The sequence below is a fragment of the Anopheles marshallii genome, chromosome 2 (assembly GCF_943734725.1).
Source record: "Anopheles marshallii chromosome 2, idAnoMarsDA_429_01, whole genome shotgun sequence".
Lineage (NCBI taxonomy): Eukaryota > Metazoa > Arthropoda > Insecta > Diptera > Culicidae > Anopheles > Anopheles marshallii.
In genome coordinates this window covers 60645924-60718012 of record NC_071326.1, presented here as the reverse complement: position 1 = coordinate 60718012, position 72089 = coordinate 60645924, and the positions used below count along the sequence as shown (strand labels likewise).

Here is a 72089-nt window from a genome sequence, read left to right as displayed (position 1 = left end):
CAAAGTAGCTCTCGGTGTTTGCAAAGACACATTCTACATAAAATTCAATTTTGTAGGCAAGGATTGGGTAATCATGGAACAATCCATGGGGATTGGTGGAGATGGTGTAAAGGGCGGCAGAGCGAAGGTGCTGTACATTTTGCTGTAAGTAAAGTAGAGAGAAGAGTGACGGTTTCGTACCGGTTAAATTCTATTGTAGCTTCACCTGGCGTTTGCGGTATCCGTCGTACGATGTGCGCGGGAAAAGTGTGCAAATAGCTAGGTTTTGTTGTTTACCCAGCGCGTCGATCGAGACACCGGTCGGTGATAGCTTACCGTGTGTAGTGATGCGACGGTTACGGCGTGTATACTTATGCATACAAAATAGACATAATCAAATTATGGGGTAGATCACGCTCTAAGCCAGTTTTTTGTATGCGTTTTGACGTTTCCAGGCTTATCCGCTTACAGCTCGTCTTACAAATGGCAAGCCAAGTTAAGCTTACCAAAGAAGGATTAGATTGGTTTCTCAATGAAAGTACCCAAGTACCCAAAACCCAAACACGACAAATGTCAAAACAAAGAATTTTGCTAGCTGGTCTGAGCCAGGTTAGGCCATGTTTCCCGTGTGCGAAAAAGGTAATCAATTTTTTTTAACGAAAACAACTAAAAAAAGATTGTTTTAATAATAAGACTTGTATATTATTTCATTGCATTGAAATTAAAATTAAATTACTAAACTTAAATCGATTTTCCTCAAATTGTAGTTTACAAAAATGATCCCTTGTGTCATTCTTTATGTCAAAATGCTATGTCCTTTACGAATCTGTACAGAATGTGCATAAACGAGTAAACTAAGCTTATCGCTGTCGCTCGCTTCATAACAGAAAGGGAGAAGGATGAAAATTGAGCATCACTTGAAGTTGAGCGGATTAAGAACGGATTAGGCGATAAGAAATTTCGAATAGGAAAATTAAAAATTAAATCAAATTAAATCGGATAAATAGGTTAGGAAATATATTATAGATAAATATTTAAATAAGGAGATTTATGAGTAGGGTGCTACGAAAATGCCAAACAAGTTGATTTGAAGGACGGTGGAGCGGCGGGTGTCACGACGCGTGTTGGTGCGCACTCAGGTGCAGTGTCTGCGGATAGCGGCGTTCGCATTCAGGTCGGTTAGCTACGAGACTGCGGATGTCTTGGCCGGTTTCATACCGATATGTTTGCTCATTAAGAAAGACGCCCGCTGTTACCATCGGCAACATCATGATGACCGCAACAGGGGTGGTGATGCACAATCAGCACAGCAGATCCGCAAGGAGGAGCGTGAGTCTACCATCCGGATGTGACAAGAGCAGCGGGATGCTAATGCGGCAGCCCCTAATGCGTCGAGATTTGTCCGCTGGACGCACCGGGTGATTCCCAACATCCAACAATGGTACTCGCGGAAACATGGAGAGGTGAACTTTGCCTTGGCACAGGTATTGTCAGGACATGAGTTTTTCCGCGATTACCTGTGTATCAAGCGGATCACATCGTCCCCGGAGTGTCCCCGCTGCTCTTATGAAGCAGATACTGTAGAACACGCAGTTTTTCACTGCCCAGCGTTTGAAGCCATCCGCCAACAGCTCCTGACCGGAAGAGGGTTCGAGGACCTCAGCCCGGACAACCTAATGTCCCATCTGCTCCGGGACCAGGCAGTATGGAGCATCCTGACGGAACTTGCTGAACGCATCACATCCGTTCTACAGCGATAGTGGAACGATGAGCGTGCAGACCTGGCGGCCACTAACACAGCCAACAGTCAGCCCTGAAGATTATACCGTGCGCCAGGTCGTTTGGACTGCACGTAACAAGCGGCGTAATGAAGCGAGATGACGTTCCCGTACCCTCGCTTGGGAGGAGAGGGGTTGTGCTGACCCTCCTGAATCGCCCCCAACATCGGCGATTTTAGCTAGAAGGCCATAACGAGAGACCGTGTACGTCGTCATCGAACGCGAGTCCGAAAAATTGCAGCAACAAGACGAGGATCACCCTCCTTTTCGGGACTCCTTCTTCAGTGCTGAGAGCAGTAGTGACCTGTCGCCATGGTCCATGTCATCTGACTAGGAAACTGCCGTCACTGCTGCTAACACTTCAGGCCGCTAGCAGCTGAAACTCTACTTCCCGCAAAGCGTTGTGCCATAGCACCCATACAGCGCAGTTCAACTCAATCTGCGACATCGAGATGGCAACAAGCGGAACCAAGGGTCCGCGCGTAAATACCCGTTGTAAGGGCCAGACCCCGTCTTTCACCATGCCTCGCGGTGATATGTGAGGGCGACGTGGGCTGCGCACATCGTGGGGTTTAGTCGGTAAAAATCCGGCATGCGGTTTTGCCCGTACCTTTCGAAGATTCCCCCCGATGTAAACAAAAGCCAATACGGACGAAGGTACTATCTCGCAAGCTATTCAACCTTTGGCAGAAACAGCCGGCGCTAATAACTAATAAACTCAGTTAAAAATACCATCGAATCATTTTAAACGCCAAACCGCCCTATCTAATGAAAGTAAGGGAAATCTGGACAACTTTTTACTATTCGCGCTGTGCAAGGACAGCTGTCCTTTTTCGTTAGTTGATAGCAAAATTTTTTAAGAGCCTTAAACAAACAGTACACCCTGCTTAGCCGAAAAACTGTTACGCATGCATTGCTCCCTAGCGAAGAAGAATATAAAGAAGTTTTGTATACAGTGACAACAAAGCTGAGCGTCAAAATCTGTGTCGCTAACAGCATACGGCTGGAGTAACATTAACAACACTAGCTTTTACGCAATCTCTGCACACTTTATCAATGAAAGTTTTGAGTTATTTTCATATTTGCTTGAGTGTTCCGGGTTCTCCGCCAAGCATACAGGGTCTGAAGATGGTCAGTGGATAGAAAAAATTTTGAAGAAATTGAAATCAAACGAAAAAATTATTTCAATCACGACTGATAATGCAGCCAATATGAAGACAGCAGTTAACGGGCTCAAAATAAAACATAATACTTGTTTTGCACAATTTAAATGTACAACGTGCAATTAATGACAATATTAAGCAAACTATAGATGAAGTAAAAAGGATTGTGAAATATTTCAAAAAGACTCCAGCTGCAACCCGAAAACTAGCCGAGGTTCAGAGCAGTTTTAAAATGCCTGAACTAAAACTGAAGCAAGATGTGGCAACACGGCGGAACTCTGTTTACGTTATGATTGAACGATTTTTAAAGAACAAAGTAGCTCTCGGTGTTTGCAAAGACACATTCTACATAAAATTCAATTTTGTAGGCAAGGATTGGGTAATCATGGAACAATCCATGGGGATTGGTGGAGATGGTGTAAAGGGCGGCAGAGCGAAGGTGCTGTACATTTTGCTGTAAGTAAAGTAGAGAGAAGAGTGACGGTTTCGTACCGGTTAAATTCTATTGTAGCTTCACCTGGCGTTTGCGGTATCCGTCGTACGATGTGCGCGGGAAAAGTGTGCAAATAGCTAGGTTTTGTTGTTTACCCAGCGCGTCGATCGAGACACCGGTCGGTGATAGCTTACCGTGTGTAGTGATGCGACGGTTACGGCGTGTATACTTATGCATACAAAATAGACATAATCAAATTATGGGGTAGATCACGCTCTAAGCCAGTTTTTTGTATGCGTTTTGACGTTTCCAGGCTTATCCGCTTACAGCTCGTCTTACAAATGGCAAGCCAAGTTAAGCTTACCAAAGAAGGATTAGATTGGTTTCTCAATGAAAGTACCCAAGTACCCAAAACCCAAACACGACAAATGTCAAAACAAAGAATTTTGCTAGCTGGTCTGAGCCAGGTTAGGCCATGTTTCCCGTGTGCGAAAAAGGTAATCAATTTTTTTTAACGAAAACAACTAAAAAAAGATTGTTTTAATAATAAGACTTGTATATTATTTCATTGCATTGAAATTAAAATTAAATTACTAAACTTAAATCGATTTTCCTCAAATTGTAGTTTACAAAAATGATCCCTTGTGTCATTCTTTATGTCAAAATGCTATGTCCTTTACGAATCTGTACAGAATGTGCATAAACGAGTAAACTAAGCTTATCGCTGTCGCTCGCTTCATAACAGAAAGGGAGAAGGATGAAAATTGAGCATCACTTGAAGTTGAGCGGATTAAGAACGGATTAGGCGATAAGAAATTTCGAATAGGAAAATTAAAAATTAAATCAAATTAAATCGGATAAATAGGTTAGGAAATATATTATAGATAAATATTTAAATAAGGAGATTTATGAGTAGGGTGCTACGAAAATGCCAAACAAGTTGATTTGAAGGACGGTGGAGCGGCGGGTGTCACGACGCGTGTTGGTGCGCACTCAGGTGCAGTGTCTGCGGATAGCGGCGTTCGCATTCAGGTCGGTTAGCTACGAGACTGCGGATGTCTTGGCCGGTTTCATACCGATATGTTTGCTCATTAAGAAAGACGCCCGCTGTTACCATCGGCAACATCATGATGACCGCAACAGGGGTGGTGATGCACAATCAGCACAGCAGATCCGCAAGGAGGAGCGTGAGTCTACCATCCGGATGTGACAAGAGCAGCGGGATGCTAATGCGGCAGCCCCTAATGCGTCGAGATTTGTCCGCTGGACGCACCGGGTGATTCCCAACATCCAACAATGGTACTCGCGGAAACATGGAGAGGTGAACTTTGCCTTGGCACAGGTATTGTCAGGACATGAGTTTTTCCGCGATTACCTGTGTATCAAGCGGATCACATCGTCCCCGGAGTGTCCCCGCTGCTCTTATGAAGCAGATACTGTAGAACACGCAGTTTTTCACTGCCCAGCGTTTGAAGCCATCCGCCAACAGCTCCTGACCGGAAGAGGGTTCGAGGACCTCAGCCCGGACAACCTAATGTCCCATCTGCTCCGGGACCAGGCAGTATGGAGCATCCTGACGGAACTTGCTGAACGCATCACATCCGTTCTACAGCGATAGTGGAACGATGAGCGTGCAGACCTGGCGGCCACTAACACAGCCAACAGTCAGCCCTGAAGATTATACCGTGCGCCAGGTCGTTTGGACTGCACGTAACAAGCGGCGTAATGAAGCGAGATGACGTTCCCGTACCCTCGCTTGGGAGGAGAGGGGTTGTGCTGACCCTCCTGAATCGCCCCCAACATCGGCGATTTTAGCTAGAAGGCCATAACGAGAGACCGTGTACGTCGTCATCGAACGCGAGTCCGAAAAATTGCAGCAACAAGACGAGGATCACCCTCCTTTTCGGGACTCCTTCTTCAGTGCTGAGAGCAGTAGTGACCTGTCGCCATGGTCCATGTCATCTGACTAGGAAACTGCCGTCACTGCTGCTAACACTTCAGGCCGCTAGCAGCTGAAACTCTACTTCCCGCAAAGCGTTGTGCCATAGCACCCATACAGCGCAGTTCAACTCAATCTGCGACATCGAGATGGCAACAAGCGGAACCAAGGGTCCGCGCGTAAATACCCGTTGTAAGGGCCAGACCCCGTCTTTCACCATGCCTCGCGGTGATATGTGAGGGCGACGTGGGCTGCGCACATCGTGGGGTTTAGTCGGTAAAAATCCGGCATGCGGTTTTGCCCGTACCTTTCGAAGATTCCCCCCGATGTAAACAAAAGCCAATACGGACGAAGGTACTATCTCGCAAGCTATTCAACCTTTGGCAGAAACAGCCGGCGCTAATAACTAATAAACTCAGTTAAAAATACCATCGAATCATTTTAAACGCCAAACCGCCCTATCTAATGAAAGTAAGGGAAATCTGGACAACTTTTTACTATTCGCGCTGTGCAAGGACAGCTGTCCTTTTTCGTTAGTTGATAGCAAAATTTTTTAAGCGCCTTAAACAAACAGTACACCCTGCTTAGCCGAAAAACTGTTACGCATGCATTGCTCCCTAGCGAAGAAGAATATAAAGAAGTTTTGTATACAGTGACAACAAAGCTGAGCGTCAAAATCTGTGTCGCTAACAGCATACGGCTGGAGTAACATTAACAACACTAGCTTTTACGCAATCTCTGCACACTTTATCAATGAAAGTTTTGAGTTATTTTCATATTTGCTTGAGTGTTCCGGGTTCTCCGCCAAGCATACAGGGTCTGAAGATGGTCAGTGGATAGAAAAAATTTTGAAGAAATTGAAATCAAACGAAAAAATTATTTCAATCACGACTGATAATGCAGCCAATATGAAGACAGCAGTTAACGGGCTCAAAATAAAACATAATACTTGTTTTGCACATACGCTAAATTTAAATGTACAACGTGCAATTAATGACAATATTAAGCAAACTATAGATGAAGTAAAAAGGATTGTGAAATATTTCAAAAAGACTCCAGCTGCAACCCGAAAACTAGCCGAGGTTCAGAGCAGTTTTAAAATGCCTGAACTAAAACTGAAGCAAGATGTGGCAACACGGCGGAACTCTGTTTACGTTATGATTGAACGATTTTTAAAGAACAAAGTAGCTCTCGGTGTTTGCAAAGACACATTCTACATAAAATTCAATTTTGTAGGCAAGGATTGGGTAATCATGGAACAATCCATGGGGATTGGTGGAGATGGTGTAAAGGGCGGCAGAACGAGAGTGCTTTAAATTTTTCTGTAAGTAAAGTTGTGAGAAGAGTGACGGTTTCGTACCGGTTAAATTCTATTGTAGCTTATCCTGGCGTTTGCGGTATCCGTCGTACGATGTGCGCGGAAAAAGTGTGCAAATAGCTAGGTTTTGTTGTTTACCCAGCGCGTCGATCGAGACACCGGTCGGTGATAGCGTACCGTGTGTAGTGATGCGACGGTTACGGCGTGTATACTTATGCATACAAAATAGACATAATCAAATTATGGGGTAGATCACGCTCTAAGCCAGTTTTTTGTATGCGTTTTGACGTTTCCAGGCTTATCCGCTTACAGTTCACCATACAAATGGCAATCAGTCTTGTGTCGACCGTCGATCCGAACGGACGTGCTATACAATTCCTCTTATCAGTACCTTGCAGTATCTTCTTGTGTATTAATTCATTAGTATTAGTGTTACGCTCCGTAGCGCAAAAGTGACGTGAATTTGCTGTTCAACAAAAAAAAAATAAAGAAGAGCGCAAAGAGAGATTTCCCTGTGGTGGGTGTGCGTGTGAGTGGAAGCTCAGAAATGTCTGGGCCTCCTATACATGAGGGGATTCCCCCTCATAGGAACAAAAACGAAAGAACAATACCAGTATGGATGGACTCGAACAGTATAAACGGAGATATGAAATTCCTGGTACTACAAGCGGCCGAAAATAGCCCGGGGAAAGACCAATCCCATACCTCCTCGCGGTCCCGGGCGGAGTGTAGCTAGATCCATCTAGATTTATCTAGAGTTTGCATACTAAATTGGGTAGTGGCAGTCCGGAGTTAACGTGGTTGTCCACGCGATCACGTTGCTCCAAACCGATATCGACAAGGCTCGCACGTTCGTTGTTTGTTTTCGGGGCTGGCGGACAATCCAATCTGATCCCTTAGTAAATTGGGGTGGTACCCAATTGAAACGGCGTGAAGGCTAATGGTGCGTCCGTCTCCGTCCTATTAAAACTTAGCAAGTCTGCAGTAGCGCTCACTGTTCTGTCGCCGGGAATGACCGCTTGGCCAAGCTGAAGGTGTAGGTGTGCTCACGCCCTCTTTATCCCGACCTGGCTCTGATCGTGCTGCCTCATGAGGGCAGCACGACAACCCTCGCGTGGCCTCCCTGCTTGCAAAGATAACCACGAGGTCATTATGGGAACTTTAACTTACAGGCAGTGATAGCGGATTGCAGTTTGGACCCATTCATTAATGAGTGACCAAACTCCACCAATCCAAAAACCGATGACTCGGTCCGCCTCTCGGGCGATCGAGTCTAGTGAGCCGGCCTCCCCCGCTCCGGCGGAGGAGGGGTCCGGAGGTTCTGAGCTGCGAGGTTGAGGCCGAACCTCAGGGGCAGACACACGAGGTGTCTTACCTTGAGCTGTTTCGGACTTACGTGGAGTCCGCCAAGGATGATTCCCTCGCCATTGCCGACGCTATATTTCTGCGGGAAACCCTCACCGTGATGGAGGCGCTGTTTGAGGAGATAAATCACCTCAAACAGCAGCTTGCTAGACCTACTGTCGTGGTCTCAGAGGACACACAGACAGAAGCGGGAAGCGAGCTTTTATCTAAACGGTCTGAGGGGGTCGATAAAAGGATGGAGGCCGTGTGTGCTTGCACACAAATAGCACCACTCCCAGCGACCGCTCCCAAAAAGCAGAAGACCGCGAAAAAGGCAGTGGCACCACAGACGTCCCGAAAGCCACCTGTTGAGGTTAAAGCTGTAACCCAGCCAACAACAGGCAAGGCCAGTAAGACAGGCGCTCGACAGAGCAATGGTGCTACGCCGTCTGCTAGGGTGGCAGCTGACACCCGCAAAAAAGCAGGCCAAGCAAGCGCTGTGCCATCTGCGGAACAGGGGTTCGCAGTCCAGACGAAGAAGGGTCGGAAACCCAAGTCCAAGCCGGAAACGGCCGTCAAGGCTGTGAAAATGGCCGGGACCTCGAAGGGTACGGCGCCGCCGAGGCAGTCTACAGCTGCTGGGCCAAGGGGTCGACCGACTGCCTCTAACAGTCAACAGACCCAGCAACCCAAGCGCATCCCAAAGCCCCGCCCAGAAGCAATTCTTATCAGTGCGGGATCTGAGGGGCAGACATATGCCGACATTCTGAAGGGTCTCCGCGGGGCGGATTCCCCGAAAGAATTCGGCAAAAGTGTCAAGCGCATCCGGCGGACGCTAAAAGGGTCGCTGATCATCGAACTCGTTCCTGGCCGCAAGGCCAGCGAACACCTCGAGTCGGTGTGTGACACCCTCGGCACCAAAGGGACGGCGAAGGCGTTGGCACCGACAGCAATGTTTGAGTGCAAATACCTCGATGAGGGATCAACGCCGGATGAGGTCTGTGAAGCCCTTAAGGAGCAGTTCGACGTGTCGATCTGCCCTTCCACCGTCAAGGTGAGAAAGGGATTCTCTCCGGGTACACAGAACGCGAGGTTCCGTGTCCCGCTTTCCTCGGCCAACTCTCTGCTGCATTCCGGGAAAATCCGCATCGGTTGGTGTATTTGCCAACTTCACGCGGTGGAGCAATCGCCGTCATGTTTCAAGTGCTTGCGCGTGGGACATGTGGCGAAATACTGCACAGGCCCCGATCGGAGCAAACTGTGTAGTAACTGCGGCAGCGAAGGGCACAAGCGTGGACAGTGCCCTAACCCTGCGAAGTGTTTGGACTGTAAAGGTCCAAACGCGTCGAAACATGCCACCGGGTCAATCCGTTGTCCCAACCGGCGTGTGAAGACAACTCGTGGGGCTTTTTAATGCTTAAGGTTCTGCAACTAAACCAGAACCATTGTGCCACAGCAAGGCAATTGCTGTGGCAGCTGTCAGCAGAGCAACAAGCCGAGGCTGTACTTGTAGCGGACCCGTATTATGGATCTTGCGGGAACGGAAACTACTTGTATAGCTATGACAAGACAGCAGCTATAGTACCGACTGGACGGTTTCCGATTCAGGAGGTAGTTTCCACTAACATTGGGGTAGATCACGGGATAAGCCAGTTTTTTGTATGCGTTTTGACGTTTCCAGGCTTATAAGCTTACAGCTTCCCATACAAACTGCCAAGCCAGATAAGCCTGGGAATCGATGGTTAGATTGTTTTGCTTATGAAAGTGCTCGAAAGCTGCTCGACAAATATCAAAACAAAGCATTTTTCTAGCAGGTTTAAACTAGGTTAGGCCATATTTCCCATAGGCTTAGGATGTTAAAAAAGGAACAAAAAATACATAAATACGCATAATTAATAAGTTTTTTTTTTTAATTTCTGGTGTTCTGGTGTTTAACAATAATTATTTTTATAAAAAAATCAGTTAAAAAAAAATTATCAATAAAGGTAAATTATTATTTCAATTTACTTGCAGTTTTCCAGTTCACAGTTTACAAAGTCTAAACATCACTTAAATATTGCCTTGAAAATAACACGAAACATAAATTATGCTTTAAAACTGAACCGAAGTTTGCGTCCTCCGATTATTTCTCTCGATTATAATAGCATACAGATGAACATACCGTTTGTTGTTGCGTTGTGATGCGAAAGCTCATTTAATTTAGCTCACCCTCGTAGCTTCTATCCTTTTAAAAAATATGGTGATGTATTACTTTCTACTTCATGGAACTGTTTCGTGCATTTATACATTTTTAGCGTTTGATGTCAAACTTCAACAACACGGAACCCAAACTAAGCGATCTAGAGTAACTAACATTTTGTAGTCCTTTACTTTAATTAAACCCGTTGCGGTTTACCGTTGTACATGGAATTTTATATAAAAGACCCTGGCATTCTGTTAGATTCGAGATTCACCGACTGCTTTAAAATTAAGCATGTGCTGTTAAGAATAAACAGAGATCTTAATTACCTGCAACATTTGGAATGTCAGTTTTGAAAAATGGGATGCTTGAGAGTGCTATACAATTTCTTTGGCTGAAGTATGCTTCTTTGATTGGTGTCCTTCCTTAATACAGCTATAGCACGAGGGGAATGATTCGAAGAAGTTTTCACACGACAGCGCAAGGTGTATGGAAATACATGTTCAACGAAACCTCCGTACTCTAAGCGTTGCCAGTTAGTTCGTTATAGTTCTTCTCTTCAAAGCCATGAACGTCCGTTCCTTATACTTCTCGATCTCTGGCTTACTCATGGTACAGCAATCATCGCTCGTAATGAGAACGTCATAACCATACTGACGGGAAGCCAGCAAATAATTCGTTCAGCTCTTATCAATCTATCAGCATTATAGGCTGCTTCGATGGTCAATCACTGTTTAAAAAAGTTTTTTTAGTGCCGCACCATGACCGTCATGATCTGGATTATATTCTTCGAGTCCGGCCGTATCAGTGTCTTCCACTTGCCATGTTCTTCATCGTTGATACAGTAAAATGCTTCGGATATATTCGCAACGTCGTTCTAAGGATCATGCTTCAAACTCGAACGTTTGTCAGTTAACACACTAAACACTCGAAAATGCGACATGCATGTGATTTCTCCTTTTATTTATACACCAGATTTAGATACGGATCGCATACCAACTACACCGCCTACTTTGAACACAACTTTACTATAGAACGTTGCGTTCGCATGCTAGGTTTTACACGTTCAGCACCGCATCACTCGATTAAAGGTGATGCCAATGGTTAACGCCATCGCTATACAAATTGTAGTTAGTAGTATCGTAACGCCGTAACGTTTCCATGGTAACATCGTTTTTCGGTACACTCTTCGATCATTTTCTGTGTGGTGCATTCACCATTTCACATTTTTGCTGCAAAACTTACCCTTTCAATGCCTGCTACCTGATTCCAGCGCTAACAATGCAGTTTTCGATGAGCACTGTTGTTTTATCATTGGAAGTATCCAAACTTTTTACCGCGCACGATTCGAGAGTGTTTTTAACTGTTTTTCTTGGGTATCAGTTGCCACGCGGTCCTCAACAGTTTTCAACCGGTATTTTAAAAAGATTTTCAAAATTAATTTCCTTTCACTCGGTGATATAGTGAAAACGATACCAAATACAGAAACAATGACCTATGACGGCAAAAATTTCAAAGCCGAAAAGTGAATTAAAACGCTCTACTGCAAACGAATATTACAATTTTCTTTATTTTATTTATATTCGATGTTTAACGAGCGGCTAAGTTCATTGATTTTTTAATCTCAAACGACACAACTAAAACAACACGGATAAACCGACATCAGGTTGAACAGCACCCGGATAATCGGCGACCATGTATTCCGTTTTCGTCATCCATTTTCAAACTGTCAAACCATTCAAATTATTCTACCCCTGTGCTCGCCGTATGCTGATTGTTCATTTTAACCCGGCTTAGTTACAAAAGTGTGTCTTTATTTTCTGCAACGTTAATTACTGTGATTGTGACTCCATTGCAATATGATTCCATTGATTTTAATTGCTGAAGAGCAAAATCCAATCGAAGAGAAGGTGAATCAGCAACGTTATCGTAAGAATCTTCGGCTTAACAGGAGCGCACAACAGGTTCCTCACAACAGGTAATAAAACATAGCGTCTCAAAATGGTTTTGTAAGGCGACAAATATGATATTTTAAGTATTCTAATAATTTATTTCAGTTTCGTACAGAATTTTCGAGTCACGCATGATATATTCAATGAAGTTCTTCGTGAAATTGAGGATGACCTTGCTCCTATGACATCGTATGGTATAACAGCTGAACAAAAATTAGCAGCAGCTCTACGGTTTTTCGCAACCGGTCACTTTCAACAAGGTATAGGAAAAGATTTCCACATTCCTATGGCACAGTCGACGTTTTCCACTATGTTAACCAAGGTTTTGGATAGCATGGAACGAAAGCTATGCCCAAAATACATCACGATGAACATGTCCGATACAGACACCGAAGCAGCAAACAATTATTTTCACGCAAAATCCGGAATCAGTGGTGTTGTTATGTGTGTAGATGGAACACACATCAAAATAAAACGGCCGAAGACAAATGAACATTTCTATTACAATCGTAAAGGATTCTTCAGCATAAATGCTTTAATAGTGAGTGTATTAAACTCATGTTTGTTATATAATACATTTTGGATTTTTATTAACGACTTTCATTATGTCCCATCTTCTAGGTATGTGATCACAAGCAAAAAATAAGATTTGTAAATGCAAAATTTGGTGGAGCCAAGCACGATGCGCATGTATGGAATCGGAGTCCTGTTCGTAGTTTTTTTGCAACCAAGTATCGCAATGGAAACACTGCGTTCAAGTTGCTGGGTAATACATTTTTAAACGTTACTGTTATGTTAAGTAAATTTGTTAATTTCTTCTATTGTTTTATAGGTGATTCAGCATATCCCAGGGAAGACTGGTTACTTACACCAGTCAGAGATGCTAATCCAGGGTCTGCAGACGCACAGTTCAATGCACAGCATACTGCAGGGCGTATTATAATAGAAAGAACGATTGGAGTCTTGAAAAGCAGATTTCGATGTCTTGCCGGAACACGAGAGCTGCACTATACACCTACTAAATGCCTTACAGTGCGACACCTTACTAAGTGCCTAAGTGATGTTTAGATCATTGTGTTTTTGTGTTTTTATTTACTGATTGCCTCGTAGTATAAAATTGCATCGGAGTAAATACGGAGAAGGCGTGGGACTGCGAAGAGCTTTCATTGTCATCAGGTTGCGATTAAATCATATGCTGCTAACTTAACAATATCGAACGACTCACGAACAATCAGCTGACATTCCGTTAACTGATTGAAGTTGTTCTTATTCAGTTTAGTTCAGTTCTTATTATGAATGGTATGGTGAATTGAAAGGAAACCTGTAGATTCACAGCTCAGTTTGAATGCATTATTGTATCATTACTTTGTTTACCTTTCTTGCGAAAATTTTCTGAAATTCAAATACAGTTTTCAATTTTTTCAATTGGAGTTTTCAAATAGTTTTTAATAATGCAAGAAACAATTTTAATTACTCTGCAAATAATCCGTGCTCGTACTGATGATAATCTGCAGAGTTTAGCTTCCGAATAACATTTTTCATTCTCCTAGGACAATAACAGTTGAAATAATTCAATCACTGTGACTAGTTGCGGATCATCAATCGAAGATTGAAGGATATAGGATCGAAGAGGATACTTTCAACTGGTGCTGGCTGTGTCTGTTTTCGAGACAAGACCACAAGATAGGACGGTATAATACCCTTAAGCAACCTAGTTCCTCAAACTAGGATGACGAACGACACCGCAGCATATCTGCACTAACTGTATTGACCAGGTGAATAGCTACCCGAGGTGCTTACTTGCCATGGATCGCTTTGGAATGGTAACAGAATGCGTGACGTGAAGGAGAAAAGGCTAGCTACCGTTGGTCGTTTAAGTTTGAGTTTTTTTTTATTCGGGAGGGATGGCCAGGCAGAATTGTTAAAAAATACAGGTAACTTAATCTAATGTACAATTCACATTTGTTTTAAGGCATTTCCTTCTCTGAACAGTAAAGGCCACTTTATCCCGTATGTATTCGGGAGTGTTGCTGCGTAACCGTACATCTACACCTAGCGGTCTTCCCAGGTACGTTTGCCAACGTACCTGTTATTTACCACGGGGATGGGTACGCTACCAAGTACGTTGGAAGCTTCCCACAATTTGTGGGAGACCAAAATAACAGGTACGTTGGCCAGCGTACCTTGGAAGACCGCTAGGTACAGATACCGTCATTCAATAGTATGAACAAAATATGAATGAGTTGTATGAATGAAAATATGCGTGTAAGTTATAGATCCAGACCAGAAGGCTAAAATCTGACCAGAAAAAAAAACATGGAAGAAGAAAGAAGATACAATCTTTTCGTTCATACAAATACGTATTTATCGTCATACATACAAGCAGGATACCACATACAGCACAAGGTCTGATATAAGGAAGATGGGGTCACACAGACAAACCATTAGCAAAATTCAAAAATCTCCCTGAGCTAACTCGCGTATCTATTGATAAAATGTACTCGGTACGGTACAACCAGAATCGTTAGCAGCAGCTGTAGTAAAAAATTGTGCTTAATTCGATCACCTCAGTATTGTTTACAGAACTACTCTTGTCTGTCGACATTTACGAATCTACCCGTACCTATAGAACGTGGTCCTTGCTCGTGGTGGCGATCGGTGCACATATTTATCAAAAAGAATATTTTCATTACAAGTTGTGTAGTTTTTGTTTCTCTTTTTGAATTTCGTGCCCATTTATACTCGTCATTTTTTAAAGAAGGTTTTATATCACATTTAATTACAACGGATGTAAAAAAACTTTTTTGAATAGTTATAGCTTAACAATTTATTTTTGGAAAGGAATATATCATATTCCGTGTAAACTAGATTATAGGAACATAACTATTATATGAAATGCATCATTATTTGAATTGTTTACTTCTAGGATTGCTCAAAATCAATGACTAAGGTATTTATTTAAATTAAAAAATGTGATGAAAAATAAGGAAAATATTGGCTAATAATTAATGTATAGTCTTAAAGACTCTTGAGTCTGGAAGGATAATAAGGATAATAGAAATATATTAAATAACCTATATCACATGGCTTCAGTTCTGGCGTTTAAAATTATTGTTGAGTTCCCTAAGTTCATGAAGTATCTGTAATTGGTTTTCGGCTATTTTTTCTATGTTTTTGGAGATCGTTGTCATTATGTCAGCCTGTTTTTGTGCTAGTTGCCTGATGTCTATTGTTTTTCTGCGTTTTTGTGGTTGTTGGTTTTCTTCGTCACTGTCTTCAATTAAACAAATGTTGGTCGAACTGTTGGTGCTGGCACTGCTGTTCGAGCTGGTTGTGACGGAGTTGGAAATGATGTTGGAGGTCAGGTCAGGTGTAGAATCCTCAATATTATCTACGCCGTATGCGTTTCCTTCATGGCCTTCGTCATCGTCTTTGAAGCAGAGCAGCAAAGAAATTCTCTCCTCCAATGCTGTGAACCGTACCGCAGTCGATGGGCCTGCTCCCGTTGCAGTGAAATTTTGTGTGTTTTTGGCCCATTTTTTTTGGTGCTGTATTTCAAGTTCTTCCATACCTACGGATTAAAATTATAAACAAATAAATTTAAATTACAATAGTTTCAACGTACCGGACATAAAATATTGTTTTGGTTACCGTTATCCATTCCTCAGCACTTTTTAATGGAGGCCCATGCTGGTTCAATTCAATAGCAAGCTGTTGCCAGAATGCTTTTTGGTTACCCTTAACAAAGCCCTTGGCAATATCTGGCCGCTCTTCCATTAAATCAACCAGTTTACTGAACTGCGCTTTATTCGTTATTGGTCTAGGATTCCTAGAGTAAAGAATGTATCAATTATCGAAAATTTCAAATCTATGCTCAACACGTTAGTTGCCGGGTATTTTCTTGAAAGTCAGTTATTTGATTTACATATAACTTATATACTTTTGGCTATCAAACATAATAGCCATGGCTACCAACGTGTTTAACAATACATTAACAACCTAATTGCTTTTACTTACATGTTGTCGCTAGGATCACAAACAGGATGTTTCTTTAATCACAGTATTTAAACGAATGAGAACGAAAGAGCGAATGAGATATAATCCTTTGATTTTTTTTAACATGTGGCGTGACGGGTGACGGGTTAGTTGACAGCATCGGATTGAATTCTTGAGTTCTTCGCTCGACTCAACAATTGATAATTTTTTAAGTTGAATGTTTTTTTTTTTAATGTTGAAATAAAGGAATTTCATCCTTTATGAATCACATAAAATTGTTTTTGACTCACGATACTTGAGGAAATTTCTTAGCTTGTATTTACGTATTCCCATAAGTATGAGTATAAAAAACGGTTTGAACATGCTTGAACCAATCTTTTGAAAACATGTAAATACCGAGTAGGATTAATATGCTCATAAAGGTTTTTGAACCGGCTTTTCTTGTTGAGACGGCTCAATTGACTGAGATATAAATAAGGTTAATTATTATAAGTATCTATGTATATAAAAATGAAGATACAATTTTAAACTAAAATAAAATAAATAATATCCTGAAATTCTCGGTACAGAATACCTAATGTCATTCTTTATGTCAAAAATCTATGTCCATATGTGATTGATGCAACCCGTTACCGATTCGCCGCTCGAAATCTGCTCGATTATTTGACACATACCGGCTTAAGCTTAAGCTTTCTAACTTTTGGGATGATCTACCTCATTAGTGGATTCGTGGCCGCTGTCATCAATGGCATCACAATCGGTAGTTGCTATGCTCCGCCGTCATGGACTCCTTCGGAGTTCAGAAGTTATCTCGATCAATTGGTGGTAGCTATCTCCAACAGAAGTCGCATCATTATTGGTGGTGACTTCAACGCATGGTCGGCGTGTTGGGGTAGTGACATGAGCAAGAGAGGTGAGCCTCAGAAGCGCAGAGGGGACGAGCTCCTTACAGCGTTTTCTGGTCTTGGCTTAATAAACCCTCTGAACGTTGGTACCGAGAGTACCTTCGTTCTCCCAGGAAAGAGTTCTATAGTCGATGTCACGTTTGTAAGTCCGAATCTGGTCTGGGGATCGACCTGGACCGTGTTGAAAGACTTTACTTACAGCGACCATCGGGCGATTAAGTTCTCCGTTGGTAGCGACTCGCGAACTACCAGTTGTTGTAGAATACAACAGCTGGTCCGCGAAGATGGTTGACCAACCGCTTCGACAAAACGGTTTTTCTGGAGGCTCGACTGTTCGAAATCAATCGAACCGAGATAACCGATGTGGTATCCCTCACGCAAGCCATCACTTTCGGGTGCGATGCAACAATGCCACGGCAAAGAGGTAAGGCGGGACGACGTCACCGAGCATTTTGGTGGACGGCCGAGATCGCCGAACTTCGCCGCCAGTGTCTGCGATGTAGTCGTAGAGCTCAACGCTCATTCGGAAGTGAGTCACATGATGAGCGCTTGAGGGATTACAAGTCTGCGAAGCGTACACTGAAGAATGAGATCAAACGCACGAAAAAACGGCTCTTCAGCGAACTCATAGAGATCGCGGACGAGGAACCGTTCGGAACTGTCTATCAGATCCTAATGCGTCTCATTAAGGGAAACCGCACACCCACCGAACGAGATCCGGCGAAGCTGCGCACTATCGTGCAAGGCCTATTTCCTTCGCATTGTGAAACAATGTGGCCGGTGTACCGAGTGGAGGGATGCCCTGCATCCACTCAAACTCGGCTCTCTTCGGATGCAATCAAGTCGATAGGTGAGAGACTTGTTGCAAAGAAAGCACCGGGACCGGACTGCATACCCAATGTTGCCTTAGCGGCAGCAATGCAGCACCACCCGGAGGCCTTTCTTACGGTTTACCAAAAGTGTCTGGACGAGGGAGTTTTTCCCGACATCTGGAAACGCCAGCAGCTTGTACTCATCCAGAAACCTGGGAAACCCCCAGAAGATCCGGGTTCATATAGACCAATCTGCTTGATCGACGGCCTCGCCAAGGGCCTTGAGAGAGTCATCGCTGACGATCTCAACGATCACCTTGAAAGTCATAAGGTGCTATCAGATCGGCAATACGGCTTCCGAGCCGGCCGGTCAACGGTAGACGCCATGCAGAATGTGGTGGAGATTGTATCTCCTGCTCGACGAAGGATCCGAGGTAATCTCCGATTCTGTGCAATGGTCACGCTTGATGTCAGAAATGCCTTCAACAGCGCAAGCTGGTTGGCCATTGCCGAATCATTACAGAGAGCCAAGGTTCCCGAGTATCTATACAATATCGTTGGTGACTACTTCCGTAACCGGGTGTTAATGTATGATACTGCGGACGGTCCAGTTGAACAGAAGGTGACCGCAGGCGTTCCACAGGGTTCGGTATTGGGGCCGACATTGTGGAACCTTATGTATGACGACGTTTTGTCGCTACAACTGCCCACTCGATGCTCACTGGTAGGCTTCGCAGATGATATCGTACTGATGGTAGAAGGAAATACCATCACGGAAGTCGAGGAATCAGTGATACGATCGTTGTCGATTATCGAACTCTGGATGCAGAGTGTCGGTTTAGAGTTAGCGCTGCATAAGACAGAGTATATCGTTGTCAGCTCCCATCAAAAGGAGCAGCGGTCCAGCATCGTAGTAGGCAATCAGGTCATACACTCGAAGCGGTCCCTGAAGTACTTGGGCATCATCTTTGATGATCGCCTCGAGTACCACCAACACATCTCGTATGTTGTTGAGAAGGCCACTAGAGTTATGACGGCACTTCTGCGCATGATGCCAAACCGATATGGGCCGCGGAGCAGCCGGCGCCGCGTAGTGGCCTCAGTAGTGTCCTCTATAGTTCGCTATGGAGCCCCTATATGGGGCTCAGCCCTACGCTTCGAGTGTCGGAAGCAGTGGCTAAAACGCCTGCACAAGACTGTTGTGCATCGGGTTATAAGCGCTTTCCGTACAGCCTCTCACGATGCGGCTTGTGTGGTGTCAGGAATGATGCCGTTGCACATCCTCGTCGATGAAGAGGTGCGGGTATTCCTGAGAAGGAAAGAGTACCCAGCGCTCAGTAGTACTGCGCGAGCAGTCGAGCGCGAAGTCTCTATCCGGGCCTGGGAACAGGAATGGAATACTTCGCAGTACGGTCAGTGGGCTCGGAGGCTCATACCGGACATAGGTTCATGGATAGGCAGGAAACACGGGGAAACCGACTTCTTCCTAACACAGTTCCTTACTGGTCATAGGTTTTTCAACCAGTATTTTGGGCGGATGGGATTCGCTGACTCAAGCGACTGTGTCACTTGTGGTCGCGAGGAAAGTCCGGAACACTTACTGGTTGAGTGAACGCAGTTTGCTGATGTACGTACTGAACTGGAGTTAGCGTTAGGAACTCGGGTCTCACCATCAAATATAATCCCCATTATGAGTTCCAACCAGGCCCTCTGGAGTCTGGTACACAATGCTATCATCATCGAGTCATCATGACTCGACTCCAACAGCGTAGCATCAGAGTTGACCGACGGCGCGGACGGCGACAGTAATGTTGGAACCCGCGCCTAGGTCCAGTTGGGGGTCGCTGTATTGGGAGCCCTTGGGCAACCGTACAGTGTTAAACCATGGTGGCGGCTTATTGACCTAGGCTACCCCAGGCACAAAGTGCCTGGGACCCCGGGATCACGAGCTGTCGTTGCGGGTGAGTAGGCCATTCACCCGGACTTAACGGACCAACCGGCATAGGTTCTGAGGCCTGAGGAGTTTTTAGTCCGTAGGCGCTTCGGCGAATCGGGCAGTTCCCTGGGTGTGGTGCCTCCTGCATACGAGCAGGCGTCCTTGGCTAAGGACGTGGGTTCTCTATGAAGATTCTCTCCTCCGACAATCCAAAAGAAAGAAGCTTCCGAAAATAACGTACTACCTAAAAATCCGTTCATAATAGGTAAGAGTCTGACGAACTTTGCTGGTGAGCTACCTATACCTGGCAGCCGATTTGACGACGGATCAAAAATCCTGATCAAAACTCGCTCGATCCAACAGTTCAAAAAACTCCAAGAATTAAACTGCCTGATCGATGGAACAAAAATCAACATTTTACCACACAACACACTCAACTCAGTTGCGTGCGTTATTGTTGCCCCTGACCTCCGTGACATGTGTGATGAAGACATACTGGCCGAACTGAATTCGCAAAGCGTTCAAGAGGTGAGACGCTTCAACAGGAAAGTGGAAGGGGAGTACAAACCAACAAATGCTCTGTTGCTGAAAATAGAAGGAAGCAAAGTCCCAGAATTCATTCGTTTAGGACCAATACAGGTAAGAGCCCGGCCTTACTACCCAAGACCGATGATATGCATGAACTGCTGTCAATACGGCCACACCAAAATAAAGTGCAAATCAATATCAACCTGTGCAAATTGTGGGCTGGACATCCACGGTGAATGCACCAACGTTATCAGCTGCAAAAACTGCAAAAGTAAGCACAACGCGTTTGACAAAAATTGCCCTATGTATAAACAAGAGGAAGCAATAATCAAATACCGGGTCGACAACCAAATATCCCATAAAGAAGCTAGTGAACAAATAAAAAATATGCACTGTGTACAAAATCGCCTGACCTATGCTCAAATTACAACAAACTCGCCAAACAATGACAAAGACATCATTAACACCTTACGAAAACCATCGAAAACTTATACATACAGATCAACCTAATGAACGAAACAATACAAAACATGAGTCAAAAATTAGAAAATTAATCCAAAATAATAGATAACCTACAATTTGGGACAGATACACAAGACGACGACAAAACCGAAATGGAAAGCAATGCCAGCGATACGGAACAAACAAAAGCATCCACTGCCAGTAAGCGTAAACGTACCACAAACATCAGTTCAAACTCGTCAAGCGAAGAAACCCCTCTCCCTCTCACAAAGAAAACGCTCTCAAACTCTCCTGTAACAATTTCAACAGCAATACCGAATTCTTCACCGGACAGAGGAACAACAAGAAACACCAAACAAAAAAAAAGAAACACTGATCCTTTTTACTTTTTCGCCTCAATTTCTCAAAAACTCTCACGTATACCTATTGTATAAAAATGCAGCCAAAAAATTTATCTAATATGAAAAATCATACATTCTCACTATCATGGAACATAAGAAGTCTCAAGGCTAATATTGAAAACCTACGTATTCTACTAAAAAAACATAATCCTGACATAATTGCTTTGCAAGAAACTCACAATAATAAACCTCCAAATAGTTCCCCATTTAACCTCTACAACTGGTACTTCACCTTTTCTCCTACTACATCCTTTCATAGCACCTGCATAGGTGTTCGTAAAAACATACCCTCCAAACCACTTACAATAAACACACCTCTCCCGGCAACAGCCATACAAATAGAGCACCCAATAAACGCCTCTATCCTCTCCCTATATCTCCCACCAAATAAATACAATTCCGATGAATTGTTAGAATTTGTCCCTAACCTACTATCACAGGTTTCAACTTCTGTTATCATCTTGGGTGACCTAAACGCAAGCCATGCTAGCTGGGACAACCCACGAAATTACAGCTATGGTCAAACGCTACAGGCTATATTTTCCACTAGGAACTTACAACCTCTATTCAACTCCACTTCCACGAGATTCTGCTCATACAATGGGAAAGGTACAACTATTGATCATGGTGTTGTGCCATCTGCGCTACTCCAACACTTCACTTTAAAAATAGAAACAGATAGTTATGGCAGTGATCACTATCCGTTACTTATACAACAAAATTACCACATTCCCAACCCCACATCCGATCCTCGTTGGAAGTTCGAAGATGCTGACTGGGACCTTTTCCAATACCAAATATCCCGCCAAATCCCAGCCGATAATCGTCCCGATGCATCACAATTCTGCCACATCATACTAAAAGCGGCTGAAGCTAGTATTCCACGCACAAAGGGCCTTTCGAATCAGCGAAACGTACCCTGGTGGAACAAATCTGTGGCAAATGCTATAAAAAACCGCAGGAAAGCACTCCGACAGTTCCGAAAAGCGAGTAAAGACACAAACAACTTCTTTATTCCAGTGCTTGCCGAAAAATATCGTGAAGCAAACATACTTGCCAAAGAAATAATACGATCGGCCAAAGCTGATTGCTGGAAAAGATTTGAAGAAGAACTTAACCCGTCCATTTCCAGTAAGGAAATGTGGAAACGTGTAAATACTGTCAGCGGAAATAAAAGATGCTCTCCTCATAACACCATTCTACAAAAAAGCTCTTCCTTCCATTCCGATCCAAAAACAGTCGCAGAAATCTTTGCTGACCAATTCTATAACAATTCCGCCACCGCAAAATTCCCCTCCAACTTCATTAAACGCAAAATATCCACGGTAAGAAATCCTATCAATTTTCCCAACCTAAACCACCTACCATACAATAAATCTTTCTCTATTCAGGAACTAAACTGGGCTTTGCAGAAATGCAAAGGCAAATCTGCAGGACCTGATAATATCGCATACCCACTACTACAACACCTGCCCCTAGATGACAAATTAGCGCTGCTAAACATCTACAATAAAATTTGGAATGAAGGTATCATCCCTGATGATTGGAAGTTGGGACTCATCGTCCCAATATTAAAACCCGATAACGATCCCTTAAATCCTGAAAGCTACCGTCCCATATCCCTACTAAATTGCATCGGAAAAGTTCTCGAACGAATGATAAATCGCCGACTGATCCAGGAATTGGAAGATCGTAGTCTTCTAAGCTTGGAACAACATGCTTTCCGTTGCGGACGAGGTACGGAAAAGTACTTCGCTGCTTTGGAGGAGATACTTACAGCTGCAAAAAGGAATGATTCCGTCGCTGATTGTGCCGTCATAGACCTGGCGAAGACCTTTGACCGCACATGGAGACACGCCATCCAGAAACAACTGAAAAGTTGAGGTTTCGGAGGCCGCCTAACGGCTTACATTCAAAACTTCCTTACCAACAGGACCTTTAAAGTAAAAAAACTCTAATACACTATCAGACTCTAGATCCCTTGAAAATGGGGTTCCACAGGGAGCCATACTCTTTCCAACACTTTTCCTGATCAGTACCGAGTCACTTCTCCGGTCCATTCCCTCTCACACCAAAATCCTAATCTATGCAGACGATACAGTACTAATCACCTCCTCCCACTCACCCAAACTATCCAATCGAAATCTACAAAAGAGTATTGTTGCGGATGGTTTTAGCACCAAAGGGAAACAATAATGTAGATTTAAAGTGTTATATTATAAAAAAAAATCACAAAATTAGTGCATTTCCCGATGGTTTGCGGTCAAAGAGGTCGAAGGCGCGTCCTTCGGCCCTATTTATGCCTTTTTTCCTGCTTCGTCGCCATCGCAACCGTGGTTATAATGATGGTGGGCACTGTCCCACCATCCTCCTAATCTTAGAACCCTACAACAGCGCAACTGTTGTAGGGTAACACTGCTAACTCAATACGTAAACAACCCGTTGTGCTCGCATTCACAACATTCTCCCCACCAGTGTAACGCTCCCGTGCGTTACACTATCCTAACGTTTGTTTACTTCCGATTCGTACAATCTGTCAAAACCCACGCGGCCTACTATTCGCTTATCCTGCTGTTCCCACGTCCAAAACCGCAATTTTTGTCGCTGGTCTTTCCAAAATACCATTGGCCGTTTGTACTCTCGCCCGCCTAACCTGATCATCCTTGGCGCGGGTCACCTCGAGTACGCGTCCCATAGGCCAGGTATTCCGAGGCAAGTTCCCATCCACAATCAACACTACGTCTCCCACCTTGATCGGTGGCACCGGGTGGAACCATTTTGTCCTGCGTGTGAGTGTTGGCAAATATTCCGCTATCCACCGCTTCCAAAAGATATCCGCGTTCACTTGTACAGCACCCCAAGACGTCCGTATGGCTGTCGGCGAATCGTCGAAGCAGACGGCCGGCTTACTCCCGTCGGGGCTTCCCAGTAGTAGGTGGTTTGGCGTTATTGGGCAGTCGGATTCCTCGTCGAGTGGTACGTAGGTCAGCGGTCTAGAGTTGATCATCATCTCCACTTCAGCCAATGTTGATATCAAGATTTCATCCGTAGGGAGACGTGGTAGATCAAAACCGCTCAAGATTTTCTTCACTGACTGCACGAGACGTTCCCAGCTTCCGCCGAAATGGGGTGCCGCCGGCGGGTTGAACTTCCACTTCAGCTCCGGACCGCTGAATCTTAACTTCAGCGCGTTCTCGTCTACATCCTTCAAGGCGACCTTAAGCTCTTTCGCCGCACCAACAAAATTAGTGCCTCGGTCGCTGATTATTTCCCGAGGGGAACCTCTTCTTGCGATGAACCGCCGAATCGCTAAAATACACGAAGCAGTCGTTAGTGCGTGTGCTACCTCTAAATGCACTGCTCTCGTCGTGAGGCAGGTGAACAGTGCTCCCCAGCGCTTCTCCGAGTGCCGCCCCACTACCACAAAAATTGGTCCGAAGTAATCCAGCCCAGTGTATGTAAATGCTCGCTGGCTTACTGCTACTCTCTGTCGGGGAATATCGCCCATTAAGGGTGGATTTGGTGCAGCATTTCTTATCTTGCAGTGCTGGCAACCACGTCGAACCCGGTTGAACTCCACCAGCACCTTCGGAATGTAAAACCGTGTTCGGAGTTGGCCTACCACCGTACTATGGCTCTGATGGCAATATCGCTCGTGGAAGTCCCTGATGGTCAGATCCGTGACGGGATGTCGCCTAGGTAAGATGATAGGCTTCCCCAGTGAAGCACCCAGTGGTGTATAATTATTCAACCTCCCCCGCATTCTTAAAATACCTCTTTCGTCGATTTCAGGAGATAATTTATACAGCGAGCTATCTGGTCCGATCACTCTCTTCCAAGGATGTTTCTGCTTCGCGCCACTGCTCAGCCGTCTGATGTCAGCGGCAAATCCATCCAACTGTACCCATATGTACAATGACCGCTCCGCAGCAAACAGCTCCTCTTGCGTCAGCGGCCCTCCAACTTCCTCTTCTCGCCTAACTCGTCGTTGCAGGTTCCCAATGTACCGGTGAATGTAGCCCACCGTTCGCAGCAACTTCTTCCATCGCGAGAAGTGGGTGAAATCAACTATAATGTTGACTACAGCGTGGTGTGATACGCTCTTGCGTATTTCCTCCGATGTTTCACCAGGATCGTTGTTATTAATTGGCCACTTTTCCTCCGCCTCCCACAGGAACTCTGGCCCGCGAAACCATCTGAGGTCAGGTCGGGATCTCCTTGCCATTTCGTTCCGTCATCTGCTACGTTGACCTTAGTGGAAAGCCATCGCCATTCATTAGTGTTTGTTATTTCGAACAATTCACTCACCCGGAAAGCGACGAATGTGCTAAACCGCCTATGGTCCGACCTAATCCAGCTCACAACGTTCCGTGAATCCGTCCAGAACATCCTTCTGTCGATCTTCAATCGATGTGTCTTGGTGATATGGTCCGCAAAACGTGCTCCTATTACAGCTGCTTGAAGCTCCAGCCGTGGTATGGACAGAAGCTTCAGTGGAGCAACCCGCGTCTTAGATCCAATCAGGGCGCACTCCACAACACCATTCTCTTCGAAGCGTAGGTAAGCAACCGCGGCCATCCCACTCTGGCTCGCATCGGTGAAAACATGTAGTTGCACGTTTGATTTATTCGCTGACGTTAGGGTTCGATAACACCTCCCGATTGTCAGCTTCTCTAATTCCGGCAATAATCCAACCCATCTTAACCATTTCCTTGCAGCTTCACCTTCGATTATTTTGTCCCAGTGTATGCCGGATCTACATAAATCCTGCAGGAGAACCTTGAGGAACATGAGGAAATGGCCAATAAGCCCCAAGGGATCGTAGATCATCATAAGCGTACTTAGCACTTCGCGTCTTGATGGTAATCTACTACCTGCCAACAGCTTCTCGTCGATACGCGGATTTATACGAAAGGTAAATGTATCATCAGCCGTATTCCACCACATACCTAAGACTTTTTCGGTGTCTTGATTCGAGCTCATGTCGATGCATATATTGTTGTTGGCTCCCCACCATAGCTTGTCCACAACTTCCTTCGCGTTAGACAACCAATTCCGGATCTCGAAACCGCCATTCGAATGCACGAACCTCACGTTCTCCGCCAAAGCAACTGCCTCATCGACAGTTTCGACACTCGCCAACAAGTCGTCTACATAATGCTCGTACTTGATACATTCCGCTGCTCGGGGAAAGCGTTCAGCAAATCTATCCGCGTTGAGATTCTTTACGAAGTGAGCGCCCGCAGGCGAGCAAGCAGCGCCGAAAGTCATCACGGAAACGGCATATACGCTAGGTTCTCCATTCTGCTTGCTGCCATCGTCCCAGAAAATCATCTGGCTTCGTTGATCAACGGGATTCATGCGTACCTGGAAAAACATTTCTCGTATGTCTCCAGTTATGGCAATTCGATTCTCTCGAAATTTGTACAGCACCTGTACAAGCCCCACTAGTTGGTCCGGACCGGTAAGCAGGAATGTGTTTAAGCTCACCCCATGCACTTGCGCAGCGGCGTCAAACACCATACGCAACTTCCCGGGTTTATTAGGGTTGTAAACTGGGAAAATCGGCAAGTACCAGTCCCTATCCTTCCTCTCCATAATTTCTTCTTCCGGAACGCGCTGAATGTACCCTTTCTCTGCATACTCGTGCATCTTATTTTTGATCGCCCTCGCTAATTCCGGATTTTTGTCACATTTCCTTTTCAGGCACGCGTGACGTTTAAGAGCCATCTCGCGGCTGCATGGGAGGCGCACATCATCATACTTCCATAGTAAACATGTTTCGTAGCGGTCTTCTAACAGGCGCGTTCCGGTATTTAGCAACTTGGTCGCACGTTCTTCTTCCTTCGAAACAAGTTTACTTGAAACGCTTACTCCAATCGAATCCAAAGAGAAGTATTCCTTTAACGCCATGTTCAGCTTCTGATCGCTTTTCCCATTACAGGTACACAAATGGAAATTATGATACGCCGTAGTACTTACGGAGGCAGGTGTGTAGCACGGACCAGACACTGTCCACCCGAGTCTCGTCTTAGCGGCGATCGGCTCGTTGAAACTCCCTTCCACGCAACGCAGCGGCTTACCCAGATGAATATCATTGACGCCGATCAGGATACGTGGTGTTGCATTTGTGTAGGGAACAATCGGTAGTCCCTTCAGATGTGGATATAACTCCACCAGCTTCCCGATCGATAACGTCTGCGCCGGCAGCGAGAGATCACGCAAGGTGTGCGCCTTCCGAATGTCGAACACCACTGCTCCTTGGTGCACACCCGAAATCCGCAGCTGAACTTCCCTCGAATCGGATTCGTCGCGCTGTGTATCGTCCGTCCACTTCAAACACAAAGGGTTCAACATGCCCTCGATTCCCAATTCGTCAATCAGCCTGCGATCAACAAATGTTGCTGAAGACCCTTCATCTAAGAATGCAAATGTTGTTATGGCAGTCTTCTCTCCGTGCACTACAACGGGAACATAGCGGAAAAGTGTGTTATTGTCATTACCAACGTGAGAGTTCAGTGAATGAGTAGTTTGTGTGTTCTTGCGTGATAGTGGTTTTTGTTCCGTGTAATGTAACAGTTTGTGATGCGTTTCCGAACAACCGTCGGTACCACATCGAGTCCTTACGAAGCAAGTGCCCCTATGTGTTCCCAAGCACGTGACACATAGTTTGCGCCCTTGAATGTGCGATCGCCTCTCCCGCACCGTCATTTCCATAAACCGTGCACAATCGGCCAGTGTGCGGCAGGAATCGTGACACTGAAAACCACTTGTCGAACTCCCTGATGGTTTCCCGCGACAGTTTGAGCTTGTAACGAGCCCACTCTAACCTGCGCTCGGCGGGAAGCTTCGTTACCAGTTCTCTTAGTAACGTGACGTTGCAGTCGTAGTCCTGCAGCCCCGAAACCTCTATCGTAGCGCACATTTTCCGCACCATTTTTCCAAACGCGGCTAGCGTCTCCAATCGTTCGGTCCGAACGGGGGGTAGCCTCCTCACCTTTTCCACCAGATCGTCCACTATGAGATCTGGTCTACCGTACTCAGTGCACAAAATCTCCATCACTTTGGCCAGACCATCCGGTAGCAGCATGATGTGGTCGACCGACTCCAGTGCTGGCCCCCGTAGGGCCTTTTGTAGGCGGATCAGGTTCTCATCATCACTAAACCCACAGAGAACAGTGGATCGCTGATACGTCGCGTAGAACAGTCCCCACTGCCCTACGTCTCCGGAGAAAACTGGAAGATCCTTCGGGATTGACCTCCGCGCTTCCTCTTGACTTGGCGTCAGACGGGACACGCGAACCTGCATCCCGGGATTCGGCGCCATTGTCGAATTCGGCCCCGGATTTTTCTCCTGCTTGAACTGCCGTTCAAGCCTTCCTTCGCGGTGCATTTTAATGGAGTCTTCCACCGCACGCCTCCACTGCGCGTACTCTCGTTCTTGCGCCGCTGCTTGGTCCGCTGCCCATGTCGTGTCGTACTCCGGTGGACATCGGGTTGTTGCCGGGGTCAAAGGTTGATGACCTCGGGCGTCGTCCACCATCCCGCCATCGTACCGCAACGGTGCCGGAGCTCTGCGTGTTACCCACGCACCCGCGGTCGCAATTGGGGTCACCGGTGGATGACCCGAGCCGCCATTATTAATATCGTCGTCATGGTGACGACTCAACGGCGTCGTTCCGACGCGGCTCGTTTCCTGCAACCAGGCTGCCGTTTTAGCTACATACGTGCTTACCTGGCTGCTACGGTCCGAAATTTCCTCTTCGAGCTCGATTTCGCGCAGCTCGATCTCCAGCTCCTTTCGGGCGTTTTCTAGTTTGAGCTGCTTTTTCTGCAGCTCGATTCGCCTTCTCCTAACCTCCAGGTCCTGGGGTAGAATGGCGGGTGACACATCCCCGTCCTTCGGTGGTTCCTCCACGACGCTCACACGCCTTCCCGACGGGTTTGCCGATGTGGTCGCCTGCTGCTCCGGCAGCTCTACGACTTCCTGGCAGCTAGTGTCCAATGCTCTGTCCATCACAACTTAACTTTACTTCACTTCGCGAATTACACTACTCCCGATGGCGAGATTTACATGCGCGCGCGTACCGTTCGATCGCGATCTTTACACGTACTACGTTTTCGACGATTTAAATACGTTTTTGAATGTACCGAACAAGTGAAGTGATTTAATTTTGTGAAATGTTGCGGATGGTTTTAGCACCAAAGGGAAACAATAATGTAGATTTAAAGTGTTATATTATAAAAAAAATCACAAAATTAGTGCATTTCCCGATGGTTTGCGGTCAAAGAGGTCGAAGGCGCGTCCTTCGGCCCTATTTATGCCTTTTTTCCTGCTTCGTCGCCATCGCAACCGTGGTTATAATGATGGTGGGCACTGTCCCACCATCCTCCTAATCTTAGAACCCTACAACAGCGCAACTGTTGTAGGGTAACACTGCTAACTCAATACGTAAACTCAATACGTACGCAAAAGCAGATAGCGTCTGTTGGAGGCGAACAGCTTTGGTATCAAGGTATACAAAATTAGCTTAAGCATTATTTTCGGTATGTATGTTAAATGTGTAAAGTAATCATGTGCCTAATTTACAAAACTTTATCTTTCTAGTTCTGCGAAGCCACAAGACATAACTCTTGAGATAAATATTTCGATAGATGGTCTTCCGCTGCATAGAAGTGGACCAACACAACTCTGGCCCATTTTAATGCAGGTGAGGAACATACCGGAAATTCCAATAATGATTCTGGGAATATATTGTGGAATGGCAAAACCTAACAACGTTGAAGGATTCCTCCGCCCATTGGTAACGGAAATTAATCATATACTTGTACAAGGTAAGTGTATTCATGAAGATCGCCATGTCTTGTATGTTTATATAAAGTTATTTAAGTATCTAATTGATGTATCATTTTTAACATAACTTTTAAGGAATACTAATCAACGACACATTGTTGGACATCCGTTTAAGAACGTTTATAGCTGATACACCGGCTCGTGCGTTCATCAAAGGTAAGAAAATGATAATATAAAGTTTACCATATGCGTATTGATTGACACAAATCACATTTTTTTTACAAGCAAATTTGTTTTGTCTTTTAGGAGTCAAGTCTTTCAATAGCATTCATGGATGTATAAAGTGTAAAATTATTGGCACTTACATTCATGCAAAGAAAAAAACAGTCTTTGTTGGAACTGCGGAGGATAGGACCGACGAGGAGTTTCGTAGAGGAGAATATACACAACACCAGACGTGTTACACCCCTTTGTTAGATGTAGATGAGTTAGATATTATTAAGGACATAATAGTAGCAGATAGTTTACATATATTATATTTAGGTTTAACAAAAACTTTATTGAAGGCATATATTTTTGGAACTATGAGCCCTTTTCAAAAGTGGTTGCCCCGTGAGGAGAGAGCTATATCTAAACTATTAGTTGGCGTACAATATCCGTCAGAAATTCACCGTAAAGCAAGGGCATTATATTACATAAAGTTTTGGAAGGGGTCAGAACTCGCTTCATTTCTACATCATTGTGCCATTCCCTTATTAAAAAACAGAATTTCGGATAGGGCCTATAATCATTTAAAACTTTTTTTCTTAGCCGTCACTTTTCTTTCATCTGCCATTTTCGAACAATATTGGGAATATGCAGGACAATTATTACATCAATTTGTATCGGAATTTAGTGAAATTTATAGTAGCAATTATTTAACCAGTAATGTCCATAATTTACTTCACATACTTCCAGATGTACAGCGGTTCGGACCTCTTACTTCAATATCATCATATCCGTTTGAAAACAAACTCCAATTTATAAAAAATTTAGTTCGGACAGGTCATAGATCTTTAAACCAGGTAGTATGTAGAGTAACGGAACTAAGGGAATTAGAAGCAGCGGATAAGCGAATAAAAGACACGACAATTTATCCGTCTATAAAAAATAAAAATAACGAGGTTATCTTCTTTGTTAAAGCCAACTTCGTTTTAAGAAAAGGAAATAGAAATGGTTGGTTTTTTACGCATGATAATCAGATAGTTAGATATAGCAAGGCAAGCGAAATATCCGGCAAATTTTGTATAGAGGGACACCCTATGTTAACAAAACAACCTTCGTTTACGAACCCAACGAATTCGGAAATCATTTATTGTTATATGGCTAATGCGGAAGATATTTCAGATTCAATAATTATGGTAGATTTAGACAACATTAAAGGTAAACTAGCATGCATAACTTTAGATATGGGAAAAACATTGAATTTTAGTCCTTTATTACATACGTTTACCGCATAAATAGTCAGTTTTAGTTCCTACGACATAGTTTTGTATAAATAGTACGACATAGTTATATTAAGTCACCACGTTTAGTTTTACATAACATTACAAACGTATTACATTTTCTACAATCGTAACGACATATGAATGTGTATTTTTATCAAAGAACTTAATTCTGTTATTCTAAATATCACATTTTATTCCGCTTTTTTGCGTTTGTAGGTATTTCGCAACCCTTGAGCCGAACACCGGACCTTTCCGTGGTACAATTTCTTTAGCATGAAATCCTTTATGTTGTCGTCTGTGAGCATATCTTTTTTTATAAAATTCGGTCTTCCTACAAATTTGAACACAGATAACACATGAACAAACTTTTGTAACTCTATTTTTGGTTCAGGATAACCTTTTCCAGTTCAACTGCACTTAGCAAAAAACTCACGATCAAACAATAAATCTAACGTAATCGAAAGCCTTTCGTTTTGATCGTCAATGCCTTTTAAAATATTGAGTAAAATGCAAATTGTTTCTGACATAAAAATACTGTTGTTTTGCAGATTGTCCTCTAAAGATTGTAGCATGGCTGAATTGTCTATCCTTTTTATATGGTCCTGTAAGTCTAGGTTCTAGGTAAGTTTTTCTATTCTATCTAATTGTGTCACGCTACTTGTCGGGATCACGTGACCTGGATTTAGTCCATGCAAGGAAGTGGTTCGTGTTGGTGCAGTGGGAGGTGGTAGTGCAGAGGATGAATTGAGAGAGGAAGTCCTTTCCGGAACTAAAGGAAGAAATTTTATAGTTTGTAATGGTGCAATGCTTGGAAGGGATAAGGAAGTGGTTCGTGTTGGTGCGATTGATGGTTGCAGTGCAGAAGATGGGTTGGGAGTAGCAGTCGTCATTTTAGAAACTATGAGACGGTCAGGTTCAGATTGCAATGATGCTATCCTTGGAAGGGATAAGGAACAAGACCGTGGTGGTACGGGTGGAGATGGGAATGCCGGGGATACATAGGGAGAGGTCACCGTGTTGTCATGCAGTACAAAAACGTTCGATCCGACTTGCATATTTGCATCTGTTTCGGATGTTTTCTGATGAACATCATTTGGGTTGTTGTTGGCCTCCATTTGTTCTGCAACCAAAATAAAATCCAGCTACATTAAATTGCACTACTAACGATACCACCATGCATCGGGAAAATAGCTTTCTCAGATGGGCAGAGAACCAGCGACCGGGAGGACCTGATTAAACATCATGGTAAGTAAATAAATTTTCACATACAAACCTTCAATTTAAATTTCTCCTCTCTCTCTCTCTCAAATGTTAAATGTTCCAATCCAAAATCTCTCTCAAATCCCAAAAAAGGTCTACGAGCAAAACAAGCGCCGAAATTCACAAAAGGTGCCGTTAGAACGATTGTCAACAAACATATATGCCCCACACCATAACCTTTTTTTCGCCTACGTCACAAAAATGCCGGTTTGATTTAGGTTTGATTTGCCACCACGGCTACCTTTGCTTGCGTGCAATCCGACCCCCCGACAAGCTGCCGCGCGGTCGAGTCCCATTGAAAAAAGCCCAAAAACTGCTCGAAATTTCTACTTGGGAAGCCTAGGAAAGAAGGATTAGATTGGTTTCTCAATGAAAGTACCCAAGTACCCAAAACCCAAACTCGACAAATGTCAAAACAAAGAATTTTGCTAGCTGGTCTGGGCCAGGTTAGGCCATGTTTCCCGTGTGCGAAAAAGGTAAACAATTTTTTTTAACGAAAACAACTTAAAAAAGATTATTTTAATAATCAGACTTGTTTATTATTTCATTGCATTGAAATTAAAATTAAATTACAAAACTTAAATCAATTTTTCTCAAATTTTAGTTTCACAAAAATGATCCCTTGTGTCATTCTTTATGTCAAAATGTTATGTCCTTTACGAATCTGTACAGAATGATACAGCCCGGTACCTGGATTATTTGGCAGATACAGGCTTAAAGCTTAAGCTTTCTAACTTTTGGGATGATCTACCCCTATGTCGGAAAGTTTGTACAGTCTAGTGCGGCGATTAAGAACACATCCTGCTACATACTAACGGTTGTTTATCTTTATCTGTATTAACAGTATTCTGCCTTTAATGGCGCAACAATGTACCCTAATACAACACTAAAACTAATGACAACAAGTCAAATAAATTCAGACAAGGATTATCGAAAAGCTCAAAGCGGAAGCAATAGGAACTGGTAAAAAGAACAACAAAAAGGAACAGGTAGCTAAGGAAGAGTTAAAGTCAAAATGATTAAACATGAACATGATTAAACCATCTGAAAGTGGAAAGGAGATGATCATTAAAGCAATACAAAGTGTGACGGGTTTCCGCAGCCAACGGGTCACGACGACGGAGAGCACGGCGGGGAACATAGAAACAAATAGAAGAAAGAAGATCAGGAGCATCCATAGAGCCGAATAGCAATCCACCCACAACACAAGCATGCGCTAAATTACGTCTTTGACCTTATGATTCAATGCCTAAAAGCCGACAACGCATATCATATGCGCGTATGGATTGAGTTCTGTAAATGCGTCGAAATACCATCCTCGAAAAACAATGCTGTACGCTCTCGATTCTAGAACAACCTTCAATGTTACAAGGACTCCAAACCGCGCTAGCATATTCCAGAATAGAGCGAACCAGACTGCATTATAACGTCCGCAGGCAGAAAGGATCTCTAAAATCAGAAGTAGCACGCATTATGAAGCCTAATGTCCTATTTGCTCTACACAAGACATCAGTTAGAATGGGAATAGGAGATTATAGAACATTTATCGGTACAGAGACGGAGAAAATTGGACGAACACCAAACAGCAAACGAGTCGAGAAGGCATTGAAGAATGCCACAGTCAGCAGAAGTAGAAATAGGAAGAAAGATCTTAATGTCATCAGCATACAGGAGATGACCATTAGGAGGTAAGACACTACAGACGTCATTGATAAACAAGCAAAACAACAAAGGACTTAGCACACTACCTTGGGGCACACCCGACCACTTCTGGACATGCTGGGACCAAGCTTCACTCTACATGAGCGGCCTTTTTAAATATGAGGATAGCCAACCAACAATCGATCTGCTAAAACCTAGTTTGAGTAATTTTGCCAGTAGGAGATCGTGGGAAATACTATCAAAGGCTGCGCGAAAATTAGTGAAATTGCGAAACACTGTGGAGACAAAAGATAAAAGACAAGTTGTAGTTGAACGACCAGGCATAAATCCGTGTTGCTTTAAGCTGATAGCAGAGCTACAGCAAAAGTGAAGAACTGGATAAATAGAGAGCTCAAATAGTTTTCCCGAAGCGCATGTTTGAGTAATTCCGCGATAATTAGAAATTAAATTACGGGTGCCTTTTTTGAAGATCGGCAAAAAGCCAGCAGGTTTTCCAGATAGCAGGAAATACTCCAGTCGATAAATAAAGATTAAAGATTTCAGCAAGGTAAGGAGAGAGGGTTTTACGACAATTGATTAACACTGAAGCAGGTATGCCATCAGGACCCGGGGTAAAAGATGATTTAAGTTTGGACAACGCATCGTCAACCATCTCCATACTTACATCGCGCAAGGAAAGGCAAATTAAATTACTAGGTGTATAATCCAAAGCACGTGTAATACGAATTGAATCACTGATCGGATCCTCAAACATACTAGAAAAGTGGTCAGCAAACAGCTCACAGATGTCAGCTGGGCAAGAAGCAGTAAGTGAATTGAGACGCATTACTTTGGGCAAAGCATTACAGTTTCTACGAGATTTAATGAACTGCCAGAAGGAACGGGGAAGAGAGTGGAAACGCAACTGAATTCTACGTAAATATGAATCATAACGCGCTCTATTATATAAACGATAAGCCGAGGCTGCAAACTTAAATAGACGCAGGGTATAGAAGGAAGGGGATCATTTAATTTGTAATGTAACACAAACAAGTGACCACATACGGCTACACGAACTACAAAAACAAATGGTTTGTATTTTTATTACATCCTGTGTAACGTATCACAATTTTTGCGATGGTCTTTTATCACCACATATACATAACATTCTAAACAGAGATGGTTGAATCCGTACAGGTATGTGGCAAACGGCAGCACGTCGAACGGCAATAGTCGAATGCTAGCATTTTGCGGTCCAGTTACTGTCCTCTCACGATCAGTATCTCTACATCAACATCCGTGACCATCGTGGCAGACTACAGCTTGCCGATACTGCTGTCCGTGGTCAGAAACCTTGCTTTCCCACCGGTGGTCTGCCAAGTGAACCGTGGACTAACGTGTACATTGGTGACAAACTTGCATTTCATGGAGGGATAGGTGATGGTCTGCTCCGGCGGCTTTGGCATGCCGAAGTTTTCCATCTCTGAAATCCGATGTATGGTTTGACGTAGACTTTTCCAACCACTGCGAAGCAAAAATTTTAAACGTTGGAGACGCCGCTTCGTAATCCTTCACGAATTGGTTCCACATTTGAGCTGCAAGTGGCCACTTTGCTTTGTGCGCATTAGTAGACAGCAATGTCATGCCACAAGACAGCAACATAAAGTGTTGGTACTCTGGCACACTCGGGATGGCAGTGTCATGTCTGCCTTCTTAAAGAGCTGCAAAACCACATTGATGGATCGGATGGGCGTTATTAACATCCAGTAGCGGATACCATCGACGATCGTCATATTGGCAAAAGATCAGTCGGTGTCCCCTTCGATGCCGCTGCTGTCCGAAGAGCTATCGCAATTGTCAAGATATGACGATATTCGAACAGCATCTTCCAGACAGCGGTTGTGTCGGATCCACCGATCCAGGCGATCCTGGCGATCCAGGAGATCCAGACGATTCAAGCACCGCCTTGCCTTGATAGGAACTAAATACAGATCCGTATTTTTAACCAACATACACACACAATGTTTGAACTTAACAATTCGGTTAGGGTAGGCTCGCTGGCCATCTTCTCCGGTCACGTACATCTTCTGGAACTAAGCGGACCGGTGATAAAATCAACCGGTGTGGCGTTCGCGATTCAGATCGTCGGACATTGTAGCGGATAGCAGAGGAGTAAAAAACAGCGAATAAAACTTGGCATGCATCCTTAGAATATGTATAATCGCTAGCGTTTGGCTAATCACGGCGCGTCATCGTTTGCCTTCGATTAATTTACAGAATAATGAATATAATTTAGTTTAACATCGAATCCCGTACCTGAATTGGTTTAAATGCCGCGCGCTTTCATCAGACGCTCAGCTGATCGACACGGTTGTGTTACAGAGACAGAAAGTACGTGCGAGCAGGACACACAACTGTGCACAGGCTATCGAAAAATAAATGCAATCCGATCGCAATTTCGAGAGCTTGAGACATCCTCACACACATACCCGATGCACGGGAGCTCGTAATGTGTTGGAGAAGAGCGGTGGGGCGGTCTGCGGAATGAGGCTACTGCAGTGAGCGGTTTCCGTGCCGTGTGGGTGCAAGCAACTTTTGTATGGGGAATGCTCGAAATTGCTTCCTTGGGTACGTTTTGTTGTACACGCAGCGCGTCGATCGAGACACCGGCCGGTGATAGCGTAGCATGTGTGGGGGCGTTGTGTGATATGGTGAAGCATCATAAATAGAGCAAACGGCGTCTCGTGGTGTTTTGTTTTGAAATTTTGTAGGCCTGTGTACAAGCGTTGTGTTTTATATTGCAGATCGTCAAAACAAATTCGAAGCAATGAACAACAACAAGTACGATCCGCAGTTGCCGGAGTCTGCTGTGGCGCTGCTAGCGCAAGGTAAGTACAGTGAAGTGCGGTGATTAAGAACACATTGTGCTTTATACTTGCGGTTCTTCTACACAGTACCTGGACTCTCTATAGTTGCGGAGCCGCAGCAAAGAACCGTCGGAGCCCCTGTGCCCAGCGGCAATCGGGTCACGGTCCTGCAGGACATTCGGCTGTACCCGTTGCAAATGCCGGGACTGAACTTGGAACGTGGTAAGAGTAGTATAACAATATTTGCGAATGTATGATTAAACGCATTTATGTAATTCGCTTTTTTCTGCTTTCTCAGCATCTCCGGTGCTATTTATGGAGGTGACATTAGACGAGCGGTCCATCGAATTAGGTACGATATTTGATGCTTGCTAACGCAAAACACCTTTCCACGCGTTGATCCAGTTCTAATACGGTTTTCTTCAGTTCCCTCAGCTCCTACTTCACCACCAGCACCATCACCACCAGCACCAATACCATCACCACCAGCACCATTGCCATCACCACCAGCACCATCACCACCAGCACCAGCACCACCAGCACCAACAGCTCCGGCCTCCCCCGTTGCCGGTCCGAGCCACCGAAGAGGTAAGAAGTGTCATGTTACGTCCTGACGTCCTGTGATAGTGTAATATGTTTTGTAATAAATTTTAATGTGTTATTTTATTACGAATGACTGACTCGTCTTATGAGTATTTTAACATCCAACGCAAAACACAAAAAAGAGTACGGAAAGAGAAGCAAAACGAAATTAGCGAATTATTCAACGTTATACACTCTTAAGTTGTTAATGTTTGACGAGTTGATAAGTTTAACGCAGGATATGCGTAAACTTATCGCCCTGCTGGAAGACGCAGGGCTTTTGCGTTCCGCGCAGAACTGTGAATCGTGCGGCTCATCGATGAGCAAAGTGAATACGTTGCGGCGCGATTTACAGAAGTGGAAGTGTGTGAACGGTGATTGCGTTCGTTCGGAGAGCTCAATACGCAAGGGCAGTGTTTTCGCGAACTCTAAACTGACCCTTACGCAATTAGTGCGTTTCATTTTTGAGTGGGCTCGCGATTCAATGAACGTTAATAAAAGCAAGGACGCAAATGTATGCGAAACATCGGTTTGCAAGTGGAATAGTATAGTTAGGGAAAAGTGTAGGATATATGTAGAAGATAGGCTAGCAGCAATTGGTGGCGACGGACTCACGGTCGAAATAGGTGAGTCTGTTGTTACTAAGCGTAAATATAATAGGGGTAGAGTTTCCGAAAACAATAAGGTTTGGGTGGTAGGCGGAATTTGTAGGGAAACGAAAGAAATTTTTATCGAAATTGTAGAAAAGCGAGATAGAGAGACACTGCACGGACTAATTTTAAATAACGTTTATCCAGGATCTATCGTCGTTACGGACTGTTGGAGAGCGTACAACGGTATAGAAGATTATGGGTATATACATAAAACAGTAAACCACTCACAAAATTTTGTTAATTCGTTAGATAGGGATGCTAGGACACAGGAAATCGAGGGAGCATGGCGATGGTTGAAACAGCTTTTAAGAAATAAAGGCACGCATAAGGGTAGTCTGATTAGCTATATTAGGGAATACCAGTTTGGGCGCTAGCATCGTAGCAACAATTTTAACGCTGTAGTATAGGTAACTATAGCATTTAGGTAATTATAGTAAGTCTTTATTAGTGATAAGTTAAGTATACAACTAAAGTTGTAACATTAAGCGACGCTTCAGTACCGCTTGTGCTACAATAAAGATCGGATGACGGAAACACACAATAGTGGTGACGAGGATAAAAAGGCAAAAATATTTCCAGAAATAGTAAAGATGAGTCAAATCGGAAATATAGAGCCCTATGTATTGGGCGAAAGCTTTAAGGAGTATGTGCATCGGCTGGAAATGTATTTCACAGCAAATGATATTCCGGTGGGAAAAAGGTACCAATATTGGTAACGATGGCGGGAGCGTCATTGTATTCTGTGGCCATCAAGCTATGTGCACCGGATGATCCACGAGACAAACCGTATGCGGATTTAGAGCGTATATTGGAGAAGCACTATAACCCAATGGGAACGTCGTATCAGAGCGTTATCAACTGAGGAAGTGTAAGCAGACATCGGAACAATCGATGGCAGATTATATCATCGAGCTGAAGGCGGCTGCACAGACGTATAATTACGGAGATTTCCTATCGGACGAGATCAATTTTTAGCTGGTGTGCGTGATCAGGAGCTCCGAAGGCGGCTGCTAAAGAAGGAGAACCTGGAATTTGCGCGAGGTCAAAAAATTCCAGGTAAAAGGTCAAGCAAAGTTAATACCGACTACTATGTCATTTATATCGGCGTCAGGTCAATCTTTAAGTTCGATAGGCAGAATTGAAGTGAATGTAAAATTGGCAAAAGCGGTATACGCGGAAAAGTTAGAGTTAGTAGTTATTCCTACGGAAAAGGAAGTAAATCCCTTATTAGGAAGAGATTGGTTGGATCATCTATTTCCGAATTGGAGAAAAGCGTTTGAGATCAGCAGTACAGAACCGGATCTGGAGAAGGAAATATCTGAAAAATTTCCAAAGATAATGAAAGCGGAAGAACACGAAACGGTAGAAGGGTTCGAGGCGGACTTAGTATTGAAAGCAGATTGCGGCCCTGGGTTTCATAAGGCGTATCCAGTGCCATTTTCTATGCAGGTGTGTTGCAAGCCTACGCGATTTTCAAAATGGGCAAGTCCAATTGTAGCAGTGAAGAAACAAGATAGAAGCATACGTTTGTGATTAGACGGTAAAGTGGTATTGAATAGGCAATTATCGGTGGAACATTATCCGTTGCCAAAGGTGGACGACATCTTTGCAAGAATAGCAGAATGGAAGGTTTTTTTTGCAAAATAGATTTGTCGGGTGGTTACCTGCAAGTACCACTATCAGAAACGTCGAGAGAAATATGTACGATTAACACCCATAAAGGATTATTTCAATATACCCTATGCAGTTTGGAATACATTCAGCGCCCGCAATTTTTCAAGCGATTATAGATCAAATACTACAGGACACAGAAGGAATCGCGTATATTGATGATATTTTGGTAGGAGGAAGCAATTTGGAACAATGTAAAATGCGAAGGTACCAGATATTGAGCAACTTGAACAAGCACAATGTGAAAATCAATGTATTTAAGTCGGTCTTGTTTAAAAAAAGTATAGATTATTTAGGATATACCATATCCGACGAGGGTATTCATCCTAACGAAAGTAAAGTGAAGGCGATTGCTAACGTACCCGTTCCGAAGAATGTAACACAGCTTCAAGCTTATCTAGGGTTGGTAAATTATTACCATCGTTTCATCCCGAATTTAGCAAATTTATTGCACCCTTTGTATAATCTTTTGAGGAAGCAAACAAAATTCGAGTGGACAAAGCGGTGTCAAAACATATTCGATAAATCGAAAAATCAGCTAGTAGATCATCAAGTGTTAGTGCCATATAATGAAAGCAAACCGTTAGTTTTGCAAGTGGATGCTAGTCCATATGGAGTAGGAGCGATTTTATGCCATATAATTGATTTTGAGGAAAAGCCAATAGGATTTGCATCATCCACGTTATCTGTAGCACAGATGAATTACGCACAAGTGCATAGACGTTGAAAATATGTTAAAGAAATATTCAATCCGTCGATTCAGCAATTACATCTGCCAGGTTAAGACGTTGGTCGTTATTTTTGTCAAATTATAATTATTCAATTCGGCATAAAGCTGGTAGGTCAATGTCAAATGTAGATGCTATGTCGAGGTTACCGCTACCTGAAGAAAATGGACTAGAAAACGTGCATTTGGAGTAAATGTGCTTCAGGAAAACTCTCAAATAGATATAGAGGTTATAAAAAATATCAGTTACTAGATTAGGAAAACCTGAAGGTTTACGAGTTAGTAAAAAATGGATGGAGAATTAATTCGGATTCACAGTTGAACGTATACAACAAGGTCAAAAATCGTCTAGGAATAAAAGACGAAATTTTGTTTTTCGATGATAGAATAGTAATTCCACAAGTGTTGAAAAAATATATTCTCAACAAATTTCGCGCAAATCATGATGGAATCATAAAGATGAAAATTAACGCTAGGAAGTTTGTTTGGTAGATAGGAATGGATAAAGAAATAACAGATTATGTAACAGAATGTTATATTTGTCAAGCATGTCAACCAGTGAGCAAGGAGTTAGTAGAAACGAAATGGCCTCCATGTGGAAGTCCGTTAGAAAGGATTCATTTAGATTTGTTTTATTTTGAATCCAGAACGCTATTGATAATAGTAGATGCGTACACAAAGTTTATAGATGTGCGTTTGTTGAACATGTCAAAAGCTAATGACATAATAGAACAGATAGAATTAGAAAGCACAACAAACTGTTTCAAGTGTTTCCGTTTTAACTGTTGATGGTAAGTATTTTTTGTTTTTGTGTAGGAATTATTTTCATGTAAATCGATAATTGTTAATATATTTTACTTTCTCCTCTTCAAATTTTCTTCAAAATTTCTCAGGTGCTGATTTACGTACATCGTCGCTTGTTCCAGCAACTGGCTTAGATAACGAAGACAATCTATCATCGAATGAAGAACTAGATATATCACGCGATCAGGAGTCAACAAACGAGGAAACGATAGAAACAACATCCTTTCAAAGAAGAATTGCGAATTTGGGCTCTTAATTCAAATGTTACGCATGCTGCGATGAATAGTCTGCTAAAGATTTTAAAAACAAAAAAAGTTGTACAATCTCGTTTGCCAAAGGACTATCGAACTCTACTGAGAACACCACATCAAACGGGATCATCTCTGGTTACAATCGGAGGAGGTAGAATGTGATACCAAGGCATCCAACAGTGTCTTCAACTGTACTACTGGTAAGGTAAATTATGAAGCATATTTTGCAAGTCAAAGTCTAATATTTTTTTGTTATGTTTACTATGTCACAGCGATGTGAATCCAGGTTTACAGACGCTTTGGATCGATGTTTCCATGGATGGATTGCCACTACATAGAAGCGGACCTACTCAGTTTTGACCTATTTTAATAAGACTGGTTGAAATGCCCCAAGTTCCTGTATTCGTCGTAGCTATATTTTGTGGCTCTACAAAGTTTGCAAACGTCGAGGAATATTTAAGACAATTTGTTACAGAGATCAACGACCTTCAAAAAGCAACGGCGTTATTTTACATGGTGTAAAACATGAAGTCAAACTACGAGCTATTATAGCAGATTCACCTGCTCGAGCTTTAATTAAAGGTAAATAAATAAAAAAAAAGACACATTTATAATCAAAGGAAGATTTTCATTATTCTTACATATTGTACACATACAATATTATTTATGTACTTTCAGGGGTTGTTTCCTACAACGGATATCATGGATGCCTAAAATGCAGACATTGGTGTTAACGACAACGCTAAAAAACGGATGTATTTTACAGGAGTTGGGCTGGAAAAGCGAACCGATGCCAAATTTCGAGCACACGAATACCCACTCCACAGCTTAAAACCAACACCGTTAACAGATGTTTTGTATTTCGACATGATCTGATAGATCTTGGTATAATGAGAAAACTGTTGAAAGGATGGATAAAAGGCACGTTTATGAAAGGACCTTATTACACCAAGTGGACTCCAAACCAATGTTATATCATATCAAAGTTTTTGTTACAAATCCAGCTACCTTCAGAAATTTATCGAAATCTGCGAAGCCTACAATACATTAAATTCTGGAAAGGCACCGAGTTTAGAACATTCTTACATCACGCAAGCGTGGTCGTCCTAAAGGAAGCACTCCATGAAGCAGCATACAAGCACTTTATGCTGTTATTTTGTGCAGCGACATTCTTATCATCTTGCGTATATGAAAGCGAATGGGAGCTTGCAAAACAAATGCTGGATCAGTTCGTCAAGGATTTTCCCACTATTTATGGAGAAAGCAGTGTTTCAAGCAATGTTCACAATATTCAACATGTTTACGAGGACGTCACCAGAGTTGGACCATTAGAAGAAACCTCCACATATCCTTTCGAAAACGAACTACAACACCTGAAGCGTCTGATGAGAGGTGGGAGCAAATTTTTGGAACAAATTGTTAACAGAGTGTGTGAACTACATCATGCAAATATAGCCACAGTAAACAACGAAACCAGCAGCTACCCAACGATAACTACACCAGGGCATAACATTTCGTTACACATCACTCCCGAATTCAGCTTAAGGAAAGGACCCAGGAACGAGTGATTTTTATTGAAGGAAAACACCATAATGAAATATTGTAGGGCAGCTCAATCAGAAACTGAGGGTATAACCGTCTATGGTTATGACTAGTGTTGTGTACTGAGTTCGGGAGCTACATTGAGGCCTCGCCTCAATGTAGTGAGGCCTCTGAGGTAGCTCTTTTATTTTCTGCATGTAGCTCCGCATTCTCCGTTTTTTTTTTTCGCACGTTGTACGCACGGAATACTATGAAACACGTTGTGTTTGTAGTGTACGTTAGCTAAATGTGAGCTGACGGTGAAGTGAGGCCTCTGAAGTAGCTCTTTTATTATATGCATGTAGCTCCGTACTCTCCGTTTTTCTCGCGCTCCGTACGCTCGGAGTTTAGTGAAACACGTTGTCTTTGAAGCGTTAACTAAATCTAAACTGACGACGATATACGTGCGCATGTGGACTAAACTGTACCAATATTTTTTTACCTGTGTACCGTTACTCAATTCATATTTTGTCCAATACATTCTCATCATATCCATGTGGACTACCACCAAAAGTATGCTGAGTGGTTTGTCACAAATCAGTGCGTACAGTGCTACTCATCTAATTTGGAACAATTAAAATATAGAGACCTTCAGCAGTTTACTTTAATTTGAGAGACACATATTTCCATAAATGTTTGTCTGGACGATGGTATGTCCTTATTACTATATATATTTATTAACTACAATCTTTAAATGTTATGTTCAATACTGATTTGTATATATATTATTTGTCAATTAGAATTTCAAGTGTCCCATATTAAACAATACTCACTGTACTTTTGGTGTCCGTTAATTTAAGCTTCAACCATTCATGAAAATCATTCCTCTACGTGAATTCGTCTCGTAACGGTCTTTAATTTTGACGGTCTTTCAATAACGTGTGGTCAAACGCTAGTTGATTGTAGACTATTTTTAACACAGTTGTTTTGTGGTTTCTGCTTGACGCAAGTAATAGTGTAGTATAGTACTATGTGAAATAATACTAAAAAATGTATTTTTCACTTACAAATCAGATATCAAACCAAAGCGTGTACCAAAGTTATGGCTAATAGAAGAACAGCCGATATATGGTACTTCTTCGAAGAAGAAAACGACCCTAAAGAGCAAAGATGTCGTTTGTGTCGAAATGTGATTGCGATTAAAGGGAGAACAACTTACAACTTAAAGCGTCACATGAAAAAAAAACGTCCAAAGATGTTAATTTAACGGACAGCTGAAGTAGTTGAACATTCAGCAGGAACAACATCATCCGAGAAACAAAAAAATTGTTGATAAGAAGCTGCTTCACATATTTTGCAATCATTCGTTACCATTTAGATTAGTGGAAGAATCCGATATTCGGGATTTGTTTAAGACTCTTTGTCCAAATTACGCGCTCCCTTCACGGGCTACATTAAGTGGTACCATGTTAAATACGGAGTATGAAGAGGTGATGGCAAATGTAATGAAAAGTCTTGCTGATGCAAAAACTGTGTGTTTAACAACCGAGGGCTGGACTAATATCAATAATCAGAGCTATTTGGCTGCTACAGCCCATTTCATACAGGAATCGGATTGCAAATTAAAGTCGTTTTTATTAGAATGTGGACCATTCGAAGTTAACCACACATCGCGAAACATCGTTAATTGGCTGGAGTCTGTAATGGACAAGTACAACATATCAGGACAAGGTGTTTAATATCATAACGGATAATGCATCTAACATGAAGTTGGCAGTATCTTTATTAAAAAAAAGAAAATCTTCCTTGCTTTGCTCATTGTTTGAACTTAGTAGTACAAAATGCGATAAAAAAAATATAAGGAGCACTGTAGATGTTGTAAAACAAACTGTTGTATATTTAAAAAAAAGAGCAACAGCGTCTACCAAATTAAGAGAATCCCAAGCCAATTTGAAATATGATATTTTAAAATTGAAATTAGATGTTCCTACCAAATGAAACTCTACAGTCTATATGCTTGAAAGATTTCACTTCAACAAAGACCCTATCATTACTTCATTAGCATTATTAGGTGTTGATTACAATTTAACAGCTAGGGATTGGATCGTTACAAAAACAAAAGTTATTGTTATGTTGATTATTCAAAAATTGCTCTCATTTCATCAAACGTTTCATCTGTCAGAAAAAACTAAAAAGCTAATTTGCATGATGGTGTTCTAGATAGGTTCAATTATCTAAACAACAATACTATAGCACAGGCCACCATATTAGATCCGCGATTCAAAAAAGATGGCTTTGACAATGACGATGAATTTAAAAAATGTCATGATCGCATAGCTTCAGAAATGAAAAAAATTACAGAAATTAACGATACAAATAGCAGACCACAGCAAGAAATGCAAGTAGAACAGGAAAATTGTGACAGTTTTTGGTCAGAATTTGATAGCAATAGAAAAGAAACTAGATGTGTTTCGCTTAGTAAAAGATCTAGTAACAGTATTGAATTTGATAGTTACTTAGCAGAACCATTCTTAGATCGTCAAGAAGATCCATTACTATGGTGGCATCTTAAAAAAACAATGTATCCCACCCTCTTCCAAATAATGGAGTAGATCGCGCTTTAAGCCAGTTTTTTGTATGCGTTTTGACGTTTTCAGGCTTATCCGCTTACAGCTCACCATACAAATGGCAAGCCAAGTTAAGCCTAGGAAAGAAGGATTAGATTGGTTTCTCAATGAAAGTACCCAAGTACCCAAAACCCAAACTCGACAAATGTCAAAACAAAGAATTTTGCTAGCTGGTCTGAGCCAGGTTAGGCCATGTTTCCTGTGTGCGAAAAAGGTAAACAATTTTTTTAAACGAAAACAACTTAAAAAAGATTATTTTAATAATCAGACTTGTAAATTATTTCATTGCATTGATGCATTCATTTAAATAAATATGTATTCTTCACAACAACCGCAAATCCCTACCGTACAATACAGCGATAACGAACAGTTTTTTTTTTCAAAGGTACCTGTGCCTGTTACCTATTGTTTATCCAGTTTCGTAAAGTAATTCGGCACATGATGCAGTTGTGTAACAAATACTGTCCATAAAACTGTATACTTCTGGAGAGCAAAAACACGAATTATCCACCAAGAATGATATGAACAGCAAATAATCGAATCATTCATGCGATAATAATGAGGATAATCATTCATGCAATAATAAATGTCAATCAATACGCAGAACGCGTAAATACTATACAATACGCAGAAAGCATACAATAAATTATTTCGTCTACAAATGTACACTATTACGACACGAAATAACTTTGTAATCTTCGTAAATTTAAAATATTTCCCGTTCCGTCTCGTTCATATATGATACGCAACGTACGCAACTCAACAATAGTCAGACGGCAATAATGTAAGTACCACTTTCTTCTGTACCACCCAAGCGGCAAAGTTTGCGACAAAACCCGAAAGTTGCACGATTTTCACCCCGTTTCAAGCCTTCCTCCAGCCCTGAGACCGACACCGCCTCCACGAACTCGGTTGTCGCGGCGATAGTCATCGGTTGCAAGCTATGCGCATCACACTCTCACCCGCGGCTAATTTTATTCCCTCTCGATCATCGCGGGCTTGGTCATTTTTGGGCATGCAACAGAGAGTCTGTTTTCGATGGATCGTAATACATACATACACGCTGCGCTCTGATCGATTAGGTGTTAGAGAATTTTCGATCCAGTGATGGCGTATTATCGCAGAGAGTGGCACTATGGGGAATTGGCATGGATCATAATTTGTTAGAGATATGCAAATGCAACGGACATTTCGATGCTTTTTTTATAACTTAAATTACGAGGTATTAATAAATAAATTATGTTATCCTGTTTTAAGTCAGTTTCACTTTTTTCGCAAGTCATTTTAAAACGTTTATGAATCTTTGCTACTGCGGAAAATTTTGTACGATCAAGTATGATTACCATACTCCAGGTAACCCATAGTGTTCTTGTCTAAACCTCTGTCAAACTCTTTTCCTCTACTGCTTCGCACTTCCTCGCATACTACCATACGCGTTCTTTAATTTGGTCTTTGCCAAAACACTAAATAGTGAACAGTCCGTTTAAACGAGCAACCAGGTGATTATAATGGATCATTGATAATAATAATGCAGTAATTAATATATTATATTGATATGTTTTAGTTAAACATCATAAGTATGGATTCTTCTTTGAAGTCATCGAAAAGATCCGGCCAGTATTACAGACGGATCCAAAAACGTTCTGCTGCTCAAGCGGTGGTAGAGGAAGGTGAAAGTAGCCAAATTCCGATCGATTTGGGTAAGTGAAATCTTGTTTAAATTAGTGGTCAATTTAAGTGTGAAAAGAAATATCTTTATGGAAATGTTTTGAACATTATTGGTTCTGCATGTGTTTTTTTTCCACGAGTTGTTTTTGTGGAAATATATAATCGACAAAACGTAGTGCGTAATGGACGATAATTCTCTGAAATAGTTTGTTTACGTGAGTAATGTTTGCTATGCGTGTGCGTTTGTTGTAGTGCAAGCTAGGACCTTCGGATTACCTGATACCGTATAAGCTGATTTTAATGAAATATATGTTCATAAACGAATGCGTGTGTGCAAGAAAGTGCGTAAGTGCTAAGGGGATTGACTGCGAGATCGTGTCAATGAACGGAGTGCGGGAATAATTATTTTAGATGCTGCAAGAAATGTACGAGTAATTGCGTGAATATTTTTTTTCGGTTCGTTAGAACGACCATGCCGTATCGACTTATTTTACCTCGTAGCAATGAATTATATTTAATGTAGATCATAATTATCAAATTTTTTGTGTCCAATGTATTGCTCTTATTTTTTAATTCCGATCCTCGTACACGGAAGAAATAGTGTTTACTTAGATTTTTTACTAACGGAGAACAAAATAACAATGTTTTGTTCATAGGCAAAATTATGCTTCCTCGCAAGTGTGTTATAAACATACATGTTATAAAACATGCAGAACATAAAATGTTTACAAAAACAAAACGATAAAGTATAACATAAAGTTTGATTGCCATAATATTGTGAAGTATTTTTAAAGCAGGCCAAGCACCTGATACTATTTTTTATATTGGTTAAGAGATTATAAATGCTGATTTTATGCATCTCGGACCTATTTTACGGCGAGTATTTTAGTACTTGATGATAATTCAATGTAAAAAGAATGTAATTATTTGTTATGCAGGAAATTATAAATTGTTACTACATGAATTAGTGCCCATTGTTTGTAGGCCTCTAGCGGTTATAGTTTCATATTTTGTAATGAATGTAAAACGTTAATAATTGTTTTTGTTTTACAGAAAATGAACGTTGGTTTGTGACCGAAGACTCCGATATTGTGCCCGATGAAGAGGATGTCTTGGAGGATATAGATTATATGGACGTGCAATCTAAGGAATTCGACTTCAGGCAGAGCTCCATAGAAGAATGTCTTCGATTTTTGGCGCTGAAGACCAATGCGCCGCATTCGTCCATCAATATTATATTGAAAATTTTCCGCGCCAAAACAGAGCTCCAACCTCCTAAGGATGCTCGAACGTTGCTGCGTACCAACCAAGTCGACAGGGAAATTGTTAGCATCGCCGGAGGAAAGTTTTGGTACAACGGTGTTAAAAAGTGCCTTCAAGCAACATTCCGGTGAGTAAAAGTAATAATTGTCTTAAACTGTTGTATTTTTAGTATAGTTACTCTTTTAAATGCCCTATACTTTTTATCCCAGAAAGATAGGCTTTTCAACTTAACTTGCCCAAACAGACAAACACGTTTATTAGCTTTAATAATGTGTCAGTGTAATAGCAATTAAGAAACAATTAACGATTTTTTTTAACTGATGCATTCCATTATGTTTTATTGTAGTAAACTGCACCTGGAACCAGGCACAATCTTGCCGTTGACAATTTCAGTGGATGGGTTGCCGCTCCACAGAAGCTCGCGCCAAACGTTTTGGCCAATTTTGGTAAATGTACATACAATGCCACACCTCAAACCCATGACGGTAGCGGTATTTGCTTCCTCGCAAGTGTGTTATAAACATACATGTTATAAAACATGCAGAACATAAAATGTTTACAAAAACAAAACGATAAAGTATAACATAAAGTTTGATTGCCATAATATTGTGAAGTATTTTTAAAGCAGGCCAAGCACCTGATACTATTTTTTATATTGGTTAAGAGATTATAAATGCTGATTTTATGCATCTCGGACCTATTTTACGGCGAGTATTTTAGTACTTGATGATAATTCAATGTAAAAAGAATGTAATTATTTGTTATGCAGGAAATTATAAATTGTTACTACATGAATTAGTGCCCATTGTTTGTAGGCCTCTAGCGGTTATAGTTTCATATTTTGTAATGAATGTAAAACGTTAATAATTGTTTTTGTTTTACAGAAAATGAACGTTGGTTTGTGACCGAAGACTCCGATATTGTGCCCGATGAAGAGGATGTCTTGGAGGATATAGATTATATGGACGTGCAATCTAAGGAATTCGACTTCAGGCAGAGCTCCATAGAAGAATGTCTTCGATTTTGGGCGCTGAAGACCAATGCGCCGCATTCGTCCATCAATATTATATTGAAAATTTTCCGCGCCAAAACAGAGCTCCAACCTCCTAAGGATGCTCGAACGTTGCTGCGTACCAACCAAGTCGACAGGGAAATTGTTAGCATCGCCGGAGGAAAGTTTTGGTACAACGGTGTTAAAAAGTGCCTTCAAGCAACATTCCGGTGAGTAAAAGTAATAATTGTCTTAAACTGTTGTATTTTTAGTATAGTTACTCTTTTAAATGCCCTATACTTTTTATCCCAGAAAGATAGGCTTTTCAACTTAACTTGCCCAAACAGACAAACACGTTTATTAGCTTTAATAATGTGTCAGTGTAATAGCAATTAAGAAACAATTAACGATTTTTTTTAACTGATGCATTCCATTATGTTTTATTGTAGTAAACTGCACCTGGAACCAGGCACAATCTTGCCGTTGACAATTTCAGTGGATGGGTTGCCGCTCCACAGAAGCTCGCGCCAAACGTTTTGGCCAATTTTGGTAAATGTACATACAATGCCACACCTCAAACCCATGACGGTAGCGGTATTTTTTGGAATCACCAAGCCCGATTCTGCTCAAGGGTACTTGGATAAATTGGTGGAAGAGCTTAATGGACTTTTGGAGAATGGCATAACACTAGGCCGCAAATTTGCGGAAGTAAAAATTTGTGTACGTGCTTTTGTAGCCGATTCACCTGCACGCTCTTTAATCAAAGGTAAATATTAAACATTCACATTCATTCCGATCCCACATCACATGATCGATACAAAATTCCATTCGGGCCGTTCCTCTGTAGCAAAGACTGAATATCTGGCTACGTGGAGAAACAAGCCGATCAACCTGACCGCTCGTACAAAAAAGAATATTTAAGAAATTTCTAAACCAATAATTCTATCCTTTCTTTACAAGGTGTGCAAGGGCATGGTGGCAAACATGATTGTTTGAAGTGTACGGTAGTGGGTTACAGTCACCCAACGTCCCGAACGGTTTGTTTTCCCACCATCCGCGGCTCGTTGAGGACCGATGCTGGATTCCGAGAAAGAATTTATGGACGCCATCATTTAGAGCCTACACCTCTACTTAATTTAAACAACTTTGATATGGTGAAACAAGTCCTCATTGCAGACCGTGTACACGCCATTGATTTAGGAGGCATGCGAAGGATGCTGCACGGGTGGACGTTTGGTTTCTGGGGGGCTACAAAATGGGTAACTGAAGAGATTAATGATATCTCTAACCATTTGGAAAGCATCGCTTTGCCTTCGGAGATCCATCGCAAGCTTCGCAAGTTGGATGATTTAAAGTATTGGAAAGCATCTGAGTACAGTTCTTTCCTGCATTATGCTGGTTTTGTCGTTTTGAAAGACAAACTTAGTCCAGTGCAATATGACCACTTCATGCTTTATTTCTGCGCAGTTACATTATTTTCGTCCAATGAATATAAAAATCATTGGAATGTGGCTGGTCAAATGATGGAACAATTTGTTACCGACTATGCAAAAATATACGAGGAGGGTTATGTAAGTAGCAATATTCACAACTTGTTACACGTAGAGGCGGAGGTTCAGCAATTCGGCCCACTCTCTACAATAACGGCTTATCCATTTGAAAATGCACTTCAGCATATGAAGCACCTTGTTCGAAGTGATTGGAGAAACCTGGAGCAAGTTCGAAATCGGCTATCGGCGAATTGGAACTTTTTAACGCTCCGGATGAAAATGAAAATTTTGTTTGTTATATTACCAGCGGTAACAATGATAATATTACCCTGCATATGAAGGATTACATATTACAGAAAAATTTTCGTAATAGTCGGTTTCTGTCCACAGAGTACGAAGTTATTAAATATTGTTCGGCAGCGATGGTAACTTCTTCTGTAAAAATTTCTGGCCAAAAGATATTGGAAACACAAGAATGTTTCATATACCCGTATTCTTCTGCTAATATGTACATATGTCAGGGTAACATTAATAATATTGATGCTACCGTAACCGAGTTCGATCCCTGCAGTATTTTTTGCAAGCTTGTGGCCATACAAATGGACCCAAATGGTGAAACCAGATTCACTCCATTAGTGCACACCATCAGAAGTGTGGATTAACCACCGGACATACCATTCGTTCCAGAATAAAATAAGAATATATCCCGCAAATATTACTGTACTAATATTACTGTTACTGTTAAAATATTACTGTAGTCAACAAAGATTTCACAGATTCACAGATTTTAGTGTGAACCACAACTTGAAATACTTTTTAAACATTAGCATTTAAGTAAATCATCCATTACAAGATCCACAGTGAAGGGCCAGTTTAAGTGCTTTCTACTCCTATACTGCTTTACATCTTTCAAACAGGCGCTTTATGTATATGAACATGTGCTAAGCCAACATTATTGGTAAAAGTTTTACGTTTCTTTTCAGTGGTTTGTTATCTTTTCCAAAATTTTATAATTATTCTTTACCTGACTAAGAATTTGCAGTGCCAGTACTGCCACTGCAGGACCGACATCAAAATTAATCAAAATTACCTCGTGCGGAAGTCTGACTATTATGCTACGGGTGAATAAAAATCAAGGTAAGTCAGTCAAAGCAGGTCAAGACCCATCCAGGTTGTACTATAAAAATTAAGCAGATGTTATTTGATGTTAGATAGTTCTATAGCTTCTTTCTTTATTCCTTTTATGGCATTGTGTCCGTATTTATCGCAGCACGAGGGGCTGCAACTCGCATATTTTTTGTATATTGCCGACGTTTCGCATGGTTCATTTTTTTCATGAAAAATATTTTTACTTCGTTTTCATACGGCATCTGACCTAGCGATTGAAATAAATTTAGAATATTTTTAAATTTGCTAAGTCCTATTTTTTGACCCCCAGCGTATCTTCCTGTCCAATTGCATTTGGCAAATAATTCTTATGAAAAGATTACGTCTATAGCCCGATGCAGTATATAATGCATACGGGTATCTCCCACTTGATGTCGAACGAGAACCTCCATGTTGGTCTTAAATTCCTCGCTATGTAGCTGCGCATCAAACAACTCCAATTCCTCCAAACTTTCTATACGACTAAACTGGAACACTTGGCTTGCAGTTTGGGTTGGGGGGACGACGCAACCAGATTGAATAGCGTGCTCAAAAAGTTGACGCAACATTCTAATCTCCCTCAAAATCGCTTCACTATTATCAATTCTTCCCAATGGTTGCCCAATGAAAGATGATGGCTCTGGCGTCGGGCGTTCGATTTGGTCGGCCTTTGCACCAACCATGCGTGGTTCAGCCACTGCGCTGGAAGCTGATGGCTCTGGCGTCGGGGGTTCGATTAAGTTAGCCTTTACATCCAGCAATCGTGGTTCAGCCACTGCGCTGGAAGATGATGGCTCTGGCGTCGGGCGTTCGATTTGGCCGGCCTTCACACCCGGCAAGGGTGGTGCTGCCACTACGCCGGAAGACGATGGCTGCGGTGTCGGGCATTCAATGTGAAAGGCATTCGCACCAACTATGCGTGGTTCAGCCACTGCGCCGGAAGACGATGACCCTGAACTTATTGTCGATGGTTTTAGCTTCATTTTCGGAGGACCAATGATTGATTGAAAATTTGTTTTTGGTGCTTGTGGAACATCGCGCACCGATACAATAGTATGGGTCAATTCGCACCCGCGTACTATTGGAAGTGGATGTACCACTAGAATCTTGCCTTCGGTAACAATTTCCGTTGCATTATTTTTCAACACTTTCGGCAGTGTTATGCGTTTTCCTGCAATTAATTGTACCGGAAGACGTGCTGTCCTAGGGCAACTTTCCAAGCGTTCTTGAAAAGTCTACAAAAAGGAATCACAAGACATAGGAAATTAATCTCAACTCATGTTTATAAAATGTTAGGCCAGCAACTGTCTAGAATACTAACTTTTTTGGTCCGTGGTGCCATTTGTACAATAACTTTTTAATAGACTATACAAACCAAGTACAAACGTTTACGAATTTTCATCAACTACTGCTTATTATTTCCTCATCAACAGCCATCCTCTGCTTCTCAAATCGGACACACACATGCATATGAACGTAATGGACACTTGAAAGATTTTTATTGTTTGGTAACTGGTTAAGGTAAGTTTTTGCATCAATCATAAGTTAAAACGTGTGCACTAACTGTGTTCTGTTTCGCTTTCTCCAACAGCTTTTCAACGAGCGCTGCGAACACCGCACACCGCAAATTCAAGGAAAGCTTTCCTTGTGGGGAAGGAGGACGTATGCGCGGAAAAGAAGAAGCGCACGAGGCAAGCGCGCGCGGATAGGCTGGGCACACACGTACGTCCACTGGACGTCCAAAATCCACGAAGTCATACAAAAATTCAAAAAAATTGGGTCCTGCCGTGGACGCGTCCACAAGACGTCCACAAAGCACGAAGTGAAAGAGGATTCGGAAATAATTCTCTCGAGAGCAGATCAGTGGACTTGTTCTTACCCGCTTACGCAGCCTTGCTGTTGTAGAGTAAAAAGGATGGATTGCAAAAAGATGGGTTGTGATCGAACCGTTGTGAGAACTAGGAAGAAAAGCATTGGTTTTTTTTGTGATGAAATGTTTTAACACCACAACATATTGCGAAGCGGTTCCCGATATTTTGGAACAATATTATTTTTTTTATTAACTCTTTATTTGCAATGGTTTATCTTAAACCTACATGAAAAATATAATTACATGAACAAATTTTAGACTAGGCAAAATGAACATCAGATCTGGCTCTCAAAACTCAAAGAAAATGTTTATGAAAGGAACTAGGAGGTAAGATAATAGATCCTCTCTGAATTTTACATATGCTTCTATTAGAAAGACGCGTACGGAGCATACGAGCTGATCGTGCGACTATTGTGTCTCGCTCGTGCGTACGGTAAAGGATAGGCGTTTATGTTCGGATTTGCACGAAGTTCGATGTGGACGTGGGCAGGACGTGGACGTCCCGTGTGTGCCCAGCCAATGAGCACACGAAAATGCTCGGTAGTACTGTTTTTAAACAGGTACCGGCAGAAATAGAAGGTTTAAATTTTCGTATTATCATAAACCATTTCCAAAACAACCATTTATTTCACAGAAAAATGTTTCTCCATTTCTACAACTCTTTTTTGTCTAACGTCAGCATATAAACGTATTCGTTTAGTTCAAAACGTAAAGAAAATGTTTATGAAAGGAACTAGGGGGAAAGCTCCTCGATCCTTTCTGAACTTTACGTATGCTTCTATTAGAATGACGCGTAAATGACGGAGCATACGGGCTGATCGTACGACAAACGCTGTCTCGCTTGCGCGTACGGTGAAGGATAGACGTTTATGTTCGGCTTTGCACGAAGTTCGATGTGGACGTGGGCAGGACGTGGACGTCCCGTGTGTGTCCAGCCGTTCGATCTTATCCTACAGTGACGTACACTACACTAGCTACGCTTCAACTGTTTTTATTTTCTCAATGCTTCATATATAATTTTAGTACAATTTTTTTTAAACACTAAATTGCACTTTATTCACTCGTGTAACATAGTTTCACAAATTTCACGTCCACTGGAAAACGCACTTATATTACCACTTTTCTGCCAGTACGCGACAATTCGTCCCGCACTGTTCAATGCCGCTGGTGACGCTGTCTTAATCTTTTCGCCGGTCGTGTGATTGTTCCGTGTCTCGTCTCTGAAACACAGAAAATCGTAACACAAGACTTAAATTAGCTGATCATGCGCTATGGTATGCTATGGTTTATGCGCGTGATCATGTTACAGCAATCTTTCATTAGAGGCCTGACAGCCTTAATGGTAGGGACATGTGCAATTAACGCCTACCAAAAATTCATTAACCTTTTCTGGGTACCTTGCTAAAGACCAATCAAAACAGAATCGATAACACATGGTTCAATGATACGTGTTGCTGGCTTCAAAGCTATGTAAACAAGTTGCTTCGGTTAAGCGTCTGGCAGCGAAAAATGCTTTCGTGATTAGCTTGTCGATCTACTGTTTAATATGTTATAACAGTAATTTGAAATTTATGTTACGGTCAGATGGATGGCAATCAAAGCGAGAGGAACTTGGCAGTAAACTAATGACAATAGTAGTGGTGAAAATAACAAAATTCGTCGTGAATCTTTTGTCACAGCGCGCTTCCAATATAGGTGTTGATCTCTATGGAAAACCTAATTGAGGATGATTGATCAAAACGAATGGTAGATAACGGAAAAGTATTTGTCCGTGATTGTTGGAGTTACTCCCAGAGATAGGCAACCCGTAAACAATAACGATATTCTGTATTTTATACAGACTTTACTTCCACCATTCAAAAAGCAGAACTTTTCACCGAATAATCAGTAATCTGAAAATTTAAGTAATTTTTATTCTCCTTCTTGAAAGATAAGGTAAGCCATTCTTTTAATCATAGGATTCTACAGTCATTGAACATTGAACAAGGCGGTCTACAGTCATTGAACATTGAGCAAAAGCTGTCAAATTGTATGGAAAGTGTCTGTTCATTGAACATAATTCCCATACGATATGACAGTTCTTGCTCGATGTTAAATGTCTGTAGATCCCCGTGTTACTGAATTCACAGCACAAAAAAGTAGTAAAATTTAATTGAACTGCGGCATAAAAAAAAATTAGTGTGAAGACGATAAAGAAGTCCCTGAGGGATGCGCATTGGACGTGTTTTAAATCTGGGCTACATATATCTGGCCAATAATTTTATCGATCACTGAAAAGCGATTTTTCTACGACCAATGAAAGAAGTAACAGCAACATTAGAATTATATTGAAAAAAAAGTTACAAGACGCCTTACTCCTCACCACAAGCATATATTATATACTGAAATGAAATGAGAAAACTATTTCTGCAAATTGGATGTGTCTAACTGTTGCCCAGTTGCCAATTTCTGGTTAAGTTATTGCCATCCTAACCAGTAAAATTATAAAAACTTTACGTATGAGTTAGCTTAGGTTGACTCATTTTACAGTTCTCGATACTTTTTATAGCCTTTTGTACATTTGTATTTTAATTTTTTAACTTTTGTATAAAATAGAAACAATAAAAAAAGAGGAAAAACCAAAAACCCTTTTTGTGATCCCTGAAAAATCTTGATACTCAATTGACGCAGCGCTGACGTTTGACTTTACGTAACAGAAATAAGTGTCTACGTCACATCATGATACGAGTTAACGTTAAACTACATGTAATGCAAAAAAGTTCAAAAGAAACTGCATTTTTTTACTGCAACATGCCTGGAGGTAGGAGAGAATTTTCGTAATACTGTACTACATGTACATGTACAGATAAGCCTCACATGCTTTTCGACAATTGTTTCACTAAATCTACGGCAAGCGGAGTAGGCGGCCACGCAGGGCCTCATCGCCTGACGACAAAGGAACAAAATTGTATAGCACCCTCCCCTGAAGTATGCTAGAAGCGGCCTCGGAGTGTACTACAAGGAATGCCTCTAGAAAAATTGATACGGGACAGTCCTACTCTCCCCTTCCCTCTCCTGCTCGACCGGTTCTGAATGAGACAATAGCTCCAACTATTCCTCCCAGGGTCTTCAAGCGCCATATGATATGGCACATGGCCTCCAATGGGAATGATCCGCTACTGCACTAAATATCATACCAAGACGAATTACAGGGCAAAAAAATTTCATTTTTTTATTTTATTTCTTTTTTTACAAATATATTTTTTTTTATATTTTATATTTATAGGAATCCCGAATTACTAAAATGCCGAATATTTAAAACTTTCTGTGTATTTTTGTTTACAGTAGTTAAATAAATAGTTGTGTCTAATAATAATATTTTTACTGGTTCGCTCAGAGTGGAGACACACACTTTGATAAGACCTAGTGTTCCGATATGCGTAGAAAAACCAATCTACACCAATCCAAAATGTTAATGTCAGGCGAGAACACAGTACGCATTACTATAAATTTGTATAGCGGTATAGTCTGCGTAACCTGTTCTGACATTCATCACTATTATATTGCAGTACACGTACATGTGTAAGTAGAGGTTTCTTTTGATTAGTATCAAACTATTTATTTCAGTTGGCGATCAGAAACGTGTGCATTTAGACGTATTTCGACAGCAGTACCAAATTTATCAGACGAAATGGATAATTTTACATCCTCTATTTGCACAGCGGCTTTGGCTGAGGCGCTTGAAAGGGACGAGCCAGAAATAGAAAAACGTGTTTGGAGCAAGAAGTGGCTTCTGGATCGTAATCGCACATCAACAGAAGTAACGATGGTGCGTGAGTTGAATGCTGAAGACGAAGGTGATTTTCGTAACTACCTGCGAATGGATGACACTCTGTTCAATTCGCTGTTGGAAAGAGTTCATTCTTTTATAGTCAAATCAGACACGAGGATGAGAGCAGCAATTTCTACTCGTAGTCAGTTGGGTTGATTATAACGCTACGATATTTGGCGACAGGAAAAAGCTTCACAGATTCGGACTCGCCAAAGTGTGTCGAGTGTCTCCTAAAAGCATTGGGCAGATTATAATAGAGACATGCGAAGCAATATTACAATCTTTACGCGAATACATTAAGGTAATTGATTAGAGGAAGAATGTGGTCGTCCAAATTTAATTCGGTGTTAATATGTTTTGTTATAGTTGCCCCAATGTGCTGAAGAGTGGAAAGAGGTAAGCGAATGTTTTTGGAACAAATGACAATTTCCGAATTGTTGCGGTACAGCGGACGGGAAACACATTTTAATACAAAAGCCAGCTCATTCCGCATTTACGTACTATAACTATAAGGGTACATTTGGCATTGTTTTGCTAATTGTTGCCAATGAATGAAATGCCAATGAAATCCTATCGGCGGATATCGGAGCTAATGGGAGCATATCGGTTGGCGGAGTGATGCGCGATTTGAGTTTCGGTGAGTTGTTGGAATACAACGAGCTGAACTTGCCACCACCATCACGATTACCGGGAACAGACACAGTCGTTCCCCATGTCTTCATCGAAGACGAAGCGTTCCGTCTCACAACGCATTTTATGAAACCATACAGTGATGGAATTTCGAAAGCGCGAAATGTTGTAGAGTGTATTTTTGGGCACAATGTGTCTCGATTTCAGGTGTTCCGTCAACCTATTCGAGTAGCTCCTGAAAAGCAACACAAATTGTACTTGCTGCTTGTTATTTGCATATTAAAAAAAAATCATCGCCTTCATATTCCGCTTCATTGTTAACTCCCTCTGCTTTCCTCCCTCCAGTTCCTACCTTCCAAATGCTAGAAAAACTTCAAATAATTCTGGCCAAAATGTAAGGGATGTTTTTTGTGATTTTTTCAATAATGAAGAGTCTCAATTCTAAACACAAAATAAAAAAAACTATTCTCAAAATTAAACACAATGAGTAATTGAAAATTTATTTTAAAAAATTTAACTGTGGTGGTTTATGTGGTACATTTCTGGAACTTATCTTGATCGACATCCAATCATCTTCCCGCAAAACAGTTTGGGTTGCTGTACCCGAATTCGGAGTCGTTTCTAGGTGCGCCTGAATCTCCCTTATAAACATTGTTTGCATTGCCGAAAATACAGTAATCCTTTAGGTTACTGTTAGGTAACTGTCGCAAAAGAACCGCAAATGATAAGCGCATTTGGGATGATTCATCCTGCGCATTGTCCAGTATCGATGTCATATGATATGATGTCGATGTCGATGATTTTGTAAAATAGCAGACACATAGCTGCGGACCGCCCGTTAAGAAGGTGAAACAAAGATTGTTATAATATTTTAAATTACAATAATCGATCATGTTTACTCACAATAGAACGTTGACCCGTCGATAGCACATATAGTGAGGGATTGTTAGTTTCTGGTGCATGTGGTGCAAGTTGTGCAAGGGGTGCAATAGGTGCATCAAAATTCGTATTTCGTGATGGTGTTGTTTCAGAACTGTCCTTGAGAAAACTCAACTGATCGAAATACCACAATTTTGGTTTCCTCACTTGGGAACAGCCAGCACCCGAACGAACAGATTGTTTACAGAGACAATTTTCTCGATTGTATGAATTTTGAAAATTAAATATTTTCTGATTCGCATCCTTCGTAGTCGTATCAACGTTTTCTCTCTTTAGCACTTGAGTCTATGCCTCAAAAGCTCTGATTTTCGCGTATTTGTTTCCGTACTGCGCGTGTTTGATATTCCATAGCCCGGGATAAGAATACCACACTTCGATAAAATCGCTGATAATATCGTTGCTATGACTCATTCTGAGCTGCTCTTTTTAATTTTCACTAGCAACTGATTTGCTACTCTAGGTGGTCACACAAAAACTCCTTCCTTTCCCGTTCGCTTGGATTCAAAGACTGCGTTTTATGCGACTGACATTTTAGACAATATTGATAACGCGAGCAATTTTCAAACTTCTATACCAAACAAAAAATACACTCTCAAACTACAGAATTGCCACAGTAGATCAAGGTGGCAAGACCCAGGATCAAGTGCCTAGACTCGTATCGCTGTACACGCATACGCATGCATTAGACGGCTGGCCCGATCGCTCAGATACACGTTGTGTGTTGCTAAGTGAATGTGAAGACAAAATAATACAGCTTCAGGACAGCGCCCCGAAAAAAAGGTCCTTTGGTTTATTTCGTACATAAGCACAGTACACCAGCAGGTGTAGTGCACTACAGAACGAAAGAAGCCAATAACGGATGGGCAAAGTCATGATACAAATACAAACAAACATTGCAAATTATCACACCTTTTATTTCGAGAAAGATAAATTGTCTAGTTTTGTAACATAGCTGACATGATCTTTTTACCAAGGCTGTGATGAAAATTTTACTTTATGAAAATCTAGGACAAACAAATGCGGTGTATACCTAATGCGTAGTATTAATATTTATGCAATTGGTACAGGTAAATTTAAGGCGTATCTCATTGTGCAGAAAATGGAGCTATTATTCCAAATTACCGTTGTGATGTAAGCAATGTATAGTTTACGAAAACGGTGCAAGCAATTGCAATCTCATCGCTAAATGTATGAAACGTGTAGCCGGACGACATATCTTCACTCAATATTCCCCGAACTGCTGTACTATGAGCACCAGCTGGTACCACAAACTGTGCATGTTGCTCGACATTACTGTAACAACATAATCCTTTAATGCAGGAATGCATAATAAATGACAGCAAGAATATTATAATTTTACATTAGAAAGTGTATCATCCGTTTCAAACCGTTAGTTCCATACTTTTTGTCCTGCCCAAAATGATTCATTGGATCAATCTTTACGCGGTTCAAAGTTATTTAAAACTGCTCAAATGTGTTTTGAAATACTCATAATAAAAAAAGGTATGCATTGCATATGGAGCCCAGGTCCGGGTAAAAGTTAAAAACAATAATGTATTTTCCTGTGTAGCTTCAATGACTTAAAGATGACTTAGAACTTAGGACTTAGCATTTTCGATATATTTGTTAAGAACCAATAATGTGAATATAACCAAGAACCAGCAGAGATTTGACATATTGTTAAGTTGTGTGATATCGATTCCAATATTGGTCCCCATAATAGGGTAAACATTCTAACAAGTTCCTATTTTGGTTGAAAAAAACCCTATTAAACGCTTTTGTTCATTGTATCGGAAAATCATGAGTTTTCATGTAAACAGATTTTCTTCAAGCATTTCAAACGTGTAAATCCTTTATAAAGGAATAACTGAACTAAAATATGCATTAGTTATTGGACAGAAAATCTATCTGTATACGAATAGGAGGATGCGTACACTCCGCGTAGTCCTGTACACACCGCAGTTGCGTAGTCCTGTAACCGGCCCAATTAGCTAGTACTGTAAAAAAATTGTCTTATGGCTCCAACAATCCCAATTCAGGGATTTTTGGAGGTCTGCCCTGCAACTTTTTTGAGGAACACGATAGGTTGAGGAGGGGAACTTTTCACTCACATAATGATGTGTTCGATACGCTGCCAAGGCAATTCTTTTTTGCACCTGTTCCGCGGCACAAGTAAAAGTGTTCCACGGAAGAAATCACCATAGTAATCGTAGTAAACATTTGATGGGCGGGGAAACACCCGGAAAGACGAGGTCAGGTAGTAGGTTATGGACCGGAGGGAAGAAGTGGTTGAAGGGGAGGAGGAGGGGAAAGGTAGCAGAGAGTGAGGTTGTTCCTTATCTTTTCAACATCAGTTTCTGTATTTTATATCCCGTTTCGCCTCCACAACCAAATTTCTGTGGAACCCCCATGGGTTACTCACTCCCCCCATAGGTACATCCGCCACTGATTAGATCCAACACTGCTGAATCGCGAATAGATGAACAAAGAAAACGTTGCGCGTTTAAGAAGGCGATGTAAAAATGGTACATGGAACAGAATTTTTGGCTTTTTATATGACTTCGGGCGGCTTCAGTTCTGTTCCGTTCCAGTGTGTCAGTTGCCTATGAAAGGATGCGTGAGTGGTAGGGAGCAAGCGTACATACTAAGAGGCGTGATTACTCACGCATCTACTATGCGCTTCTGAGCGAGCCGAGTACATTGGAAGTGAGTAGGCACAACAACAGCGAGCGAGCTTAGTATGCGGAATTAAGGAAGTTCAAATCCTGAATTTCCAGGAGTTTTAGGGTGAATTAGTTTTGCGCCTTGAGGAAGTGGAAGGGAGAAATGATTTTCCTTATTGAAAAGTTAAACATCTCTAAAACACCATGTATGAAAATGACGACTATGGATTGGAAAATAAATCATTAAGTAGTAGCAAGGAGAAATTCAGTGCAGATAATCATTTTAACCGAAGTCTTTCGCATTCCTCGCAAGCCTTATAATCCAATCGAAACCCTACCCGAGGTAATTTTGGTGGTCACTCTCCTCTCCTTCGCAACCAAGGGGCTCGATCCGAGCGTTTCGACCTGCTGTGTTCAACATTTGGCAGGGATTCCCTTCCGTCCGCTTAGGCCCCCGCAAGTTTGGGGCAACTAGCAGGAAGGCAGTCGCTGCGAAGCGCGAATCCTGTCGGTGAGGACACCGTAAAGCGGCGACAATCGGCGAGCATTCTTGTTGCTCGGAGACTGGCGGCACCGGGAGACCAGCTAGCTTCGCGGGTGGTTGGTGCTCTGCGGAGCCCGGACAACATTCACTAATTCTATTTGTTGTCTCAGACGCTCCAAAATGTTGTTAGTTGTGCTAATTTATTGGAAACTCGTTCTTGGTAAACCTCCTCCCTCTTCCCTCTCGCAAAAGTCGGTGATATTCCGATTCCAACTACTGCTAGAAATGGAATCGGATTTATCAGACTCTGACAAAATCACTTCTATAAATTCCTCCGTTTTACCTATAATCAATTTTTCTACTGTGTGCTTGAGCTTCTTGAATACTTTACTTGCACTTGGGATCTTTAAGCGCAAGGTTCACCCCAAGAAATATTCGCAGCAAAAATGCCAAAGTTAATCGATGCACAGAGCAGCAATGAGGAAGGAATCAGAATGACAAAAAAGAATTATATAAACAGAATAGTATCATCTGATTCTGAGTCTGTTAATTACGATGTTAGTGATAGTGACTGTGACGGATTTGCACTTCCAGTTGTTTTTAGAGAATTGGAGTTAGAAGAAGAGAGAAATCCCGAGCGCTTACCTCAACAAAAAAGCACAATCCAATCAACTGCATGGAGTGAATTTACCGCTCGACAAAAATCATTTGCGTTTATGGAAGAAAATCAGCCTTTGAATATGACACCTTATAACGTGTTTCGATTGTTCGTCGACGAGGAAATCATTGAATTGTTGGTAACCGAAACAAACAAATATGTCTTACAAAAGTTGTATGATGTAACATTATCACAAGGAGCACGAATGAAAAAATGGAAACCAACTAATTCGGAAGAAATGAAACAGTTCCTTGGATTATTGTTATGGATGGGATTGGTAAAAGTAAACCCAGTGGCAAATTATTGGTTAAAACATAAATTATACATTTTTAAGCTTCCATTTAACGCTATTTCGTGGAACTGATTCGAGATATTACTCAGTAATATCCATAATAATAGTAATATCCAGTAAAAACGCGATTGTTAATCGTTTAATATGTTTCCGAAAAAAATTATGCGAAGCGGCATGCTTTACTAGAGAAGTGCGCAACTTGCAAAAGAGTGGACTGAATAGGAAAATTCAGCCGGACCCAGTGGCCAAACGACAGTTGTGCAATCTGCGGAAGCTAATGATTTAAAACGTTGTACATTATTTGAAACCATTTACCAGCAAGTGCATCTTATCTTGCATGTGTAGATGTTGCTGTAAATAGCGATGTGGAAGTTGGATATATCGAAGAGGAGTATTTAGAGGACATTAAAGATGACGAATATATCAGCGATGAAGCATCAATCCTCAACGACGGCTGTGATGAAGGTGAGTGGTTTGAGGAAGAATATTTGGACGAAGAAGTTGCAGAAATCGATTCTGAAGGCTTGAAGTTGCGAGACTCTTTGCGAACTTGTTTCTTTCGCAATAAAGTTTCTCGCAATGCAAGTAATAATTAATTTTCGATACTGCGTAATGTGTCTTCTCTTTCTGCTTTTTCATCTCTTCCGCAGGGTGTAAGGACATTGCTAAAAGCTCCGGTAAACGTTAGCGAACAGATCGTTGCAGTTCCAGGAGAAGGACAAATTTGGTACCAAGGAGTAGAATGTTGTTTGCAGTATTATTTCCGGTAATTTAATTATTTTTTTATTATTATGTGCAATTTCTAATTTTATCAACACCTTTTTTGTGTATTCCTCAGCAATGTGGTTGTAACAGAGAACAAATTTGAGCTGAATCTGTCAACAGATGGAGTTCCTGTGTACAATCGTAGCCCTATACAGATGTGGCCTATATTGATGCAGCTACATAATATTCCGGATGTTCCCGTTATGGTTGTAGGAATATTTTGTGGCACTAGCAAACCATCAGATGTCGAGACTTTCCTAAGGCCATTGGTGACGGAGCTCAATAACCTGCAGGACAACAAAATTAATATTAACGGCGAAGAAATATCTATTTCTGTGCGAGTGTTCATCGCAGACTCTCCAGCATGCGCCTTCATCAAACGCAAGTATTTAAAATTTTCAAACAACTAAATGGAGTACACAATTTTTGTTCTTGCGTTTTTAGAGGTTTGCTATTACAACGGCGTTCACGGATGCATGAAATGTAAAGGACTCGGTACAAGCTAAAAAAACCCAAAAAAGTTATATTTGAGGACACTACAACAGATTTAAGAACCGACGTAGAATTCCGGAATGTACGATGTAGCGCAAAAAGGGCATTGCAGAGGTGAAACACCATTAACCGACCTAAATCATTTTGACATGGTAAAAGATGTAACTACGAGCGATATTTTGCATCTGGTTCATGCTGGTATCGTACATAAGCGTCTGCTAGAGTGAACCGAAAGTGATCTTAAGCCCTTCAAAAAATGGTCCAAAAATGAGGTAGCCGAAATTTAAGTAGAGATTGTAAGTATACAATTGCCCTAAGAAATTCACAGAAGATTTAGGTCCTTTGAATCATTGAACTATTGGAAAACTTCTGAATTGACTAATTTTTTTACATTGCGGAGGAATAATAGTTCTACAGGATAGATTAGGTAGACTAGCGTACAATCATTTTAAATTATTGTATTGCGCTATAACTATATTATCATCGACGGCCTTTCAATGCAATGGCACTATGCAGGCATATTATTGCGAAAGTTTGTTGAAAATTACAAGATAGTGTACAACCGTATATATCTAGTCAGTAACGCTCATCTTCTAATTCATGTATACAATGACGTGTGTGGATTTGGCCCTTTGAGCACTATTTCTACATACCCTTTTGAAGATAAGTTCCAAAATATTAAGCATAGTTATGTACGATCAGGCTACCGAAGTTTACAACAAGCGATATGAAAAATTACATTGTTAAGAGATATTGAAACTTATATAGAAACAGATACGCGTGAAAACCGTATTAAAAATAAAGATGGGTAAGTTGATCTTGCAGGTTAGAAAAGGGTTTATGCTTATAATGCTTATGCTTATAAGAGTGGAAGAATTTCCAGAAGATTTGTTAATGCTTGTTGGTACTTTTTGCGCACAAACAAAGCCGGGACGGGTAGAACAATTTTAAGACCACTAGTGTTGGAGGTAAATGATCTCCACCAAAGGGGCTTAGAATTCGGGGAAAAAGGTACGTATACTATTACGTGTCATTATCGCTGATTTCCCTTCACAGATTTTTTCGCTAAAGGTAAGTTGAATTGAACATTATTAACAAGTTACATGAAATAACTATTAATAATTTGGATTTTTTTTCAGCCACTGTAATAATGCAAAGCATGGATGCCAAAAGCGTACCTGTGTTGGAGAACACATCAAACTGGAATGGAAATTGTTTTTTTGATTGTGGGAATGCCGAATTCGAAAGGTGTTTTTGATCTAAAGCAATTCGTATGACGTAAGACATTTCAATTTAATAACAGGCGTTTCTACAGGCAAGAGTCTTCACTTACTTGAGTTTGTGGGGACCAAGAACCTTCTTCAAGGTTTTTGGAGCACAAATTTGGTGCGTTAAATCGTTAGTCGCCCCGGCAGAAGCGAAACGTGCCCATTTTTTTAATAAAATCACGGTTTCCTTCTGAAGTGAACCACCTTATGTGGTTTTTGAATAGTCTTCGTTTGTGGAATGCAACAGAATATAGGTCATTCCTTCATTATTTCAGTCCTGTGCTTTCGAAGGATATAATGGTCAATGATGCTTACAATCACTGCTTCCTACTAATGCGGTGTAACGAATGTACGAATAATGTAGCTAATTTGGCCCCTTGCGAAACAGTTCCTTGTTATGTTTGTCAAGGACTTTACTAAATATTACGGTCGTTCTAATTTGTTTAGCAACATCCAGAATCTGCAACATGTTTATGAAGATGCGATGGAGCTTGAAGCGCTAGACAAATTTTCTGCATACACATTTGAAAATTATTTGCAGATAATGAAACGATATGTAAGATCGCGCAATCGGGTAACGGAACAGGTCGCAGCCCGCATGCAAGATATCCAGTCAATTCAAGTATGTTGCAATCGCTCTCTTCTAAACTATCTACGGTTAAAAACAATCAGTGCGGTATACACGAGACTACTGATTTTGCTTTGCTTCTAAACTTTAGAGATCAATGGTTTTTACTAACGATCAAAGGATGGCAACATTTTTGGAAGGCAAAAATATTGGTCTTTATCTGTACACCATTACAAAAAAGCGGCATGAATCTTGCATTGAAATATTCAATCTCTCGGTAGGCGATAATTCAGATAGAAATTCAACAATTCATTTATCTTCAGTTGAATTTTATATTTTTGAAACAGAAGAATCTGCGCCGTGTAGGATGGTAGAAGTACCACGCTGTATGACTAAATGTAAAATTGAAGCTCCTTATTTACCTTCTCCATTCCTTTCCCGTCCACCAAGTAGTCTTTCGAATAATATCGTTTTTTCCACTCCTACATACTTTCCAACCTGATGCTAGTCCATACACCTGTTAAGTTTAGACCGGTCCTGTCGTGTGAAGATCGGCGCCGCTACCAATACACCATCGAGCAGTCGATTCACCTTCTTCTTCCTTATTGGCAACAACAACCTGAAGAGGTCTAGGCCTGCCATTTACAGGGTCTGGCAATAGATAATAAGTGGCGTGCCCAAGTAATTGAATCGCGCAAGCGAATAAGAAAAAACGGTGAGATAGATAGTGACCCAACCGCTATAGCGGATCTAACGGTGGGCGGAGTAGGCGGCCACCTAGGGCCCCGCCGTGCAAGGAGGCCCGGAAAAAAACTGTTTAGTAGGGAAAGTGCATAAAGTATCCAAGAAATGGGACCGATAAGCGCTGCTTAAACCTTCATCGTAGGCTAGGGGGCCCCCGAATTGAAACACAAGGAATTGAAGCCACTGGAGAAATTGGAATGCAATCTCTCCCGGTGAATAGCTATAAAATATGCACATGACAACCCCTCCCCCCTCCCCTGTTACTGAATTCTCAGACAGTTAGGGGCCCTATTCAACCCTCCTGTTAGCTTCGTCTCATATCAGGGGCGTTGAAGCTGCCAGCGTATACCCTTTTTTAGTACGCCATTTAAAGAAAACACAAAACAATAATTGATATTTCATTATAGACAAACTGCTACATTGCGCTTGACAGTGATAAGCATCCACAATGTTCACACCTAAGTTGTTAGTTAAGCATATTCTTTCGCTCGGAGTTGAGCAGTTAGCGCATCTCCATCGCAGTCACATCGTCAATTACCGTAACCTTTTAAATAGCTTCACATGAATAACTGAAATGGAATAAAAATAATACCAATTTTGAATAAACCCATGGACACAATTTTTTTTTTTGCATATTGGATACACATGTGATAATATCGCTCGCATGGTTCTTCTCGTAGTGTATAACGCGTGCACGCGTGTGTGATCAAACAGTCTGGGTGTGTTAGGTCAGGTACAATGGGAGGTTGGCAGTCATTTGGCTTCGTTGATCGTTTAGATTGTTTAGCATTTTGGAAGAAACTCCCCCTTACTGGAACGTTAGAGACATTGAGACCTCTGGCAGCTTCTATGAAACTATGCGAATGGTGAGGATAGATAAACTCTAATAACGACACTCGATCGATAACCGTATGACCGATTTGTCGTTCTAATCTCTCCCGCGTATTTGCTACACGGCTTTATTTATACCATTTCTGATAGTTACTTTTTGTATAAATGCTTAGCCAATGTACAAAAGTTCGTTCTCTTATTGTGTTATAGTCAAGATGATTAAAATTTGTTTTCCGGTGTTGTGTCTATTGGTTTCATCCGATTTATAGGATCATATTTCAATAACTGGGTAATCATTTGTTTAGTCCTTAGCAAATCAAAGCAAATTCATGTGTAACTAGCTTTCTATAACAGTCATTGCATTGCATATAGTCGCGGTGAGCTTTTCGCTATCCCTAATAAATTATTGTTATGTCTTACTGATTGATTGCTACATTATCATAAACTGTATCACCTATGGTGCACCGACCGAATGAGGTGCAATTGATTGCCGTGTTGGCTAAAAATGTGTCTTTGTAAAATAACAGCTAGACGTTTCTTGTTAACGTTTTTACCAAATGCGTCTTATTGATTCATGTTTAAGCATTACCGTTTTCTGTTCGGAATGATACAATATATCGCACACATGAACACTATATGGTTTTACAGTTAACTGTTTAGCAGTTATGCTGCACATAGGTTATAACACTTTATAGCCTGATACACATCCCTGCTCTCTACTCTATTACCTCAAATGTGGTTAAACTCGTCACCGTTTGGTTAGCCCATCGCAGTGCAAAATCGGTGCGCAATTTCACAATCTGCAAATCGGTGGCTCCTCCGGTTGCCGATGTTTTGAATGGCCGTTGTAAATCAATGGTGGTTTGATGCAATGGGGTTTGATCTTCGGGTTACCAAAGCGACTGCCCCGTGTTTGCACCTGTCGATCAGGATTAACGGCTGACAGCTTCTGATCCTGCTATTGTCGGTGGCTTGTACCAGGCCTTGGTTCCGGCGAATCGTCTTCATTTTGGAGCAAGGAAGCCGCTACGAACAGAAGTAGAATGGATCAGTTTGGTGTACATATGATCGTAAGTATTGTAGGTACCTACCATAGTTTGATCCAGGTAAAAGCTCATTTGATGGCTGCAAATCATACTGCTCAGCTTCTGTGTACAGCGCACTAATGTGGTATGACTGATCGTTGTAACATCTGAAACTACAAACAAAAAGCATAACATCCCCCGCCCCAGTTGGTATATAACTGTTGTCAACTGCTGGCAACAGTAATACTCCAGCCAGCACCACGTGGAGGTTGGGGTCGGAGTTCTGAAATAGTCTTGAATATTTCAGCATTTGCTAGCCGCCTGGAATAAAAGAGAATTATTAAATTGTTCACCACAATTGAAACATGCTGCATGAAACGGGTGATTTCCGTCCCATCCATCCCACTCATCCCATCCATACCAACCATTCCACCCATCCCACCCATCCCACCCATCCCATCCATCCCATCCATCCCACCCATCCCATCCATCCCATCCATCCCAATTACCTACACCTGTCCCTATGTTGCTGGGCCTACTCAGCTTTCAAGGCGTTCAGAATGGTAGCAAAACCATTCTGATTACGCCGTTTGAACTCGAACTCCCTGACGTACGAGACCAAACTAGCTTTGTTCGTTCCCTTTCTTCATAGAAATGGCTTAATTTTTCCCCATAAATTTTCTATAGTTTGCGTATGAATTTCCCTATCTCCTGGCACTACGAAATTCTGTGAATGATTCACCGTTCTATGCTCGTAGCCATAAGCCTCGAGCCCGTTATACGCCCGCCAACAATCGGTCAGGACGATCGTATCAGGCGCAACATTCTCGAGGATTATGTCATGGAGCGTAGACCAATCTCTTTTTTCCACTAGCTCCAAAAAAATTTCTTTTGTCTCACGACAAATCCCCCCGACTATCCAAATTTGATTATTTGGTGAAGTTCGGCCTCTGTTATACTTACGTTTGGTGAGGACGGACTCGTCGATCTCCACCGTCAAAACAGGTCCCCCGATGATGCTCCTATGCTCCTCTAAATGCAATGTACACTTTTCCCTAAGTGCTTTAAACTATTGATTCACTGATTTCCTGCTACAACCTGACTCGGATGGCTCGGAGTACTGCTAACGTGCGAGTCGCGGGACCACTCGAAGGTTAGGTAGCGGAGGAGTTGCGTAAGTGACAATTTCGAGTATTGGAACACACTTTTCTTCTGGATAGTGCATTCCGATCCTACACAATTGTCTTTTGCACAAACCCATTTGTACGCATTGCGTCTTTCTATTTCACGCAAAACCATCGAGTGGTGGCATTTCTCTCACCCCTGCTCACCCTTTAATATACCTGCCTCCTGCATCAACCGCACTGCCTGGCGCCCATCCTGGGTTAAATCTACTAACTCTGCTATGGTGTTAACCTGGCTATGGGCGCTCATTTTCCCTGATCTCTTATATTTACTTTCTTTCTTTATTCCTATAGAAAAACTAGCACTTTTTCAAAAAACAAAAAACACTTGCACGTCAGAAATTACGAAAATGCAACTCGCACCGATCTAGGCACTCGCTGTGATAAGCAGCCAAATACCGTTAGTTGTTTACATTTCGATTGGCGGTACCTGTCAATCAGTGCGGTTGACCCGTTTGAATACGACCTAGCTATGTAGCGGCTAGCTGCAGCAGATACGGTAATTTATACACAACTGATAATGCACATTTAATACCATTGTTTACGTTGAGATTTAGTTGAACAGCATAGTAAAAATCATTTTTTTGTTTTTTAATTGGGAAAGAATTTTAATTAAGGTTTCAAACATCTGGTTTTTCATTTTAAAGTGGGTTCAAACTATGCGCTTCTAATTACAAAAGGAACATCCCCAATGTAGAACAGTCCAGTTGAACGAATCGACACTTTGCATAGAATAACTAACACATAGGTTATCTGGTCAAATATTTGCAAAGCGAACGGCATAGCTCCTTACTCGTAACATGCATTCCTTTTTTTCTGTATTTCATTTTTATAATGGTATCCGACACACGCAAATTTATTGTACGCATTTTTTTCAATTGTACCTGCTGGAAATTAACTGCCAGAAAGCAAAAAAAAAAAAATTTATACAGTGCGCAAAGTGTACAGTGAATCTACGTATGTCGGATAGCACATATTGCCGAGATCAACTGTTCATTTAAGCACAGTCCGTTAGGGGCACACTTGCATATAGACACCTCCGCGAGCAAAAACATCATGCGTTCTCGCTTTGACAAGTATGGTTGACAATTAGATGGAGCACAAAGGCATGCAACCATACCTGTAAAAGCGAGAACGCATGATGATTTTGCTCGCGGAGGTGTCTATATGCAAGTGTGCCCCTAACGGACTGTGCTTAAATTAACATTTGATCTCGGCAATATGTGCTATCCGACATACGTAGATTCAGTGTACACTTTGCGCACTGTATAAAATTTTTGTTTTGCTTTCTGGCAGT

General features: G+C 41.7%; 2 protein-coding genes and 2 pseudogenes across 2 annotated transcripts; all 4 read left to right on the top strand.

The window, feature by feature from the left end:
- Positions 1 to 11992: 11992 nt before the first annotated feature.
- LOC128718298 (putative nuclease HARBI1) lies at positions 11993 to 13153 on the top strand. The gene is made up of 4 exons (XM_053811934.1): positions 11993 to 12111; positions 12191 to 12626; positions 12707 to 12851; positions 12918 to 13153. The coding sequence occupies exons 1-4, from the start codon at positions 11993 to 11995 to the stop codon at positions 13151 to 13153; spliced, it is 936 nt and encodes a 311-aa protein (XP_053667909.1).
- Positions 13154 to 29830: 16677 nt separating this feature from the next.
- Positions 29831 to 31418, top strand: LOC128718296 (uncharacterized). Its single transcript, XM_053811933.1, has 3 exons — positions 29831 to 29960; positions 30055 to 30135; positions 30226 to 31418. The coding sequence occupies exons 1-3, from the start codon at positions 29831 to 29833 to the stop codon at positions 31416 to 31418; spliced, it is 1404 nt and encodes a 467-aa protein (XP_053667908.1).
- Positions 31419 to 51083: 19665 nt separating this feature from the next.
- Positions 51084 to 52084, top strand: LOC128709415 (uncharacterized; annotated as a pseudogene).
- Positions 52085 to 52534: 450 nt separating this feature from the next.
- Positions 52535 to 65594, top strand: LOC128718295 (uncharacterized; annotated as a pseudogene).
- The last annotated feature ends 6495 nt before the right edge of the window (positions 65595 to 72089 follow it).

Excerpts from the sequence above, each read along its gene's own strand:
- LOC128718298 (XM_053811934.1), top strand. The coding sequence starts at position 11,993 with ATGATTCCATTGATTTTAATTGCTGAAGAGCAAAATCCAATCGAAGAG. Across the intron at positions 12,112-12,190 it reads CAACAGGTTCCTCACAACAG|TTTCGTACAGAATTTTCGAG; the intron begins GTAATAAAACAT and ends AATTTATTTCAG. Across the intron at positions 12,852-12,917 it reads CACTGCGTTCAAGTTGCTGG|GTGATTCAGCATATCCCAGG; the intron begins GTAATACATTTT and ends ATTGTTTTATAG.
- LOC128718296 (XM_053811933.1), top strand. The coding sequence starts at position 29,831 with ATGCAGGTGAGGAACATACCGGAAATTCCAATAATGATTCTGGGAATA. Across the intron at positions 29,961-30,054 it reads TAATCATATACTTGTACAAG|GAATACTAATCAACGACACA; the intron begins GTAAGTGTATTC and ends ATAACTTTTAAG. Across the intron at positions 30,136-30,225 it reads GGCTCGTGCGTTCATCAAAG|GAGTCAAGTCTTTCAATAGC; the intron begins GTAAGAAAATGA and ends TTTGTCTTTTAG.